The following is a 72089-nucleotide window of genomic DNA, read 5'->3' as shown; positions in this document are numbered from 1 at the left end:
TGCTTTGGATAGTATTGACGTTTGAACAATATTTGTTCTTCCTATCCAGGAGCATGGAATCTTTTTCTATTTTTTTGTGTCTTCTTCAATTTTATTCATAAGCTTTCTATAGTTTTCAGTGGATAGATTTTTCACCTCTTTGGTTAGATTTATTCCTACGTATTTTATGGTTTTTGGTGTGACTGTAAATGGGGGTCAATTCCTTGATTTCTCTTTCCATCTCTTCATTGTTGGTGTATAGGAATGCAACCGATTTCTGTGTGTTAATTTTATATCCTGCAACTTTGCTGAATTCATGAATCAGTTCTAGCAGTTTTTGTGGTGGAATCTTGTGGGTTTTCCATATACAGTATCATGTCATGTGCAGAGTGAAAGTTTGACCTCGTCCTGGCTGATTTACATGCCTTTTATTTCTTTGTGTTGCCTGATTGCAGAGGCTACGACTTCCAATACTATGTTGAATAACAGTGGTGAGAGTGGACATCCCTGTCTTGTTCCCGACCTTAAGGGGAAAGCTGTCAGTTTTTCCCCATTGAGGATGATATTAGCATTGGGTCATTCATATATGGCTTTTATGATCTCTAGGTATGCTCCCTCTATCCCTATTTTCTTGAGGGTTTTTATTAAGAAAGGATGCTGTATTTTGTCAAATGCTTTCTCTGCACATATTGAGAGGATCATATGGTTCTTATCCTTTCTTTTATTGATGTGATGAATCACGTGATTGTTTTGTGGATATTGAACCAGCCCTGCATCCCAGGTATAAATCCCACTTGGTCGTGGTGAGTAATTTTTTTAATGTATTGTTGGATCTGGTTGGCTAATGTCTTGTTGAGGATTTTTGCATCCATGTTCATCAGGGAAATTGGTCTATGGTTCTCCTTTTTAATGGGGTCTCTGTCTGGTTTTGGAATCAAGGTAATGCTGGCTTCATAGAAAGAGTTTGGAAGTTTTCCTTCCATTTCTGTTTTTTGGAACAGCTTCAAGAGAATAGGTGTTAACTCTTCCTTAAATGTTTGGTAGAATTCCCCTGGAAAGCCATCTGGCCCTGGACTCTTGCTTTTTGGGAGATTTTTGATTACTAATTTGATTTCCTTACTGGTTCTGGGTCTGTTAAAATTTTTCTATTTCTTCCTGTTTCAGTTTTGGTAGTGTGTATGTTTCTAGGAATTTGTCCATTTCTCCCAGATTGCCCATTTTATTGGCATATAATTGGCATAATATTCTCTTATTATTGTTTTTACTTCTGCTGTGTTGGTTGTGATCTCTCCTCTTTCATTCTTGATTTTATTTATTTGAGTCCTTCCCTTTTTGTTTTTGATCAAACTGGCTAGTGGTTTACCTAATTTTAAGAATTTGTTAATTCTTTCAAAGAACCAGCTTCTGTTTTCCTTGATCTGTTTTATAGTTTTTTTTGTTTTTTGTTTTTTTTTTTGTTTTGATAGCATTAATTTCTGCTCTAATCTTTATTATTTCCTGTCTTCTGCTGGTTTTGGGTTTTATTTGCTCTTCTTTTTCCAGCTCCTTATCTTGATCATTTTTATATGAATATTTTTTGGGTGTGGAACGAATCATCTGAGTTTCTATTATTTCTAATGGGAAATTCGCTTTGATATACAAGTGCTTTGAATTAAAAGCTTGTTTCTGGTATGAATTATGCTCACAGACCAAGGTTTTGCTGTATGTAGGAAATTAAAAATGGAGATAGAAGTATAGGTGGGGAGTAGGAATTTATAAGAATTATCATTGTTTTTATGACATGAATTATCATGACAGTACCTTTCATATTTTATAGGACCACAGAGATTGCAAACTCTAGATTAACCCAGAGACATAGCTACTTTCTTCTGTAAAAAACTGAACCAAAGACTTTCTCTAGGACATTTTGTGACTGTGCCTGAAAGTTAAAAGCAGAGAAAAAGTGTGAAAACATGCTTAAAAGTTAAGAAAAATCAGTGAATTAATAGGTTTAATTTACAAATATTCCTCACTTAATTGCCTGGGTACATAGCCTGGATTTTTAAAAGAATCATGATAGTTACTAGACATTTCTCATAAAAAAGAAAAAATAATTGAACATCGTTGAATACCTTTCCTGTCAGGTTTGCACATAACAACAATTTAGTCACATCGAATAGCAGTATTAAGGACAAAATATACTATAAGATCTTGTTTGGCTATTTTCTTACGGATGGTGTTGAAGCAACATACCCACAACATGGAGACAGCAATCAATAATATTCTTTGTCAGGGTCTAAGTACCATAGATTGCTTGCAACCACCCATCAATAAGTCCTTCCTGAGCTTCTGAGTGGTATATCCCTGCATTTGTGTACCCAAGTATTGAACAGATTTTCACCGAACTAAAAGCAGTAATAGGTTAGCCTTTACAAAGTGGCCATGCTGGGCACTTAAAATAGATTATCTTTAATCCTTACAACAATCTTGTAAGATAAGCATCATCATCAAAACCATTTTATGATGTGGACATCAAAGATTGTAAATATTAGGAACATGTCCAAAGTTACAGTTTGTCAAAGCCAGGATTCCAACCTGCTTCTTCTCTGACTCCAAACCTATGTATGCTTTTTCTTCTCCACCCTACTTGTTGAATGCAATTATGATAATAATGATAATGATGATGATGCTGGCAATGATGATTAAGTTACAGTTTTTTAAAATGCTTTGTATTAATTGCAGTGTTGAGTGCTTTGTATATATTTTTTTCATTTTCTTACATTATCCTTTTAAGTCTGTTTGTAATAATTAAGGAATTAAGGGATTTTTAAATTTAAATCCTTGATTATTATAATTGGAAAAGACTGAGAAGTTAAGTAATTTGTCCTAAATCAAGAAGCTCATAAATGGATGAGCTTGGATTTAAACTATGGCTAACTCTTAGCTAAGATCTTTAATTTTTACAGATTTGACTTAAAACTGAGGCTTTGAGAAAAAGAAAAGAGAAGCAGAATGTATTTAAAAAGCATAGGATCATCTTTTCAAATAGCTCTCACTCCTCAAGAAGATTCTGTGGTCATTGAATAAACTGTCTGGTGACTGTGGTCATAGTAAGAATAGTAATATTTTTCTCTCTTTCTTTTATTTGTTTGTTTACTAATATCATCTGTGAGCTTGGATCACTTATTTTGAAATAAGGCATTCAGGAATATCTCTTGAGTTCTCTAAGAAGAAAATGAGATTGGGGTGCCTGGGTGGCTCAGTCGGTTAAGCGTCCAACTTCAGTAGGGGTCATGATCTCGCACTTTGTGAGCCCGAGCCCCATGTTGGGCTCTGTGCTGACAGCGCAGAGCCTGGAGCCTGCTTTGGATTCTGTATCTCCTTCTCTCTCTGCCCCTCTGATGCTCACGCTCTGTCTCTCTCAGTCTCTCAAAAATAAATAAACATTAAAAAATTTTTAAAAAGAAGAAGAAAATGAGATAAAGAGAAAGAGTTTTGGGGGAAAGGAATAGTGTTCCTGGGGAAAAAAGAAACTTTTGGGGGCTTGTTAGGAAATAGTTCTAGAGGTATAATTTTCTTTCAGTATATAAATTATTAGAGAAGTTTCTTTTTTTCAGTGTTCATTTATTTTGAAGGAGAGAGAGAGAGAGAGAGAGAGAGAGAGAGTGTGTGTGTGTGTGTGCGTGCGCGCATGAGTGAGGGAAGGACGGGGGGTGGGGGGGAGAGAGAATCCTAAGCATGAGCTGACAGCACAGAGCCTGATGCAGGGCTCTATCCCACAAACCATAAGATCATGACCTGAGCTGAAACGAAGAGTTGGATGCTTGACCAAGTGAGCCCCTAGAGAAATTTCTATAAAACTTTTTCTAGGCATCTTTAACATCTGAAAGAAAAATAGAACAGGCAACTCAAGGGACAGTGGAGAAAGGGGGAGAAGGAGCTGTGGGGGTATGTAAATTACTACACTTCTGCTGTGCTGTTGCAGAAAAGGCTAACTCATCATTTCAGGTCATTTGGAATTCACACACTGCATGTTTTTGGATTGGACTGTTGTGTTTAATGAATGTGGAGTTTCATGAGAATAAAATAGCAAGACACCACAATAAGATGAAATGCTGCAACTACAAATACTTGAGATATTTGGAAGATGGATCCTTTAATCCTAAATTTTCTTTATAAGACCATTATCCTAACAGAAAGCAAATAGGTTATAGAGTTAATTAGATATAAATATCAACTCAGATTTAGTATTTTTAAAATCTGAGGGACCTTGTGCATTTACCTAACTTTGCTGCTTCTTGTTTTTGTTTTTGTTTTGTTTTTTGGTTTTGTTTTTTTTTTTTGTTTTTGCATTTTTAAATCTGTCCAGTAGGAATAATGGGAATAATGATATCTACTGCAAAGTGTTGTCAGGGAGACTCCACCTCAACATAGTGCCTGACATATAGATGATTAATGAATAATGGTTATTTTTATTTTCCAAAACATAGTTTCTGCCTCTAAGATGATTCTAGAGTGTAACTGTAGAAAATACAGAAACCAACAAAATTAAATTTTTTTTGACGTTTATTTATTTTTGAGACAGAGAGAGACAGAGCATGAACGGGGGAGGGGCAGAGAGAAAGGGAGACACAGAATCGGAAACAGGGTCCAGGCTCTGAGCCATCAGCACAGAGCCCGACGTGGGGCTCAAACTCACGGACCGTGAGATCCTGACCTGAGCTGAAGTCGGACGCTTAACCGACTGAGCCACCCAGATGCCCCCAGAAACCAACAAAATTAATATTAATACTGCATTAAATAAAATTCTTTTTCTCTCAGCTCCAACACATATAGGACAAAACATTACGTGGCACGTGCTCCCACGTTCAAAAATGGGGTTTTAGACCACTGCAGCACACTCAAAGGAGGTGGTCAAAAACCTTTTGAGTCCACTTTTACGAAATTTTCACTCGAGAGTTCAAAAGGGATGCCAGAATTTCTTGGAAGATAGCTGTGTGTGTGTGATGAAACCCATCACCCCCTCTCGTGGGAAAGAGACACTTCTCTTCTCCCTCACCTCTCCTTCAATGAGAACACTTGATATTTACCAAGCCCAGTCTGGACTCACACTTGAAAATGTCTCCAGGCAAAAGTCTGGCTGTATCTCTCTGTGATAGAGAAGAGGAGAGAGGACAGCAGCGAGAGCAAAAGCACTTCCACCATTTTGCCTTGCCAGGATCTGTGACCTTCTTTGGGCCACATGAATACCCCAGAAGTTAACCAAGCTGAAACCATTTAGAAAAGACCCTGCCCCAGGAAGCAGCCTTCCAAAGCAAAGTAACCCAGAAGTAAAGGTCTCTGGGGTTTATATCTTTTGAGATATGACTGGGGGAGGGTAGGATATAAGTGGTTGCTTGGAGAGTAGACTATTCCAGGGATCTGGGCAATGGAGAAGGTCATTAGAAACCTCCCAAGAAACCACAAGTATGCCTCCCAAAAGAGATATCAGCTCCGATTCTTTATGAAACTCCATAAACACTAAATTTTAAATAATACCAAGATCAGAGAGCTCTACTACCAGATCATGGTGGTACTAGTCAAGTGAGGGCTTTCTTATCTTTTTTTCTATCGCTGTTCATGCCCTAGAGGGGTCAGACACCACGACTAGCAAGAGCTAAGGAGAAAATAGCACAAGGCTGTAGAGCAGAGAAGATGCTGACAACACACCTCTTCTTTTCCTTTTCCCCATAGGTTTCCAGGGGATGCTCCTTAAAGGAAGAGAGCAGCTTGAACTTTAAGTTCGGAACTTTAATGATGTTAGATTTGTATTGGTTTTCCATTACTGCCTAACAAATTAGCACACATATAGTGGTTTAAAACAACACACATTTGCTAGATCACATCCTTGTAGATCAGAAGTCCAAGATGATTTCACTGAGTTCTCTGGTTAGGGTCCGATAAGGCCAACCTCAAAGTGTTGACCAGGACTACGTTTTCATCTCTGGAGCGTGGAGTTCTCTTCCAAGACTATGCCTCTTATTGGCAGAGTTTACTTCCTTTAAGTTGTAGGAGTGAGATATTTCCTTGTTGGATGTCAGCAAGGACATCTCTCACCTCCTTAAGAACACTCAGTTCCTGGGGTGTCTGAGTGGTTCAGTGGGTTAAGCATCTGACTTTGGCTCAGGTCATGCTCTCATGGTTCGAAGGTTCGAGCCTCATGTTAGGCTCTGTGCTGACAGCTCAGAGCCTGGAACCTGCTTTGGATTCTGTGTCTCCCTCACTCTCTGCCCCTCCCCCACTCACATTCTGTATCTTTCTGTCTCTAAAATAGATGTCAAAAAAATTAAAAGAACACTCAATTCCTCCTCATGTGACCTACTGTATGTTTAAAGGCATGCCGAGTCTTCCTCACACTTCCAGTCTCTCTGGAATCATCTGCTTCAGGCTGAGAAAAGCTCTTTGCTTTTAGGAGCTCATGTGATTACATTAGGCCCACCCAAATAATCTCTTGATCTAAAAATCAACTGTGCATATTATATAACACAATCACAGGAGTGATATTTCATCATATTCAAACGTTCCAGGGATCAGTACAGCAAATGTCTAAGAAGCCACTGAGACATTCTACCTACCAGAGGATTGAAACTTTTAGTTATTGCAATGAGGTCATTTTTTTGGTTGTTATTTGGATTCCCAGCGACAAGAGAGTGTTTTATTATCTGAAGTAACCAATAAAATAGTAGGCCTAGCAGAAGATTCCATTTAAGTGTGAGAAAATAATTACCTTCATAAATTGGGGTGAGTGGACACTGATGGTGTTTGGTGAGAGAATTTTCTTTTTATTTTGCTGTACCCTCCTGATTGCTTTAAACAAAATGAATTTGCCTTAAATAAACTGTGGTTTGTGGTAGAGGGATACAACCAATATATAGTGATCTCCCCCTTTCCCTGCCCCAGGAATGGGTTAAGCAAATACATACTATGATTCATTTTATTTACAACCTAGGATATCCTGCTAGAATCTTCTTGGACTAGAGGGCAAGAATCTCTTGGAATCCATGTAGGTCAGTGTCCCAATGCCCAAAGAGGTAGGGAAGATGCTGGAGGGTGGATCTGAAAGAACAAGCAGTAATTATTCTTCACAATAATCTATTGTGATAAACTGAGCAAGAGGTGATGATGACTTGGGGGAAGACGGTGGAAATAGAAGGAGAGAAGATTCTAGATATATTTTGAATATATAGTGGGTAGATTTTGTCAAATGAATTAGCTGTGGGGTGTGAAAGAGAAGAAATCCAAGGTTTGGGGTTTGTGTAAATTGCATAATTGAGATGCCATCTAATGTTATGAAAGAGATTTTAGGAGAGCAATTGTGGGTCTGCCATTAAGAAAATGGATTATTACTGGGGTGCCAAAGTGGTTCAGTTGGTTAGCATCCAACTTTGGCTCAGGTCATGATCACACAGTTCCTGGCGTAGGGCTTTGTGCTGAAAGCTCAGAGCCTGGAGCCTGCTTCAGATTCTGTGTTTCCCTCTTTCTCTGCCCCTCCCCCACTTGTGCTCTGTCTCTCAAAAATGAATAAATGTTAAAGAATAAAAAGAAAAAAGAAAATGGGCTATTACTAAAAATTATACCCATTTTTTATGTATTAGTTTCCTAGAGCTACCAGAGAAAATTACCACATGCTTGGTGATTTAAAGCAATAGAAATCTATTCTCTCACAGTTCAGCCAGTGGTCTGAAAGAAATCAATGTATTGGGGTGCCTGGGTGGCTCAGTGGGTTATGCGTCTGACTTTGGCTCAGGTCATGATCTCACGGTTCCTGAGTTTAGGCCCCACATCGGGCTCTGTGCTGACAGCTCAGAGCCCGGAGCCTGCTTCGGATTCTCTGTCTCCCTCTCTCTCGCCCTGCCCCCACTTGTGCTCTGTCTCTCTCTCTCTTTCTCTCAAAAATAAATAAACATTTAAAAAAATAAAAAAAAAATCAAATTATCAACAGAACTGTTTTCTTCTGGAGGCTGTGAGAGAGAATTTTTTCCATTCTCCTTTCCACATCTAGTGACTCTGGCAAACCTTATTATTCCTTGGCTTATAGATAGACATGTCCTTTTAATCTCTACCTCCATGTTCACGAAGATTTCCTTCTATGTGTCCCTTTCTTCATGTCAAACATGAAAACAAAAAACAAAAAGCTGAGTGGCAAGTCACTTTTCAATGAGATCCTCCTTTCTGACTTCTCATCCGTGCCATATTTGAAATACCTATGTGCTATTCTGTAAGTGCTACAATCAAATACACATTAACCAACAGGTAAAAAGAGATGCAAATAACAGACATGTGGACAAATATTTGTTGAAAATCAATTACATGACAATCATAAGGTAGGAAAAACACAATACCTCTGGTGCATTCTACAGTTACACCAGTTCTAAGAGTTAATGTGTTTTTCCTACTTTAAGATGAGTAAATGGGGAGACATATTAGTGTTCATTGCTTCATGGTACATTTGCAAGACTGTGTATTAAATCTCAAGTTTTTATATTTCAAAGCCTTGTCTCCATCACAATGTACTTGAGAAATATAATGCAGACCTGAAAGACTATAAAATATTCAAATAACAAATACTTCATAATTGATTCTGAAAGAAATAAATACAGTTATAAAAATGAACTATGTAAAAAATTCTTTTAATGTTTATTTTTGAGACAGAGAGAGACAGAGCATGAATGGGGGAGGGTCAGAGAGAGAGGGAGACACAGAATCCGAAGCAGGTTCCAGACTCTGAGCCGTCAGCACAGAGCCCGACGCGGGGCCCCAACTCAGGAACCGTGATATCATGACCTGAGCCAAAGTCAGATGCATAACCGGCTGAGCCACCCAGGCACCCCAAGATGAACTATTTTAAAACCAAATGATATGGCCAAAGTTTCTTTTCTTTTCTACTAAGAGAGAGTCCCACATTTAAAACTGTTCCAGTAGCTAAATAATGTTAATGTGCAGCATGTTATTCCTTGTCACCTGAAAGATATCCAATGTTTGATGACAACATTTAAAATCTTGTGCCTTTGTCTTCCATGGTTTCGTCAAGAACTCATCATAGAGATTCACATCCCCATATGATTTCATATATCGCCTCATCTTCCTCATCCCTTTCTCCTCTTTGGTTCCATAGTGACTTCCGAGCTTCTGGTCCATCATCTAAAAATCCTCCACATCCTTCCTCTCTTCTCTAAATGTCCTCTTTACCTTCTCAGTCTACTGAAATGTGAATTTCTCCTAAGGATTCTCCTCCCTTGTGGTACTTTCAAGCTATAGTCTCTGTTTCTCCACACTGCACATGGCTTGTAGGTGGAGTAGGTGTCTTCCTTGCTCATCCTTGCTACTTTCAAACTAATTTTCTCTTTTCCCTAAAATCCCTTGCCTTTGAAGATTTTGTTCCCAGTCTATAATATACTTCTGTGTTGTGCTTATTCAGACTGATCTCCACTCAGTATTTAAAGATTTAAGTTTTTGGCTCAAGAACACTGTATCTCACAGTACTCTTATCCTACGTCACAGTGGTTGCAATGTTCTGATGTCCTAGTTTCTGGATACTTCTCTTTCAATATTCTCTCTTCCATATCCACTCTGTCTATTCCCGTGGCTGTTCTCCAGACCTTGATATTATGAATAACTGTACCTCCTCCATGATCTCAGTATGAAAAACCTTACTTTCTGATCTCCATTTCTGTTCAGCTCCCTCCTCTAAGACCTTTCAGTCCCCTCGTTCTATCCTCTTGTCATGGATGCTTGATTCCCATTATCAGTGTCCTTCAGTTATCAAACACCAGGAATAATAAACCTATAGTTGGACAAGTTGGGTTAAAGGTTCATTTCAACAAGGGTCAATGCACACCATAAGGGCATCTGAGTAAGAGTGTGTTACAAAAAACTAATTATTAGGAATTGGGCTCATGTTATGTGATTTTAGGAAGGGTTTAGGACTCAGGACTTCACTATGCATTTGGATGCTCTCAGGCATGCGGCATTCTGTGATTGGGTATCTGAATACATCTTATCTATAGGGTAGGAAGAATGAATCCATACCAAAGCTATGATTGGTAAAAGGAGCCACAGACATTCATATTATCTGGGACAGGGAGATGTTTGAATATTTTTGTGTTTGAACAATTCAGTTTTGTCTGTGTTTAGACATGGTTACAGAATGATATTTTGTCTTGATCCATCATGGTCTGAGTGACCTATCTGATGTTAGTGTTCTGTCGAATTACATTCAACAGGAAAACACCACAACCTAGTGCCAGGCCAACTTCCTGATGTCAGGAACTGCTTTTTTCTTTCTCACCTTGGTCTGTCACTGCAATCACACCTTGCAAATCTCACTCCTCCACCCCAACCCCACCAGCAATTCTAGGTCCACCCTGACAGGAATTCCCTCATTCCTTTTAACCAGATTTATTTATTTTTCTGCATGTCACTTATAATTATATGCCATATTATAATTCTAATATATATTTTTCTATTGTCTTTCTAGTGTTAAATTAGGTTATTTTTTACCATAGAATTGCAGTTATAGAATAATTCAACCTTTAAAATAATCAGTGTGCTAGTGCTAATAAGGCCTATATAAATTAGTCATAAATTCTATTGATTATGTAAATTAAAAAGGCATCATTTATAACTTCAAAAAATTTTGTGATTGTATTTGCTGTCTTGGCAGTTGACTTTTAGTGAATTAAAGCTAAACCTTTTTTATAAGAGAGACATTAAGGCCATGTCAGAGAATAACCTAAAAGATTAAAATATAAAGAGATGAAGGCAATTTGTGGGGGTCAAGCTGGGTAATAATGAATTGAAGACAAATATAGGGCTCCTTAGTGTAGATATTTTTAAAAGAAGCAGTTTTGGGGCGCCTGGGTGGCGCAGTCGGTTGAGCGTCCGACTTCAGCCAGGTCACGATCTCACGGTCCGTGAGTTCGAGCCCCGCGTCGGGCTCTGGGCTGATGGCTCAGAGCCTGGAGCCTGTTTCCGATTCTGTGTCTCCCTCTCTCTCTGCCCCTCCCCCATTCATGCTCTGTCTCTCTCTGTCCCAAAAATAAATAAACGTTGAAAAAAAAAAAAAGCAGTTTTGACTAAAATATTCTTTACAGTTATTAGTGATATTTTAAGGGCATAACATTTAGGAAGAAAATGAGACTATTTGCAAAGATTGTATAGAGTGATTGTGACACAGCCAAACTTCTAACCTGCTTCAGTGTTGGACATGTGCATTGTTTTTCCCCCACATCTTATTTCATAGCTACAGTGTGTGAAAAGTTTCCCCTTCTGGTATAGTTTCTGTAGCCTAAGGGCCAGTGTGAGGAAGAAGGGTTAGCCTTGTATGAGGTCCTGGTTGCTGCTGCTGCTTCTGTTAAATGTTCTGTACCAGGATTTATTCCACTTAGTTTGAAAACTGTATCTTCCCTCCTAAGGTAATATCCTGGAGCATCAGATCATTGCTTCAATTCAGCATGCATGTCTAAGCCTGCTGAGATCAGAGAGCCAGGCCAGATTATGCACTTATAAGTTCCACCCTTCTCTTCCTAGAATCGGCAGGGAGAAGAACGAAGTGATGAATAATGCAAGATTATGGTGTTAATCGGTTCCATGGGCAAGATAGCAGTATAGAGGAGATTTCAACTGCGGCTTGCTTGATGACTTTTCTCTGGGATTTCTGGTCCTTTGAAGGGTGTTATTTATCTTTGGTTTTAATGTCTGCCAAATCCATCACTATGGCTGGGAGGTAACAAGTCTAACGGTGGAAATATTCTGCCTTCCTTTTTGGCTTTCTCTACAATTAAAATAAGCGTTTTGAGCATTGGTGGTTGGTCTGAACTTTTTAAAAAAATTGAGTGGACATTTTGCATTGCCACTCTTCTTTCCTCCCCAAACCCACTTCCCACCTAACCACATTCTCCTTCCTTTTGTCTATTGCTTTCTCCAGGAGCCAACTCTAAATTTAGGGACCATGCGTAACGTTCAAGGTATTTGCTACTTACTTTCTTTACTTGCGTTGTGTGCATGGGTTGGAGAGGAAATTAGAAGCTATGCCATTGTAAAATCTTTTTTACTTCTTTTAGCTATCACTTTTCCTTGTTTGGATGCTGTCAATGTATTTTTGACTTGCTTATTTTGGTATTTTTTTTTTTTTTTAATTTTTTTTTTTTTTATTTTTTTTTTATTTTGGTATTTTTGAATACATTTTGTTACATGTTGGGAAAGACAGATTCTGTGATACAATTTCATTCTATCATTTTTACTTTTTGTTTTGGTTCTTAAGTAATATGATGGAAGAATACATGTCATGAATGATTTTGTATTTGAACTGTATATCATTGTTTAAATATTTATATATCATAATATTCTCTTTTTGTATTTGGAACCTTGTTTTGTTCCAAGATAAAACTGGAAGTTATTATTATAATGCAGGAGGTCTGAATGTCACTATATAATATGTAATTTTAATTATTTCAACTAGAATTATTCAACTAAGTTTTCAGTTATTTTAATTAAAGTTTCCTTCCTTTCCCTTGTCCTCTTTATTACTCTGTATTTTCCCCCATTTCCCCCTTTCAACTTTTTTTTCTTATTTACTCCTTCCCTATTTTCCAATTACCAGTATTTATTGATTATCTACTATATCCCTCAGGATAAAAGACACAAAGGTAGAAAAGATGTATGTCCATGAAACTATAGCTGATTGACCTTGAGAGCCAACTAACTACAATGAATAAGAAAATATATAACAACACATATAGATTTAATTAATTAACTTACTGATTGATTGATTTGTGGATGTATTTGTTTTATTCAAAATAAGGTCTACCCCAGGAGACTTTCCTCTATTCCCCTAGGTTTGAAAGCTGGGTCTATGGATAAACTGATAATAGGCTGACTGATAGGAGAAAAGAGATGCAGATTTATTAATTTTTAATATTATGTGCACAGGAGAATCATGGGAAAAAAAAAGCGAATACGTAAAAAAGTGATGAAATTTGAGAGCTTATGTGCCTTCTTAATAGGGGAAGGAGAGAGAGAGTAAATGATTTTTTTTTTTTTTCTTCCAAGATTTTATTTGAATTCAACTTAGTTAACATATAGTGTAGTATTGGTTTCAGGAGTAGAATTTAGTGAGTCATCACTTACATGTAACACCCAGTGCTCATCCCAACAAGTGCCCTCCTTAATGCCCACCACCCGTTTAGCCCATGCCCTCACCCACCTTCCCTCCAGCAACCCTCAATTTGTTCTCTATAGTGAAGAGTTTCTTATAGTTTGCCTCCCAAATGAAATCTTGACATTTGCAACAACATGGGCGGAACTAGAGTGTATTATGCTAAGCAAAATAAGAGAAAGAAAAATACATGATTTCACTCATATGTGGACTTTAAGAAACAAAACAGATGGACATAGGGGAAGGGAAGGAAAAATAAAATAAGATAAAAACAGGGAGTAAGTGATTTTTAAGATTTTTAAAAAATGTTTTTAATTTATTTTGAGAGAGAGAGAGAGAGAGAGAAAGAGAATGAGCAGGGGAGGAGCAGAGAGAGAGAATCCCAAGCAGGCTCGACACTGTCAGCTCAGAGTCGGACACAGGGCTTGAACTGACAAACTGTGAGATAGTGACCTAGCAGAGATCAAGAGTTGGACACTTAACCAACTGAATCATCCAAGTGTTCCAGGGAGTAAATTGTTTTTATGAAAGATTAATAGGCCGTTAAAAGAATAAATGGGGGATATGATAGTTTGTGAGAAAGTTTGGCTGTGGTGTGGACTTCTAGTTTTCTCTATGATAAAAGTCATCTTCTCTGGTTGATGAAACACTTGGGAAGGAGATTTATAACTATTGCGTTCCTTTTGGAGTTGTTTTTTTCAAATGGCTTCAGCTCAAAATAATTAGTATACCAGTGAGGCATATTTTTGGTGGCATGTCCTGAACTTCACCCAGAATATTCCATAAACTGTCCTATATACTAGGTATAGCTAGTTTCAGATACGGACATACTTGTTAAGTAAAATCTTATTAAAAGTCCTTCTTGGTACATGAATAAACACAGCTCTAGTGAGATATTAAGGCAAATGGACATTATATTAAATTCAGACTATTACAGAAATTTCCATGTATTTTGCCACTAAATTGAAATGCTATATTTAGTACAAGTAAATATTTCACTTTTTTGATTTTGGGTGTAACCTTCACTTCACTGTTCTGATATTTGAATTTTTTTGGCTGAGAATTGAAATCATATCACATTATATCAAAATTAAATTGCAATTATCAACTCTTACTAATGTTAAGGTAAATACAAGTGGAAACTTTTGTTGATAAATCTCTACTCAGGAAAATGGCATGATATATAAATCTTAGGTTTTAAGAAAAGAGCTGAAATCTGAACATTATTTGCTTTTCAAAAACATACTCCCTTCATATTCTCTGAATATGAGTTTCAGTTTTCTTTAACTTGCCAAGCTAGAATTATGATTTGAATTTTAAGTGTTAGGCCCTATATTTCTTCTTTTTTACAAAATTGAATCTGACAGCACAAAAATGCAACTATAAGTAAAATACATTTAATGAGTGCATTAATATGGAGCAATTAGTATTCAGAGTTCTCCATCAAAATGTAAAATGTAATTAGGATCATTATTTTGCCAAGTTAGATCATAGTTACTAAATTGAATACCCAAAATGTTAGAGTATATAAAACTTGAATATAGATTGAAAATAAACCTACTTCACGTAAATAGCACTTAACGTAAATTTTTCTAGTCTTCAATGTTTCACTGGAACAAAAGTGTTGGATTAATTTGGTTAATAGCAAAATGCTTGTTGAATTTTTTTAGTTAAAAATATGTGAATAATATGAAATGAACTAGGAAAGTATGAGAATCAAGACTGGACCAAATATAATTTCCATTTTAGGTTTTTAGTAGAACTTTTGGCCTAATAGCTAACAATCCAAGCCAGTGAATTTAAGGGAAAGAGAAATCAAGATGCATCATAGAAACCTTGGAAAGTCACTAAAAGCAAACTAATAGTTTCAGGTTTTAATTTTACACTGTCCCTTATCTCTCTAATTTGTATTGAACAACATAAATACTGACTTTTGACATATTTACCAGTATCCTAAAATTACACAACTTCAAAAAGATTAGCAATCAAATTGGGAACATTACATTGTGTTAGGTGATTTTTATACATTAAATCTTTATAATACAATAATCTTTAATAACATAGTACAGTAATGCTTAAAATTAAATTTTATAAATTTCGTCTTTTATGTTAGATAAATATTCTTATTGCTATTTTAAATTCAAGGACATTGAGGTACAGAGAAGTGAAATCATTTACCCAAGACAAATGATTAAAATATGTTCCTTTTTTTTTTTTTCTGGCATCCAACCATCTAATGTGATATATCAGTTTTCAGTAGACAATTGAAAATGGAAATATTTTCTTTCTTAATACAACCCTGTTTTCTGATTTCATGCTCATAGAATTTTTCAGTGTTCTGAATGGCTTGGTGAATTAGTTATTTGAAAGCCCTAAGAGATGAACAGTTTTGACTACATCAGAAGTACTCTGCTTCAAAGAAAGATCCTAAATGTACAATGTAAACTTACACCTAAAGGAGCTGGAAAAGGAGCAGCAAAGATACCTAAAGCCAACAGAAGAAGGGAAATTATAAAGATAAGAGCAGAAATAAGCAATATAGAAACAAACAAAAAAGTAGAGCAGATCAAAGAAACTAAAGCTGGTGTTTTGAAAATATAAACAAAATTGATAAACTCCTAGCCAGACCTATCAAGAAGAAAAGAGAGAGGACCTAAACAGATATAATCATGAAAGAGGAGAGACTATAATGAACACCACAGAAATATAAACAATTACAAAACAATATTATAAAAAATTATATGCCAACAAACTGGGCAATCTGGAAAAAATGGAAAATTCCTAGAAACTCACACACTACCAAAAGTGAAACAGGAAGAGATCATCCATAACCACCAAAGAAATTGAATTATTTATCAAAAATCTCCCAGTAAACAAGATCCTGGGCCAGATGGCTTTCCAGGGGAATTCCACCAGACATTTAAAGAAGAGTTAACACCTATTCTCTTCAAACTATTTCCAAAAAATAGAAACAGAAGGAAAGCTTTCAAACTCATTCCATGAAGCCAGCATTACCATGATTGATTCCAAAACCAAAGACCCCACTAAAAACAAGAATTATAGGCTAGTATCCCAGATGAACTTGGATGCAAAACTTCTCAACAAGATACTAGCAGATTGAAGTCAACAGTACATTAAAAGAATTATTCACAATAATCAAGTGGATTTATTCCTGGGATGCAGGTCTGGTTCAATATTTGCAAATCAATCAATGAGATACACCAGATTAATAAAAGAAAGGATAAGAACCACATGGTCCCTTCAATAGATGCAGAAAAAGCATTTGACAAAATACAGCATCCTTTCTTGATAAAAACCCCAAGAAAGTAATAGAAGAAACATTCTTCAACATTATAAAGGCCATATATGAAAGGCCCACAGCTAATATCATCCTCAATGGGGAAAAACTGAAAGCTTTCCCCCTAAGGTCAGGAACATGACAGTGATGTCCACTCTCACCACTGCTGTTCAACATAATACTGGCAGTCCTAGACTCAGCAATCAGACAACTAAAGAAACAAAAGGCATACAAATTGGCAAAGAAAAACTCAAACTTTCACTCTTCACAGATCACATGATACTCTACATGGAAAACCCAAAAGACTCTACCAAAAAACTGTTAGAACTGAATCAACATACAGAAATTGGTTGCATTTATATACACCAATAATGAAGCAGCAGAAAGAGAAATCAAGGAATCAATCCCATTTACAACTGCACCAAAAACCATAAGATAACTAGGAATAAACCTAACCAAAGAGGTAAAATATCTGTACACTGAAAACTATAGAAAGCTTAGGAAAGAAATTGAGGAAGACACAAAAAAAATGGAAAAACATTCCATGCTCATGCATTAGAAAAACAAATACTGTTAAAATGTTGATACTACCCAAAGCAATCTACATATTCAATGCAATCCCTATCAAAATAACACCAACATTCTTCACAGAGCTATAACAAAAATTCTAAAGTTTGTATCGAACCAGAAAAGACCCCAAATAGCCAAATAATGTTGAAAAAGAAAACCAAAACTGGAGGCATCACAGTTCTGGACTTCAAGCTGTATTACAAAGCTGTAATCATAAAGATAGTATGCTACTGGCACAGAAACAGACACATAGATCAATGGAACAGAATAGAGAACTCATAAATGGACCCACAAATGTATAGCCAACTAATTTTCAACAAAGCAGGAAAGAGTATCCAATGGAAAAAAGACAATCTCTTCAGCAAATGGTGTTGGGAAAACTGGGAAGTGACATGCAGAAGAATGTACCTGGACCACTTTCTTACACCATACACAAAAATAAACCCCAAATGGATGAAAGACCTAAATGTGAGACAGGAAATCCTCAAAATCCTCGAGGAGAAAACAGGCAGCAACCTCTTTGATCTCGGCCACAGCAGCTTCTTGCTTGACTCAGGAGGAAAGGGAGATAAAAACAAAAATGAACTATTGGGACCTCATCAAGATAAAAAGCTTCTGCACAGTGAAGGAAACAATCAACAAAACTAAAAGGCAACCAATGGAATGGGAGAAGATATTTTCAAATGACATATAGGATAACGGGTTAATATCAAAATCTATAAAGAACTTACGATACTCAACATCCAAAAAAAAAAAAAAAACAAGTAATCCAGTGAAGACATGAAAGTGTCATCCAGAAGACATGAATAGACACTTTTCCAAACAAGACATCTAGATGACTAACAGACACATGAAGAAATGCTCAACATCACTCATCATCAGGGAAATACAAATCAAAACCACATTGCGATACCACCTCACACTGGTCAGAATGGCTAAAATTAACAACTCAGGAAACAACAGATGTGGGCAAGGATGCCGAGAGAAAGGGGAACACTTTTGCACTGCTGGTGCTAATGCAAAGTGGTGTGGCCACTCTGGAAAACAGTATGGAGGTTCCTCAAAAAATTAAAAATAGAATTACCCACAACCCAGCAATTGTACCACCAAGTATTTATCCAAAGAATACAAAAATGCTGATTCGAAGCTGATCCCAATGTTTATAGCAGTGCTATTAGCAATAGCCAAATTATGGAAAGAGCCCAAATGTCCATCAACTGATGAATAAATAAAGATGTCTTATATGTGTATGTGTTACATGTGAATAAATAAAGATGTGTTTTTTGTCTATACATGTTATATGTGTATACACACACACACACACACACACACACACACACACACATATAACAGAATACTACTCGGCAATCAAAATGAATGAAATCTTGCCATTTGCAAAAACGTGGATAGAACTAGAATGTATTATGCTAAGTGAAAAAGATCAGTCAGAGAAAGACAAATATCATGTGATTTCACTGTATGTGGAATTTAAGAAACAAAATAGGTGAATATAGGGGAAGGGAAGGAAAAATAAGATAAAAAAAACAGAGGGAGTCAAAACATTAGAGATTCTTACAGACAGAGAACAAACTGAGGGTTGCTGGAGGGGAGGTGGGTGGGGGGATGGGTTAAGTAGGTGATGGGCATTAAGGAGGGCACTTGTTGGGGTGAGCACTGGGTGTTATATGTAGGTGATGAATCACTGGGTTCTCCTGAAACCAATACTACACTGTATATTAACTCACTTGAATTTAAATAAATAAAATTTTTAGAAAAGTGCTCTGCTTCAGATAACATGATTATATACATCATAATTACCTACAATGAAGATCCAATGGATGGCCACATATCCCAGTACTTCAGAGATAAATCTACTTGTTAATAAAAAATTCTGAAAGACTTGTAATGGTAATTTATTAAGTTTATAAGGGAGAGCAATGGAAAATCTGTGCTTGCAATCTTTATTTAGAAATGGAAACGTGATAAGCGGAAGGAAAAAAAATAGGTTTTCCACGTAATCCAAATTATTCAACCCAGTCTATTTCTTTTTGCAAAGGAAATCAGGTTTATAAACAAGCTCTCTTTGAGGCTAACAGTGTAATGTTTAGATTAAATGAGTGCAAAATCACCTTTGTACCACTGACTGTGCAGAATAGACTCACTAGCTTCAATGCAATCAGCTTCCATTCTGGGCTATCAGTACAGACAAACCAGATAAACCAAGATATATCCCTTCGATATAGCTTCAGTCCATCTTTTATTTTATTTTATCTTTAGAGGTGGTGATTGTATTTTATCCAAAGCAAGCAAGATTCTCACATCTACAAAATGCCTGCGGTTTTCCTGTATGAAGTGACACCACATGTTGTTCTGCTTGTTATTCCTGCATCACTGGGGTAGCACTTGTCTATTTGAATGCTGTATGGCTGCCTCAGCGATTGTTAATCTAACGATGGAATATTTCCCTGGAGGTTATAGGTACCATTTTCTGAGCCCCGTGCCTACAGGCTGAATTACAAGATGATTGATATCATATTTTTTTTATTCTTTACTAACATATGCACATACTTATAGTAATAGGAAGTTATGGCTGTGATCCTAACAAGAGCACTTTCCAAGGAAGCATGGTGCAGCCTTTGCAGAAATGACCAGTTTTTCTACAATTCAATCTCTTTCACTGACATTGAGCTTTTTCAAAACATGGGGAAGCCAAGAAAATAAAAATGTCAGCAATTTATGCATTCTGATTTCACTCCCAGCTGAATTTCAATGTAAATATATTAAATATACATTATGTAAATATATTTAAATATGCAACACATATTTACATTTAAATGTAAATTGAGGTAATTTACATGTTAGATTCTTAATGTCAGTTATTAAAATTCACTGATTTTCTGACCCAAAGCTACCAATCAGAATGATGTATGTGTGTGCTTGTTAATTAACCATTTACTGAGTACACAAAAGGTGAAAATGCTGACCCAGGTGTGTACAGTAATTTGCAAGATGGATCTCTCCTTAAAAGAGCTACAAATTGGAGTTGTAGGGGCTGAGGTTCAGAGGTGGAGGGTAGATACAGATAAATATAGAACTAAAATAGGAGAATAGAAAAACAAAGGACTGGGGTGCCTGGGTGACTCAGTTGGTGAAGTGATTTTGATTTTGGTTCAGGTCATGATCTCCCAGTTTGTGGTTTGAGCCCCACATCGGGCTCCACACTGACAGTGCAGAGTCTGCTTGGGATTCTCTCTCTCTCTCTCTCTCTCTCTCTCTCTCAGCCCCTCCTTCATGCTTTCTCTCTCAAAATAAATAAATAAACTTAAAAAAGAAAAAAAAAAAAAAAAAGAAAAGCCAAGGACCAGAGGAAGAATGTAAATGTGCAGTAATAGACTCAAGTTTCCAAAGAAATCTATGCTTTGACTTTTAATATCTGAATTTAGAGGAGTGGTGAAATAGCACAGTCTTCTAGGTAAATAAGGAACAAAAAATATATGTGTACAGTTTACCTATTAATGACAAGTCATAAGAGATTCTGTCATGTAAGGGTTAATGGTCTGCCAGGAGGGCTCACTGATATAACCTTAGCTCATCCTACATATTATTAAAGCAGTCTTTTATTTTTCCCTGTCTTCAAGTATGACTTTCTATTATCTATTCTATATACTATCTAAATTTTCTAAACAATCCTTCTTTACACAAATCTAATCACATAATGTCCCCCTTAAAACAATCAAATACGGGGCGCCTGGGTGGCTCAGTCAGTTAAGCATCCGACTTCAGCTCACGTCATGATCTCACAGTCCCTGAGGTCAAGCCCCTAAAGGGCTTTGTGCTAACAGTTCAGAGCCTGGAGCCTGCTTCAGATTCTGAGTCTCTCTCTCTCTCTCTGCCCCTCCCCCACAAGCACTCTGTCCCTCTTACAAAAATAAATAAACATTAAAAAAAAATCGAATACTTTCCCAATTCCTTCATCTTCAAATCCAAATTTCTTTAAATGCTGTTTCTTTTTTCTTTCTTTTATTTAAATGGTTTTTCTTAATCCTGCTTTTTGATACACATCCAATGTCAACTCCTGGCATCTCTTGACTAACACCCTACAATTCTGTCATTTCAAATTGCTTGACATTCTCAGTGATTTCACTTTTGTTTGTTTTGTTTTTGCCCTCCTATATATATATATATGAGTTTTTGGAGGAAGACCTTCCTCTGCCCTACAAGGTCCTCCTAGCTGGACTTAGAATCAAATTGACATGAGATTAAAAGGAGAAAATCAAATTTAATAGCTCACTTACAGGGAATCCACACAAACAGGACATTCTAAAGACAGTGAGGTAACAAGAAGCTTATAAGACCTAAGTAGAGGGGCAGGGCCTGAGGTTACAAAGGGGAGGAAGGCCATTGGCAGGAACACAAAGGAGATGATTTGAAAAACAAAGGTTAGCCTATTATGCAGATAAGTTTCTTAAGTAAAGAGGAGCTCTCTTCCTGGTAAAGACTCTCCTTTCCATTATAAATTTAGGTAGCTAAGGACCAGGAAGAGAGCTTTTTCCAATGCTCATGCCAAAGTGGCCCATGTTGGGGCAGCTTGTCCTTGACCCCTACGTGAGTAATTCCTACTTTTCCTTTGAGATCCAGGTCAAGGCTGATCTGCTGTGGAAGTTCTTTTATCCCCATTTTCCCCAAATATGTCCACATTGCTTCTTCCCAGGTTCTTGGGAGAGATGAGGTATCAAAAGAAGATAAAGGTGTAAGACATTCAAGAAAGTGCATCAATGTTGAGCTTTTTCTGAGGCCTGTGTTCTCAGAAAGCAGCAGTGTTGGAGAAATCTTCCCAGCCTTTTTTGTTTGTAAAGCATCATCCTGCCCTCACAGTTTCCTGCACCCTTTCTCGATGACTCCCTTATTTTATACAGACCTATCTCTATCCTTCCTCTTGATGCCCTTATTTTATAAAACCCCAGGTTTTCTCCATCTTTTTAAAAAAAGGTTCCTCCTTAAGGAATGTTCTCTCAATTGTCAATATCTTAAACACAGTCGTCTCCTTTATCTGTCCTGAGCATTTTGTCTTCCACACTGACAACTTGGGCTTCTGTAAGTGAATTTGTTAGAGCTCTTGTCATATTTTACTGTGACTGTTGACTTGCTTGTTTGTCATCCTCCTTAGAGTGAGAATTCCTTGAGAGTTGGGGAAAAAATGTCTTATTTATATGTTCTCAAGTGTACTCAGTGCAGTACCTGGTGACACATAGCAGGTGATAGATCAACCTTTGATGGCCACCAAGTGAGAGTTTGCTATGTGTTTATGCTTCTGTTTTGCTAGAGGAAAACCATCCAGGCTCCCTCTTTTCCCTGACACTGCCTTGTTAGCACTCTGAATCAGGCTCAGCCTACTCATCCATACCTTCTGAAATGATTACAGAAAAGTTCACTTTCACCGTAGATAAAAATGGCTATTTGCTAAAATCCCTGTTGTTTATAGTTTATCATATAGAAATGTAACCCTTACACACATCCCTTATTATATGTCAGAGTCATGTTACATTGGGATATGAATAGGAAAGGAACTAATGATGGGAGTGTGAGACATCAAAAGATGATGTGTAATTGATTAGAGAAAGCATGGAAGAAATATTTTGCCAGAAAATCTAATTTCTGGAGAGTTATACAGAGTACTGGCAAATCAAACTTCAGGAAAGATGTCTAATATTGAGGCAAATATAAAATTAGAAAGTGGCAAAAAAAATTAGTGTTAGAAAAGGTAATGATCCATTGGTTTCTATATCTATGAAGAAAATAAAAATTAAAAATGAAGAATTTAGTAGGCCTACACAGTGGAATATTCATTTAGAGTTTGTTGAGTACCATTTGTTTGCTCTGGTGTTTCAAGATTGGTAGTAACTTGTGCTTTACTAAGTCATACTGAGGTACACATTGTGTGATTGTAGGCTTCTGTTCAGAAAGTTTACCTACTAGTGAGTGAACCTAGCTTACCAAACAGCATTTCAGTCTAGATTCTTTGGTCCCAAGTTATCATTTTGAGTGCACCTGCTCTCTTAAAAATCAAGCAACTAACAAACCATATGGTGAATGTGTGTGTTTATGCTTCCGTGTGGGTGTCTGTGACTGAAATATTATCCTGTAAAGTGTGTCAAGTATTTTTTTCTAGTACTGAAATATTAAATGAGAATTCTTGCAGGCTTAAAGATAGAATGGCTCTGCAGATTTTTATTTTTAAATGTAAAGTTCACATACTGTGAAATGCACAGATCTCAGTGCAGTGAAATGCAGAGTACAGTTCTGAGTCTTAACAAATGCATAGCGATGTAACCTAGCCCCTTTGTATCATCTGAGAAGCAGATGCCAATGGGATTAGATGTGCAAGAGATTTGAGGGAAATGCCTATGAAGGATAAAGGGAAAAAAGGTACAGTAGGCAGGGACAAGTTGACAGATATGAAAGGAGAGGGTTAGAAAGGATTGGGTAGATGTTTCAAACCATAGCAGAGTTTTGAGAAAGTTTCAGCCCAGTTGATGAAGAGTCCCTGAACAAAGAGTGCTTATTGGATGATTCTCATATTGAACAGGGGTAGAGGCTATGGCTGTCAGTTAACTATGCTACCTGCAGAAGGTTCTCTTGATGGGTATCTGATGTATCTCCACTTTTAAGATATAGACCATTTATATCTTCACCCCAGAAGCCCAACCCTCCGTAGGAGTCAGTGTTTTGATTTCTATCACCAGAGATTAACTTTTCTGGTTCTAAAATTTCACATAAATAAAAATCATACAGTAGGTTCTCATTTTTTCTTTGCTTGTTTTGTTCATCATAATGCTTTTGAGATTCATTTATGTTGTGTATATAGCTTATTCTTTTTTTAAATTTATGAATAGTATCACATTATATACAGTAAATCCATCCTCTTTTTTTGAAATTTATTTTGAGAGGGAGAGAACAGCACACAAGAGCATGAGAGAGCACCAGCCAGGGTGGAGTAGAGAGGGAGACAATTCCAAGGAGTCTCTGCCCTGTCAGCAACCTCAAAAACCGCAAGATCATGACCTGAGCCTAAATCAAGAATTGGACACTTAACCGACTGAGCCACCCAGAAGCCCCTCCATTCTCTTTTTGATAGATCTTTGGGTAGCTTCCAATATTTATCTATTAAAAAAAAAAAAAACTTCTATGACTATTCTTATACAAATTTCTTTTTGGATATGTGTTTTCATTTCTCTTGTGAAAATACAGGTTTACTGCTGGATCATAGAGTCAGTCAGCATATGTTTAACTTTATAAGAACCTATGAAACATTTTTCTAATAGGTTGTAACGTTTTCTCCTTTCACTGACAATCAAATTTCCTATTTTGCATCCTTGTCAATATTTGGTATTGTTGATCTTTACAATAATAGGCATTCTAGTGGTTTTAATTTGTAATTTCAGTATGGATAATGACATTGAACAACTTTGCATGTACTTATTGTACATATATATAAAATATAATAATATTATAAATATAAATAAGATAATATAAAATATATTATTTTTTCTGTCAAGTGTTCATTCTTCCATTTTTAATTACTTTATTATAATTGCTGATTTGTAGGGATTTTAAAATATATTTTGAACATGAACTTTTAGTCAAATATAAATTTGCTATAGTCAAATATATCAAATTTTTTGCTTCAAAAAATCTTGTTCAGTACGTGGCTTGCATTTTTAATATACTAACATTGCCTTTAATGAACTCAAATTATTTTTAAAATTTTGATGTTCAGTTTGTCCATTTTTTCTATTATTGTTAGTGTGTTTTGCAACTTTTCCATGAAATCATTGCCCCCCAAGCTTATAAAAATATTCTTTTATAAGGATTGGTGACTACAGCCCATAGTTCTGTTGCCTATTTTTGAAAAATAAAGTTTTGTTGGAACACATGTAGGCCATTCATTTATTTATTGTCCGTGACAATTTTTGCATTACAATGTCATAGTTGAGTAGTTGTGACAGAGAGAGTGTGGCCCTGGACCTTTAAATATTTACCATTAGCCCTTTAAGAATGTTTGTCAACAATTGTTCTAGAAGCTTTGAGGTTTTAGAGTTTATGTTCTTGTCTATAAGTGATCTTCAATTAATTTTTGCATGTGGTATGAGTAGGGGTGGAGCTCCATTCTCCCCCGACTATGTAACAGTTGTTGCAGCACATTTAACACGACTTTATTTTCAACATCAAATGGGTAGCTCATTATCTGGACTTTCTGTTCAATTTCATTGATCTGTTTACTTATCCTTATACCAACATCAAACTCTCTTGACTGTTATAGCTTTGTATAACTCTTGAGATCATGTGCTATTAGTTCTCCAAAATTGTTCATCTTGTTCAGGATCCTTTGTGCTCCTCTAGGTCCATTGAATTTTGATATAAATCTAAAAATCTATACATCAATTTTACAAAGATGTCCATTGTGATTTGAATGAGATAATATGGAATCTACATATCAGTTGGGGAAGAAAAAATGTTTTAACATTTCAATCCATTCAACATGGATCTTTATTTGGGTCTTCTTTATTTCTCTTAGTAATATTTTGTAGTTTTCAGTGTTGAGTTTTTAAATATTGTTTGTGAATTTTTTTCTAAATATTTTTTTATGTAATGATATTGGAAATACAATTGTATTATATTTATATGCAGGTTTGAAGACAGAGTAAGAGTCTATTACAATGAGTCCAGAAAATAAATGTTTTTGGTGTGGAATTTGTCATTACAAGTTACATTATAAATCTCTGATTTTTACCAAGTGCACTTGTTTCCTCATGTTGCCACCTCACCCACATTTTATTGCTGTTTTTTGAATAGTTGATGGTAATATTGACATATGATGAGGGTATACTAAGAATAAAATTCCCTTTTAAAGGAAGAAGTGTGATGTTATATAAATCATACCTTTTCTTATTTAGCATCTGTTTTATACACAGTGTCTACATGCACTGCAATTTTTCTATGGAATCACAGAAAATTTTCAGCCTAAGTAAGTTATTAATATAGTCAGAGAAAATATGAAGACAATGTAAACTACTTGGAACCCACTACAACTTTTCCTTTCAAATAAAAAAAGAAAAAAGTTGGATAAGCAGAAGCATTAAAACATTACCAATTGTAGAGCTGTTTAGAGTTGAGAAAAAGTTTCCATGAGGATTTCAAAGAGAAAAATAACTTCGAGGACCAGAAATAATCCTCACCCAAAGGGCTTAGTTCTTTCTTTTTGGAACAAGCTAAGTGTTCTCTGAGGCCAGAAATTCTCACTAAAAATGGGCTGTGGAACTGCCTACTTCCTTCAAACTGTGCTTATTTTGAAATAAAAAGAAAAGGGACAGGGTTTTATATTTACAATGCTTAGTCTTTAGGAGCCTGGTTTTCATACCTAACATTTGCTATAATTTTTTTCTTATAAAATAAACCCCATTAACTTGTAATGTGTTTTCTTTTGTGTTCAAATCTGCTAGCTATCTGTTTTTTTCTAAAGTTTCCTAAAATTAGCTCATTTCTCTATCTTGTCTTATGCCACATTCAGTATATGCATATTAGTTTCTGTATGTATATTAGTTTTTTAATGCAAAATTTCAAATGTGCTTACATGGCAGATATGTAAAGAATATGCAGTGTACTTTCTATAACTTAATGTGACTTTCTTCATGAGCTTCGAATCTGCTATCTAAAGGAGAAAAACTAAATTTTAATATTTGCAATAATAGGGTTTGTTAATATGGATAGTCTTCTTGTATCAAATGCTAATTTTTTCAGAATCATTTCTTACCAAATTCTACTTCTTTCACAAATAAGTTTTCGATATATATGAAGGTGGAAAGCTTGTATATTTGGGAGAAAGAGACAAATCCCCAGCCTTGTGTTGTTTGGTGGAGCATTTAGGCCAAGATCTACTGAGAAATATTTGCTTTATCTGATTCTCGAGTATTATTCCTTGGATCTGCTACGAAATATTATGGCTGATATTACTATAGTAGTACCACTTCCAAAATATAATAATGGGACTGGCATATGATAGACATTTCTATTCCAAAAGTAGAAATCAGAAAAAAAGGAAGGGATTACAGGCCCCAAGGAAGTCTTAAATCTAGCAGGGCAAATTTTATTCGATTTTAAGGTTTGAGAATTATCCTCTTTGACTTAATCTCTATTATTCCAGCCCACCAGGGAAGTGGCCTTGTTTTCTGGGCCCACTAATGTGGTGGTCCCACCTCTTCTTCCCTGGGTATAGGTGACTTGCCTCTCTGAAATCAAGGAGGTGGCTCCACTCTCTGGAAATGAAGGTGAGGTAGCTTCCTCAACCCAATGGACCTGTGCCCTCTGAACTCCTGGTGACAATGGCAGCCCTGCTGACATTTGAGATGTCTTTGAAGTCGTTCTTCCATTTTCTTGAATGACCACGCTTGTTTGCAGCTGGATAGCTGTACTGGTCCAGCCTATAAAATCCCAGAAATCTGACAGCCTTCTTTCATTTTGTCCTATGTCTGTCCCTTTTGGTCTAAGCTGGCAGGATTTATGCTGATGTAAAATTCTCAAAACCTTTGTTGGCCTCCCATGTAATGCATGGGGGTCCAGCCATCAGACAAAAGGGTTGTCCACAGATCTCTCCTGGACAACTACACCTCTATCCCTGGCTTCTACTGGAGATGGTTGACTTCATCAGTGTATCACACCAAAATCTCAGCAAGTGATTGTCCAGCCATACTCTTGATAGCTCCTCAGAACACGCTTTCTATGTTTTGCAATTTGGCTAGGCTAAGGATTTTCCAAATCTTCAATTTTCTCTTTCCTTTTTGCTTCATAATCCCTTTTTCAGTTCCTTTTGTCCTCTAACATTTTACCATAAAGTAAAATGGAGGAATAAGACTGCAGTTTCAATACTTTGCTTAGAAATCTCCTCTGCCAGATAAACAAGTTCATTACTTACAAATTCTACTGTCCACAAAATGCTGGAATGTAATTCTGCCAAATTCTTTGCCACTTTACAAGGATCACCTCTTCTCCAGTTTTCAATAACATGTTTCTTATTTCCATCTGAAACTTCAGAATTGCCTCTATGTCCATATATCCACCAACCATCTCTTTAAGTCAATCCAAGCTCTTTCTAACATGAACCTCAAAACTCTGCTAGTCTCTACCAATAATCTAGTTCCAAAGCCACTTCCACATTTTTACATATTTGTTACAGCAGCATTCCGCTGCCTGCTACAGAAATATGTTTTGGTTTGCTAGGGCTGCCATTACAACCACAGATGGAATGACTTAACAAAAATTTATTTTTTCATGGTTCTAGAGGCTAGCTGTGCAAGATCAAAGTGGGGCTACTTTCTTCTGAGGCCTCTCTCCTTGGCTTGCAGATGACCATCTTTTCTCTGTGTCTTTATATGGTCTTTCATCTATACCAGTATTTGTCCTAATCTCCTCATTTATAAGGAGTCATATTAGAGTAGTGTTGACCCTAGTGACCTCATTTTAATTTAATTGCCTCGTTAAAGATCTTTTCTCCAAATACAGTCATATTCTGAGATACTGGGGTTTAAGGACTTAAATATATGACTTTGGAGAGAACACAATTTATCCATAATGATTACCCATGATACCCTAAATTTACTTTGGGTCTTTGATGTCTGATAAAGCCTCAAGTCCTGCTGGCTCAGTAGACCTTCTGAGTCTCTGATGTCCCTTACCCAGGTCTTGCCTTGAGTGATTCACCTTATGTCTTGCTGTTATATTCTCCCATGCAATCCTCACCTCTGGTATCACCACCCTCCTGAGGAGTCTGGAAAATTCTTTAATAGATGAGAGCTCAAAAAGGCTTAGGAGTAAAACTAGGGGTTTCTTCTGTCTGTCTGATCTTGTTATTTGGCTTAACACTACCTCTTCTTAGAGTGAGATAATCATGCTTAGCTGTATAATCCCATGGTCTCAAATGGGACAACCATTTGATTCTGTTCCTCCAACTGGTAACAAATTCATTCTATCCTTAATTCTCTTTAACTTACCTTAAACACATCTTTTCTCTGAGCCTTTTTCCTGGGGAGATAGGTCCAGAGGATATCATTGAAATCAGGTATTTGATCCCTGCTTTCTCAAACTATGTGTCCTCTTCACCCAACTCACCGGATCAAAGTGGTGTTTGATCCGGTGGATTGTTTTAATTCTTTAGACCATGTCAACTTTCTACCTTAAGGCAAGTGGCTTTATGACCTACCCATCATGGGCCCAGGGGAAACACACTCTACTTCTTGAAATAAATTCTCTAATATGAGTCTTTAGGGCTACTTTTGATAACTTCAATGGAAACTAAATTTAGACAATCAATTTTTAATAAAGCTTGGTTTTGAAAACCATTTTTAAATTAATAAAACACAGTATAAAATACTCCCTCCAGTCTCTCACTGATAATCTCCCCAAAGCATATGCAAACTTTAGGGTAAAAAGGTAAAATACCTGTAAATACAAAGAAAAAAATAACAATGAACTATTATTATAACCATTATGTTTTTTTTTTTTTAATTGTATGTCTAACTCTGTTATGTCATATGACATCTTTTGGGGAAGTTTACTAGACAAAAATAATACACATAGTAAATGAAAAAAAATTTTTACGTTTATTTATTTTGAGAGCAAGAGAGAGCATAAGCAGGGGATGGGCAGAGATAGAGGAGAAGAGAGAGAATCCCAAGCAGGCTCTGCACTGTCAGCGTGAGGTCTCATGCAGGGCTTGAATTCACCAATTGTGTGATCATGATGTGAGCTGAAATAAAAAAACAGACACTTAACTGACTAAGCCACCCAGGTGCCCCTAAGTAAAATTTGTTTCTACTCACATAGTCCTATTTAAGGCATCTGGAGAAAAATCTCTTAAATAAGTGTTTTACTGTTATATTCTGACTGCTCAACATCATTTTTCAAAGGTTGATATTGCTTAGGCACATGTTTCATTTAGGCTTCCTTTTTTTTTTTCCCAGTGGAGGTACAATATATCCATGCTTAGCAATATTAGTATATTCCTCACTGGAAGGATCTGGGATCCAGGTGTTTGGAGCTTGAATCAGCCAATGAAAATTAAGAGATTATGGAGCCAAGTGTTCAGCTTTAGACTTCATTTTATAGATTGTAACTTTTACTTTTGCAATTAATCTCACCTCCAAAATTGCATACACAGCTAATTAAGCCACCAGGTGGCTTATTGCGAGGCTATTTAATTGCTTCCATCTTATTTTGAGGGCAATGGTTATAATTATCAAGTTGCAAGTGAAATTAAATATGATGCCATTTCCCTGCCAAATGAATTGTGATTAGAAAGGAAGGCTAACTTAGGCCAAGCTGGAAGACTAGTGTTAGAGGAAATATAGTAATTGCTTTTCAATTTCACAAAGCAGTCTCATTCTTAAGCTCTCTGCCAATTTGAATGGCAAAAAAATATAACATCACAAGCTGGATTCTTCTGGAATGCTGTTCTTTAGTTAAAAATTAACCACACAGAGATTCATAGTCCTCAGAACTTCACCAGATATGTTCAGCAGACCAAAGGTTTTGAAGCCCATTAATAGATATACTTTACATACTGATTTCCAAGGCCAAATAAACTTAAGAATTCTGAATTACCTAGATGTGAAAAAATGTAATTATTATTTTTAATATTTCCCCATAGCGTATCTCCAAAAGTATGCAGTATCCTAGAATTTATTTGAGCTTGTACACCATTTTTCTCAGAACATCTTTGAAGTAGGGTGAAAGGAGGCAAACCCTAGGTTTCAATGAATTCATTTTAGGAGACATCGGATTAACTCATCAGTCATATGGTTCACTAATAAAGCCCCCCAAATGATAGGTCTAGGTCAATAAATGTTATCAGGAAAAAAATGCATATTGTAAAATGCTTAAATGACAGATCAACTTTTTTGTTAATGGTATAAGTTTTAAATGATTAATTTGCTTGTTTTATTGAATCCAAAAAGATTTTGAATACGCTTTAAAACTAAGGCACTCTATAAAACTGGGTAGTAAACCATGGCTCTGATTGAAATTTCTTGTAGACATTGTAGACATAAAACTTGGTAAACTTTTGACACATTTATGGACTTACTAAAATGTCAATGGTTTAAAGACTAAAAGTGAAAAAATGACCTGTCAAAAAGCTGTCTTTACGAACTTTTATTCATCTTAAAAATGTTATTTTTAAGACAACACAGACAGATTAGTTTTCCTAATATTTTTCATAATGACATTAGTCACTCCACCTCATGAGAGGAAAAAAAAAATGCAGTATTTCCTGCTCCTTAGGTAGCAAAGCAAAATAAAAATTGATTTTGGTCAAAGAAAAAAAATCCAAAGTACATTAATCCCATAAATGTACACTGGAATCTTTCTTTGTTAGAATTTAAACTGTGGATGTATTCTCAACTGCCTAAAATAGGCTAGGATATAAAAATAGCTAAAGTGGGGCACCTGAGTGGCTCAGTTGGTTGAGCGTCCAACTTCGCTCAGGTCATGATCTCATGGTTTGTGAGTTCGAGCCCCGCGTCGGGCTCTCTGCTGACAGCTTGGAGCCAAAAGCCTGTATCAGATTCTGTGTCTTCCTCCATCTTTGCCCCTCCCCCGCTCGTGCTGTCTCTCTCTCTCTCTCTCTCTCTCTCAAAAATAAATAAACATTAAAAAAATTAAAAAAAAATAAATAAAAATAGCTAACGTTAAGGGAGGGCAATAGGACCTCTTAGGATTCCATCCACTGGTTTGATCATACACAACTGGTTGGAACTGCTCCACAACTCAGCATATATATCAGAAAAAAATCAGCTTAAGCTACTACCTGTCAGGGTGCCTGAGAGTCCAATGGTATCTTCTTGGATTAACCCAGTTCCTCCAGATCTTCCAAGAACATTAATTGTGTGTGTGTCTAAGTGTAAAAGAGAGAGAGAGAGAGAGAGAGAGAGAGAGAGAGAGAGAGAGTGTGAGGGGTAAGGGTGTTGTCGATGTTTACAGAGTTTACATGAGACATTCATTTGTTTGGTCATCTTTTTCCAAGCAGGAGACCCCAGGTGTTTGGTGATAATGATGGCTATGTGGTTTTTCCCTAAGTCTCATTGTCTTGATGTTGAAAGCTGGTCCTTCAACCTTTAAATATACTGCTATGGTGGAGTACTCTGACAGTATGAGGTCTGCTGATACATTTCCAGGAAATTATGTGCCTTTGCTAGAACACAACACTGAAAGCAACTCCACTTTAGAGTGCTAGTTTATTTAAGGCAACCTTGGTAGATTTCCTGGAAGCCCTCAGAACTCAGCCCTTTCTGTTACACACTTTGCAATTCTCATCCAGGACCCAGCCACCCAGGAGACAGTAGACCAGGCTAGTTGGGATGTCTGTCCTGTCTTTCATTACATCCAAGGCTAATCTTTCTAGTTCCAGGAAATCCATCACTGTTGGGTTGTTTTCATTTCAATATTCAAAGCACTAATGAACTCTTGTACTCTTCCCCTCCCTAACTATTGATTTATCCAGATAAGCCTCTCTCTCTCTCTCTTTTCAGGAAGGCCTCATTGCCAGTAGTCATGCTCTCCAGTTTGACTTAAACACAAGAGGCAGATTTTGCCTCATTTTTGAATAATAGGCCTGATTACTTCCCTTGTGCACAAGTGTTTGAAATCGAGTATCTTGTTTAAACATACTGGGAAGCAAAATTTTCTAACATCCTGAAAGTAAATAAGCTCAACTCTTATCTTCTGGCAGACAATTAGGGCAATAAAAAAGAAGGCTTAGGGGTGCCTGGGTGACTCAGTCAGTTGGGTGTCCTACTTCAGCTCAGGTCATGATCTCACAGCTCATGAGTTCCAGCCCCACATCAGGCTCTGTGCTGACAGCTCAAAGCCTGGAGCTTGCTTCGGATTCTGTGTCTCCCTCTCTCTCTGCCCCTCCCCCACTCACACTCTGTCTTTCTCTCCTTCAAAAATAAATAAACATTAAAAAAACAAAGCTTAAAAGTATATAAGATGTTCATATACATTGGAATATTTATTCTTTCTCTCTCTTTCTTTCTTTCTTTCTTTCTTTCTTTCTTAATATGAAATTTATTGTCAAATTGGTTTCCATACAACACCCAGTGCTCATCCCAACAGGTGCCCTCCTCAATGCCTATCACCCATCCCCCATTAACCCTCAGTTTATTCTCAGTTTTTAAGAGTCTCTTTTGGTTTGGCATATTTCATGTTCTAAGTTCTTATAGGTATGATACTAAGGGGAATGTCAAGATAGCAAATTGTAGATACAGCTGCAGAATTACAAGGAAGCTTTGTCTCTGAGAGTTTTAAGTGCCACAATAAAGTGATATAGAAACATTAAAAAGGTTAAAGTGGCAGAGTGACATAATGGGCATGCAATATTGAGAAATTAATCAGAATATATTTTAGAGAAACAAAACATATAGGCAACAAGGATGTATAAGAAGCAATTGTATTAGGCAAAGTGAGGGACCAGTTAGTAAGGTTGGTTTTCTCGAGCTTGTTGCAATTTCATCCATTAATATAAATAATGGAGGCATAACTGAATTGGAAATGTTCAGCTCCTCTCAGTATGCCAATCATTTCATGTTCCAGAAGTGTTACCATTCATTCATTTCCTTGTTTCCTTCACTGCTTTCTCCCCTCTCTCTCAGCCTCCTTTCAAGCTCCAGTAGGACAGAGATCTATTTTTAATTGTGATGTATTCCAGACATGCAGAATAATGCTTTGTCTATAATGGGCAACACAAATAGACATAAAATACAACAAATATTTGCTGTATTTCTTTATTCATTAATTTATTCGGTCATTTTATTTATGACATTTCTAATTCTAAAAAAAACCCAGTTGCATGGCTTATAGAAATACATATAATACAGCAACATAAAACTTAAATTGAAAATAGTGAGGAAGCCAGGACAAAGAAAAATAAGGTTAACAATAGGTTAAGTGAAGCCAGAAATAAATAAAAGTTACCAAATGTTTTTGCAAGATCTTATTAGATTCTCTATATAGGCAAGTCACAAATCTGGCTTGAAATTTTATAGTAGCAACTAGTATAAAAAAGGAACATAACACATGACATCATTTATGATTCAGTGCTATACACACACACACACACACACACACACACACACACACACACAAATGATAGTCAGGGGGATCCTAGCTATTCATGATGTTGAAATCAAAGAAAACTTTCTGAGGAACTTCATAGATGGGATACTTTGTAAGGAAGTAGGTAAGTACCTCAATGACAAGTCAACAGGTACAGTACTAATTTTGATAGAGTTGTTTCTTATGATTCCTACTATGTAAATGGGTTGATTGAAGGCTCTGTGAAGGATGAACTGAATTGGAAATGTTCAGCTCCTCTCAGTTCAGAAATACCTAATTATATAAGAGTACTAAGCAAAGATGATGCCTCCTCGTGTAGATTGCACCTCAGGTTTTTGTTGTTGTTGTTGTTGTTGTTGTTGTTGTTTTTAAGGAGGGGCAGTGAGAGAGAGGGACAGGGAGAATCCCAAGTGCTGTCAGTGCAGAGTCTGATGTGGGGCTTGATCTCATCAGCCTTAAGATCATAACCCAAGCCAAGATCAAGAGTTGGATGCTTAACTGACTGAATCACCCAAGCGCCCCTACAGTTCAGGTTTATCAGAGCACTTTGTTAGGTGGTTCTGATGAAAGTTCCTATGGTAGACTGACCAACAGTCTCTAAAACCTGGCATAACTTCTCCATGCTTCACTTCCCTCATCTATGAAATAAACTTAACTATAATAACCTACTTCACATGCTGTTATGTGATTTGAGTTATTTTGTGTAAAATTCTGCATAAATCAGTTTGGTAAGAGCTTTTCCATGTAGGTTAAAGTCCTACAAATCTGCCAATAATTGTATATTTACAAAATGTTTCAGATATCTACCCATTTTAACAGTGAAGTCTTTGGAAATAATGATCTTTCCTATGGGACCCATTGAATTTAAACAAAAGGTTAAGTGGATGACAAATAAGTACAGGAAGATGCTCAGCATCATTAGTCATTAGGGGAATGCAAATTAAAAACACATGGAGACACTATCTCATACCCACTAGTATGGCTAAGATGGAAAACATAAACCAAAAGAAAGTAACAGTACCACACGCCAGAGAAAATCTGGAGCAACTTGAACTCTTAAGTTCTTTGAGGAAATAAAAAGTGGTACAGCCACCTTTGCAGTATTTTGTTAAACATGTACAGTATCTTCCTGGGTATTTACTCAAGACATATATTCCCCCATCAGTGTATGAATGCTTGTAGAAGTGAAGGCTAACAGAATACGCCACTTCAAAATATGTCACTTTGGTGTAAGGATTATTTTGAGCTGAAGGCAATTGAGAAGAAGCAGGTGCAAGAAACCCTCTTTGATCTGCCTCTATTTGCCAAAAGGAGAATATAAATTTACAAAAGATGTCCCTCCTCACTTCTTTCCGAGGAAGGGCAAAAATTAATTCTCTAAGGCAACTTTAGACATTATATTCACTTTATTCATAATTGGCAGAGGCTGGAGTACCTCAAAAGGCAATCAACTGGTCCATAAAGTGGAGTCAATTTATGTGACAGAGTAGTACTTTTCAATAAAAAGGATTGAATTAATGGGGCTCCAGAATGGATCAGTTGGTTAAGCATCCCACTCATGGTTTAGCTCAGGTCAGGATGTCATGGTTCGTGAGTTTGAACCCCACATCGGGCTCTGCACTGCAGGAGGAGAGCCTGCTTGGGATTCTCTCTCTCTCCTTCTCTCTGCCCGGCTGCTGCTAATATTCCCTCTCTCTTTCTCTCGCTCAAAATAAATAGATAAACTTAAAAAAGGGAATGAACTACTGATATATTAACTAACAGAGATGAATTCTAAAACCATTATGCAAAGTGAAAGAAACCATTCTCAAAGGCTGCTACTGTATGATTGCATTACATTTTTAAAATTATTTTTTGGAGACAGAGAGAGACAGAGTGCAAGCAGGGGAGGGGCAGAAAGAGAGGGAGACACAGGATCTGAAGCAGGCTCCAGGCTCCGAGCTGTCAGCACAGAGCCTGACGCGGGGCTTGAACCCACAAAGTGTGGGATCATGACCTGGGCAGAAGTCGCACATTTAACTGACTGAGCCACCCAGGTGCCCCCTGTATGATTCGATTTATATGATATTTGTAAACAGCAAAATTATAGGAAGAATGGATTCTAGAAGTCCAAAATCAAGGTCTTAGCAGGGGTGGTTCCTTCTGAGGGTTATGCTAGACAATCTATCCCAAGTTGCTCTCTTAGCTTCTGGTTTGTTAGCAATCTCTCGTGTTCCTTGTGTCTGCTGCATCACTCCAAACTCTGCCTTTGTCTTCACATGGTGTTCTTCCTATGTGCATGCCTGTGTCCAAGTTTCCCCCTTTTTTATGGATACCAGTCACGGAGGATTAAGGCACTGTCCTATCCTACACCAGTATGAATTCATCTTAACTGATTATATCCACGGATGGCTTTATTCCCAAACAAGGTCACATTCTGAGGTACTGGGGGTTAGGACTTCAACATGTGATTTTGCAGTGGGACACATTTCAGCCCTTAACAGTGTCCCTCAAGTAGGGCTATGAGCTGTGCTCTTGGTCATGCTGCACTGCTCCCTGGGCTCCACTGTCTGTGCTCTGTAATCACTTCTGGTTGGGCAGGGTTGCAGGCTATGTTCCCTAGCAGGGCAGTGCCACTGGTTGGACATGATTGGGCTCTGCAATCAGCCCTGGGCAGGTGAGGCCAGCTGCAAGGTGGTCTCTATGATTGGGTAGGCTGCTTGCTGCGCTCTGCTGTTGGGAAAGGTGCTGGCTGAGCTCCATTGTCATGCAGGGAAGGAGCCAAGGCTCACCACTTGAGAAGTGCTGTTGGCTTGGTTCCTGCCAGAACATGGCTATTGGATAGGCTTCTTGGCTTCCCAGGGGTACTGGCCAGACTTCATTTTTGGGTGGGGTTAAAGGCTATCCTCAGCGGTTGGGTGGAGCTGTTTGCTTGGATCCCGCCTGGGAAAGATTGCAGGCTGGGCTCTGAGACTTTCCTGGGGTTGTTGATTGGGTCCCCTGGTCAGGCAGAACCTGAGACTACCTCTGCAATTGAGCAATGCTGCCGGCTTGCCTCTCTGCCTAGGAAAGTAGCAGTTTGGGCTCAGTGGCTAGTACAACCCATTTCCTGGGGACTCAGATCAGGTAGAGCTGCTGACTCGGCTCCCTGGCCGGACAGGGCACCAGATCTGCTCTGCAAATGGGCAGAACTGCTGACTGGGATCTCTGATCAAGTGTTGTCCCCGGAAGAAATGTGGTCTACTGAGATCCCTGTGCTTGTTGCCGAGAGTGTCACTCCTTTCTCCATCTCTAGCTGATCTCTTATGGTCTCATCCAGGCTCAGGACTTATTCCTTCTGTAATCTCTATATGGCAAGACCAAATGGGCCTCCTAGAAAACATCCTGTAGTTCTGGGGAAGCTGGATGTCCATTCGGGGCTCTCTTTATCTCACTGGGAAAAAAAACCCATAGGCCCAGGGGACTGTCTCAATGCTGTGCTGTGCCAGGAGGGGAAGAGACGATGCAAACTCTTCTTACCCTTCCCTTGTGGTTTTTCTTTTTTCTTTCTATCTCTTTCTCACCCCCACCCCCTCTGTCTCTGTCTCTCTCTCTCTCTGCTTTTCTGGTCAAAGAGTGTACTTCAGCCTCACCACCGGGTTGTGGGATTTTCACAAAGGTGTCTCATCTATGTATAGCTGCTGCTAGTTGGTCCTTCTGTAAGGAGTTCTGAAGTTAGGAACCATCTCTTCTGCCGCCTTGGTGGTATCACTTCACCTAAAAATTATATTAAATTAAAGATTCAAAAGCTAGAAGTAATGATATAAGTAATTTAATGTAGAAGATTGAGAAATTAAATCCAAAGTCTATGAATTATGTAAAGAATAAAATTAAAGAAATTACTAATAATATTAAAACATTTAAACATGAGTTTTTAAAAAGGCATGCTTGATTTTGTCCATGTACCCGTTCAGACGCACTCTCCATCCTATTTTTCATTTTTCCATGTCCAGGTGGTAGGGTGGGGCTTTGGCGGATGATGGCTGTAAGCACACCCTCTGGTCTTTTATTGAGGTTGGCCAACGGGGCATCAGCAAATACTGGACAGAGTAGGAGGAGAGAGGGTTTGGGGCGTTGTTGCCCTCCTCGACATCTTGAGGGACATCATCTACATTCCATTACTTCCATTCTCTACCCACTGTGTTCCAATTTTAATTCTTTCTCTTTGCCCTTCAGTCCCAGGGGGCAATTGACTGCCAGCTGATATTAGTTCCCTGCTGTCTTGCCTGTCCTTTTTGCTTCCTTAACTCTATCCAAACCTCTGTAAATGGTCCCTTCATTATGTTCTCTTCAATCTCTACTTTTGACTGTTCCTGCTACCTATTTCCTGACAGGACCCTGACTGATATAAGAATGTAAATAAATATTCAATATGAGGGAAAGCAAGAAGTAGGAGAAGGAAGCCTAAAGAACAAAAGTAGAGCATATGCTTAGATGTAAGGAACACTCACAGTAACAACAAAATATTCTGAATGATATCGGCTTGTGTTCCTTGCAATTACACACACACACACACACACACACACACACACACACACACACACAAATGCATAGGTCAATTGGAAACAAAAGAAGGAAAGAGGAAGAACAGGTGAGGGCTAGGACAGAATAAGAACACCCAGAAGAAATTAGAATATTGATACCCTTTCTAGGATGCTGTTCTCTGTTGACACGGTTTTTAGAATAGAATTTCTCAAAGCTATTCAACTTTTAGGCTGTCTTCTTTGCAACTTGGTCACAGAAGACTTGATGTCCAAGAATCATATTTCCCTTGCCTTTCAGCTATTTCTTCTCTCTCTAATTTGGTTTATTTTTCAGTTTATCTTTCCTAGAGAATATGATCATTAAAAACAATAGTAGATAGAACCAGAGTTGAGATAATCACATATACTGAGAGCAATCTTATTCTAGCAGGAAAATAAAGCATCCAATAAAGACAATCACCAGTCAGAATTCAGTGAATACGTTTATTTTTTTTCCTGTGAGTTTCTAAAACCATATCTCTTATTTACCAAACGTTTATGTTTTATCAAACTACGTATGAAGCACTGTTTAAGTGCCTTACAAATATTACCTGCTTGAATTCTTTTAACTGTATGAAGTCGGTACTTTTATCATTATTTTACAGATGATAGAAACAAGGCATGGAAAAGTCAAGTCACTTGCCCAAGGACTCGAGATTTATAAGTGGTGAAGAAAGGATTCAAACCCAGACAGTCTGGCTCCAGATGTTGTGCTCAGTCGCAATTGCCGAATTAATAAATATAAAAACCTAACTGTCTTAGGAGAGACCATTTGAGTTTCTCAAAATGGGGGAGATACACATTGATCATGTCCTAGTTAAGATGCTTTGATTAAAGGTCACGGGCACCAGCAAAAGCTACCTAATTAACAAAACAGGGATTTTCTATGAAAATTTAAACAAATATTTTACATAAATTAATAGCAAAGATGAAGCAACAAGACGTGAAGGAATAAGATGGTGAAAAATAAAAACAAACCAGACATTGTGGTAAACTTTTCTATCTCCTCTCATTTTCTTTTTTGCTTCATTCTCTCTCATACTAGTTTTTTGGCTTCTTGCTGCATGAGGCAAGTCTAGTAGAATATAGTCTCCAGGTAGCTTTTAAGTTTATATCTTCTCCACTCAGGATGCCAAGCTCTCAGTATTCCCTTTGAATTCCTGGAGAGAGTCTCTATTGTTTGGCTATGATCTGTTATCCAGTTCTGGTCTGATGGGCAGAGGCAGGTTGGCCAGAGACAAAGAGTTCAGGTACAGCTGACAAGAACTGAGGGCAGTTCCCAGAGAAAGGAGGTCACTCTTTTGTAGGGAGATGCCACCAAATGTGTCCCATAGATGTTATTACCCTGAAAATTGACCAGGTGGGCATTCAGTGTGAGAGAAGCCTGGTGGAATATAACGCTTCCAGATTTGAGAATGTTATTCAGGGCAAGAACTCAGAACCCTGAGAAAGAAATCCACAAGGAATAAGGAAGGCAACAAGAACACTCTTAGAAAAATACTTAAGGTATAAGAAGCAAATGTAGCTTGAGGTGGAACAGGTACTTGTTATAAAATGCATGCATGATGTACTTGTTTCTAAAATGTTCTTTCCTTTCTTAGTTACTTATTCATTCAACAAATATTTTTAAACATTTCCTATGTAAGAAACATACCGCTGTTTTCCAAAATCATAGATGACTAAAACATACCCTTCTTTTTTGTTGAACGGCATCACAGATTCTTTTGTTTATATCACAATTACATTCTCTATCTACTTATCATTTACAAAGAACTTATAGGAAAAAGACATATTCCTACTGTCATTATTCTTATTTAACATTATTCTAGAAATTTTGGGTAAAGTGGTAAGATGAAAAAAGAACTTAGTTGTAAATTTGTGGAAATTTTCAAAAAATTAGCAAATGATATGCTGCCTAGCAAGTAAATTAAAGAGAAACACTAAAACACTCTGAAATGTTCAAGTGAATTCCGTATTCTGGTTAAAAATATACAAAATCAATATATTTCTACTCTATGAGGAACACTGTTGAAAATAAAATGGTAAAGGAATATTGTATATAATAGCAACTAAATAAATGAAACAATAAGCAATAAATAAATAATAAAATAACAAGAAAGAAACTTTATTTTTTTCTTTTATTTTTTTTAACGTTTATTTATTTTTGAGACAGAGAGAGACAGAGCATGAACGGGGGAGGGGCAGAGAGAGAGGGAGACACAGAATCGGAAGCAGGCTCCAGGCTCTGAGCCATCAGCCCAGAGCCCGACGCGGGGCTCGAACTCATGGACCGCGAGATCCTGACCTGATTTTTTTAAAAATGTTTTAATGTTTATTTTTGAGAAAGAGAGACAGAGTGCAAGCAGGGCAGGGACAGAGAGAGAGAGAGGGAGACACAGAATCTGAAATAGGCTCCAGGCTCCAAAGTGTCAGCACGGAGCCCAAAGCGGGGCTCGAACTTGGGAACACCGAGATCGTGACCTGAGCCGAAGTTGGTGGCTTAACCGACTGAGCCACGCAGGTGCCCCCAAGAAAGAACCTTTTAAAGAAGTATGCTGAACTGTACAAAAATGTCCAAAGTTCTGCCATGCAACAAAAGTGATGATTTTAGTAAGAGAAGCATAACACAGATCTGTACTGGAATACATAATAAATATGTCCCAATATATGCAAAAATACATTTTCAAAGAAACTTATTGAATTATAAAGTTTACTTCCAAAAAGAAATGAGCTAAAAAAAGAGCAATGAGAGAAAAATTCTAATCATATAGTTTAAAATATGCTATAATATTCTTACAATTTATTATGGCATTTGCACACCATCAATCACATAGATCACTCTGTCACAGAATAGGGAGTCCAAAATCTTGTCCAGAAGAACTATGATGATTTTAGTGCATCATAAAGATAGCATTTTAAGACAGTGGAGAAAGAATGAATTATTCAATAAATCTCTTAGTGTAGCCTGGCTCATTATTTGGAAAAAAATATCTGGGTCTCATCATAAAAGATATAAATACAAATTAAGGATGAAATAAATACATAAATATTAAAAATAATATTCAGTGTCAAAAATACTGTCACAAAATATTGATGAATATGTATATATTCTCATGGGACTACTTTTTCAAAACTTGAAACCAAAAGCAAAAATCACAAGGAAGATAAGGATAACTGAGTATTTTAAAATGTAAAGCCTTTTTATGAAAAAGTAAATCACTGTTAAGAGATTTATGATTAAATTTACAAATGCTTACCTGGATTTAGAATATGAGTTGTAAAATTAAAACTTTTAAACTTTAAATATTGGCATTCTATTTAATTACTTCTGAAGAGAAAAATAAAATATCTCAGAAATGCTTATCTCTTGCTATAACATATAGCATTTTATTTTTTTTATTTTTTTTATTTATATATGAAATTTATTGTCAAATTGGTTTCCATACAACACCCAGTGCTCATCCCAAAAGGTGCCCTCCTCAATACCCATCACCCACCCTCTCCTCCCTCCCACCCCCCATCAACCCTTAGTTTGTTCTCAGTTCTCAACAGTCTCTTATGCTTTGGCTCTCTCCCACTCTAACCTCTTTTTTTTTTTTTTTTCCTTCCCCTCCCCCATGGGTTCCTGTTAAGTTTCTCAGGATCCACATAAGAGTGAAACCATATGGTATCTGTCTTTCTCTGTATGGCTTATTTCACTTAGCATCACACTCTCTAGTTCCATCCACGTTGCTACAAAAGGCCATATTTCATTTTTTCTCATTGCCACGTAGTACTCCATTGTCTATATAAACCACAATTTCTTTATCCATTCATCAGTTGATGGACATTTAGGCTCTTTCCATAATTTGGCTATTGTTGAGAGTGCTGCTATGAACATTGGGGTACAAGTGCCCCTATGCATCAGTACTCCTGTGTCCCTTGGATAAATTCCTAGCAGTGCTATTGCTGGGTCATAGGGTAGGTCTATTTTTAATTTTCTTAGGAACCTCCACACTGCTTTCCAGAGCGGCTGCACCAATTTGCATTCCCACCAACAGTGCAAGAGGGTTCCCGTTTCTCCACATCCTCTCCAGCATCTATAGTCTTCTGATTTGTTCATTTTGGCCACTCTGACTGGCGTGAGGTGATACCTGAGTGTGGTTTTGATTTGTATTTCCCTGATAAGGAGCGACGCTGAACATCTTTTCATGTGCCTGTTGGCCATCCGGATGTCTTCTTTAGAGAAGTGTCTATTCATGTTTTCTGCCCATTTCTTCACTGGGTTATTTGCTTTTCGGGTGTGGAGTTTGGTGAGCTCTTTATAGATTTTGGATACTAGCCCTTTGTCCCATATGTCATTTGCAAATATCTTTTCCCATTCCGTTGGTTGCCTTTTAGTTTTGTTGCTTGTTTCCTTTGCTGTGCAGAAGCTTTTGATCTTCATAAGGTCCCAGTAATTCACTTTTGCTTTTAATTCCCTTGCCTTTGGGGATGTGTCGAGGAAGAGATTGCTACGGCTGAGGTCAGAGAGGTCTTTTCCTGCTTTCTCCTCTAAGGTTTTGATGGTTTCCTGTCTCACATTCAGGTCCTTGATCCATTTTGAGTTTATTTTTGTGAATGGTGTGAGAAAGTGGTCTAGTTTCAACCTTCTGCATGTTGCTGTCCAGTTCTCCCAGCACCATTTGTTAAAGAGACTGTCTTTTTTTCCATTGGATGTTCTTTCCTGCTTTGTCAAAGATGAGTTGGCCATACGTTTGTGGGTCTAGTTCTGGGGTTTCTATTCTATTCCATTGGTCTATGTGTCTGTTTTTGTGCCAATACCATGCTGTCTTGATGATGACAGCTTTGTAGTAGAGGCTAAAGTCTGGGATTGTGATGCCTCCTGCTTTGGTCTTCTTCTTCAAAATTCCTTTGGCTATTCGGAGCCTTTTGTGGTTCCATATGAATTTTAGGATTGCTTGTTCTAGTTTCGAGAAGAATGCTGGTGCAATTTTGATTGGGATTGCATTGAATGTGTAGATAGCTTTGGGTAGTATTGACATTTTGACAATATTTATTCTTCCAATCCATGAGCAGGGAATGTCTTTCCATTTCTTTACATCTTCTTCAATTACCTTCATAAGCTTTCTATAGTTTTCAGCATACAGATCCTTTACATCTTTGGTTAGATTTATTCCTAGGTATTTTATGCTTCTTGGTGCAATTGTGAATGGGATCAGTTTCTTTATTTGTCTTTCTGTTGCTTCATTGTTAGTGTATAAGAATGCAACTGATTTCTGTACATTGATTTTGTATCCTGCAACTTTGCTGAATTCATGTATCAGTTCTAGCAGACTTTTGGTGGAGTCTATTGGATTTTCCATGTATAATATCATGTCATCTGCAAAGAGCGAAAGCTTGACTTCATCTTTGCCAATTTTGACGCCTTTGATTTCCTTTTGTTGTCTGATTGCTGATGCTAGAACTTCCAGCACTATGTTAAACAACAGCGGTGAGAGTGGGCATCCCTGTCGTGTTCCTGATCTCAGGGAAAAAGCTCTCAGTTTTTCCCCATTGAGGATGATGTTAGCTGTGGGCTTTTCATAAATGGCTTTTATGATCTTTAAGTATGTTCCTTCTATCCCGACTTTCTCAAGGGTTTTTATTAAGAAAGGGTGCTGGATTTTGTCAAAGGCCTTTTCTGCATCGATTGACAGGATCATATGGTTTTTCTCTTTTTTTTTGTTAATGTGATGTATCACGTTGATTGATTTGCGAATGTTGAACCAGCCCTGCATCCCAGGAATGAATCCCACTTGATCATGGTGAATAATTCCTTTTATATGCCGTTGAATTCGATTTGCTAGTATCTTATTGAGAATTTTTGCATCCATATTCATCAGGGATATTGGCCTGTAGTTCTCTTTTTTTACTGGGTCTCTGTCTGGTTTAGGAATCAAAGTAATACTGGCTTCATAGAATGAGTCTGGAAGTTTTCCTTCCCTTTCTATTTCTTGGAATAGCTTGAGAAGGATAGGTATTATCTCTGCTTTAAACGTCTGGTAGAACTCCCCTGGGAAGCCATCTGGTCCTGGACTCTTATTTGTTGGGAGATTTTTGATAACCGATTCAATTTCTTCGCTGGTGATGGGTCTGTTCAAGCTTTCTATTTCCTCCTGATTGAGTTTTGGAAGAGTGTGGGTGTTCAGGAATTTGTCCATTTCTTCCAGGTTGTCCAATTTGTTGGCATATAATTTTTCATAGTATTCCCTGATAATTGTTTGTATCTCTGAGGGATTGGTTGTAATAATTCCATTTTCATTCATGATTTTATCTATTTGGGTCATCTCCCTTTTCTTTTTGAGAAGCCTGGCTAGAGGTTTGTCAATTTTGTTTATTTTTTCAAAAAACCAACTCTTGGTTTCGTTGATCTGCTCTACAGTTTTTTTAGATTCTATATTGTTTATTTCTGCTCTAATCTTTATTATTTCTCTTCTTCTGCTGGGTTTAGGCTGCCTTTGCTGTTCTGCTTCTATTTCCTTTAGGTGTGCTGTTAGATTTTGTATTTGGGATTTTTCTTGTTTCTTGAGATAGTCCTGGATTGCAATGTATTTTCCTCTCAGGACTGCCTTCGCTGCGTCCCAAAGCGTTTGGATTGTTGTATTTTCATTTTCGTTTGTTTCCATATATTTTTTAATTTCTTCTCTAATTGCCTGGTTGACCCACTCATTCGTTAGTAGGGTGTTCTTTAACCTCCATGCTTTTGGAGGTTTTCCAGACTTTTTTCTGTGGTTGATTTCAAGCTTCATAGCATTGTGGTCTGAAAGTATGCATGGTATGATTTCAATTCTTGTAAACTTATGAAGGGCTGTTTTGTGACCCAGTATATGATCTATCTTGGAGAATGTTCCATGTGCACTCAAGAAGAAAGTATATTCTGTTGCTTTGGGATGCAGAGTTCTAAATATATCTCTCAAGTCCATCTGATCCAATGTCTCATTCAGGGCCCTTGTTTCTTTATTGACCGTGTGTCTAGATGATCTATCCATTTCTGTAAGTGGGGTGTTAAAGTCCCCTGCAATTACCACATTCTTATCAATAAGGTTGCTTATGTTTATGAGTAATTGTTTTAAATATTTGGGCGCTCCGGTATTCGGCGCATAGACATTTATAATTGTTAGCTCTTCCTGATGGATAGACCCTGTCACTATTATATAATGTCCTTCTTCATCTCTTGTTACAGCCTTTAATTTAAAGTCTAGTTTGTCTGATATAAGGATGGCTACTCCAGCTTTCTTTTGGCTTCCAGTAGCATGATAAATAGATCTCCATCCCCTCACTCTCAATCTAAAGGTGTCCTCAGGTCTAAAATGAGTCTCTTGTAGACAGCAAATAGATGGGTCTTGTTTTTTTATCCATTCTGATACCCTATGTCTTTTGGTTGGCGCATTTAATCCATTTACATTCAGTGTTATTATAGAAAGATATGGGTTTAGAGTCATTGTGATGTCTGTATGTTTTATGCTTGTAGTGATGTCTCTGGTACTTTGTCTCACAGGGTCCCCCTTAGGATCTCTTGTAGGGCTGGTTTAGTGGTGACAAATTCCTTCAGTTTTTGTTTGTTTGGGAAGACCTTTATCTCTCCTTCTATTCTAAATGATAGACTTGCTGGATAAAGGATTCTCGGCTGCATATTTTTTCTGTCTAGCACACTGAAAATCTCGTGCCAATTCTTTCTGGCCTGCCAAGTTTCAAAAGAGAGATCAGTCACGAGTCTTATAGGTCTCCCTTTATATGTGAGGGCACGTTTACCCCTTGCTGCTTTCAGAATTTTCTCTTTATCCTTGTATTTTGCCAGTTTCACTATGATATGTCCTGCAGAAGATCGATTCAAGTTACGTCTGAAGGGAGTTCTCTGTGCCTCTTGGATTTCAATGCCTTTTTCCTTCCCCACTTCAGGGAAGTTCTCAGCTATTATTTCTTCAAGTACCCCTTCAGCACCTTTCCCTCTCTCTTCCTCCTCTGGGATACCAATTATGCGTATATTATTTCTTTTTAGTGTATCCCTTAGTTCTCTAATTTTCCCCTCATACTCCTGGATTTTTTTATCTCTCTTTTTCTCAGCTTCCTCTTTTTCCATAACTTTATCTTCTAGTTCACCTATTCTCTCCTCTGCCTCTTCATTCCGAGCCGTGGTGGTTTCCATTTTGTTATGCATTTCGTTTAAAGCGTTTTTCAGCTCCTCGTGACTGTTCCTTAGTCCCTTGATCTCTGTAGCAAGAGATTCTCTGCTATCAGCTATACTGTTTTCAAGCCCAGTGATTAATTTTATGACTATTATTCTAAATTCACTTTCTGTTATATTATTTAAATCCTTTTTGATCAGCTCATTAGCTGTTGTTATTTCCTGGAGATTCTTCTGAGGGGAATTCTTCCGCTTGGTCATTTTGGATAGTCCCTGGCGTGGTGAGGACCTGCAGGGCACTTCCCCTGTGCTGTGGTGTATAACTGGAGTTGGTGGGCGGAGCCGCAGTCAGACCTGATGTCTGCCCCCAGCCCACCGCTGGGGCCACAGTCAGACTGGTGCGTGCCTTCTCTTCCCCTCTCCTAGGGGCGGGATTCACTGTGGGGTGGGGTGGCCTGTCTGGGCTACTTGCACACTGCCAGGCTTGTGATGCTGGGGATCTGGCGTCTTAGCTGGGGTGGGTAGGCAAGGTGCACAGGGGCAGGAGGGGCAGGCTTAGCTTGCTTCTCCTTATGTGATCCACTTCAGGAGGGGCCCTGTGGCAGCAGGAGGGAGTCAGATCCGCTGCCGGAGGTTTGGCTCCGCAGAAGCGCAGAGTTGGGTGTTTGCACGGAGGGAGCAAGTTCCCTGGCAGGAACTGGTGCTCTTTGGGATTTTGGCTGGGGGATGGGCGGGGAAGATGGCGCTGGCGAGCACCTTTGTTCCCCACCAAACTGAGCTCTGTCGTCAGGGTGCTCAGCAGCTCTCCTTCCCTTTGTCCTCCAGCCTTCCGCTTTCTGAGCAGAGCTGTTAACTTATGACCTCCCAGACGCTAAGTCGTGCTTGCTGTCGGAACACAGTCCGTCAGGCCCCTCCGCTTTTTGCAAGCCAGACTCGGGGGCTCTGCTTGGCCGGAGAGCCGCCCCTCCGCCCCGGCTCCCTCCCGCCAGTCTGTGGAGCGCGCACCGCCTCGCAGCCCTTCCTACCCTCTTCCGTGGGCCTCTCGTCTGCGCTTGGCTCCGGCGACTCTGTTCTGCTAATCCTCTGGTGGTTTTCTGGGTTATTTAGGCAGGTGTAGGTGGAATCTAAGTGATCAGCAGGACGCGCGGTGAGCCCAGCGTCCTCCTACGCCGCTATCTTCCTACCCAGCAACATATAGCATTTTAATGAAATTCTGTTCAGATTGAATTTTTGGCATCTCATTATGAGAGCTCCAAGTAATCTATTTCAGATAACTTTTACTTTTCATTTACTCCAACTACAAAAATTTTCCTATCTCCTCGAAGGCAGGTATTTTTATACGCTCACTAGTCTGGTTTTCCTCATGCAAAATACGATAATGATACCTCTGTGACTAAGCTGCTAGGGTTATTGTCCTGACCACACTGACATCAATGGCAATGTCACTGTTGATGATATCTTTTGGATTCAGACTGTTAATCCCATCATTATACCTAGGTGAATAAAACAAAATACTTTTTAGCTGTTATGGGAAGAAAAAAAAATCCCATGACTGTAGGTTCCAATAATGAAACAGATCATGCATAGAAGACTTTGAGATTTGGTGCTAAGGCAATAACAGCTTCTGTCAGATCCCGGTAACTTCATTTGACAGGAGTAATGTTTCTACTTTGTCTTCATTTAGGACAGCTTTGCTTCAGTGACTAGGAAACATGACAATGGGTTGTAACAGCTAGCAGTTCAAACTACTTTTCCAACTGAATCCCGAGGTGAAGCTAACAGACTTTTGCAAATAGGGAAATTGATGATTTTCACAAGTTCCCTCGCGAAGTCACATAACTACGATTTTCTTTAAATGTAGATATGGAATGATAATTGAAATCATTGTGGGAAACTATATTGAACATCAGGAATAAATTTAAGTGAGAGTGACTCTTGCTGCAAGGGATGTTTTTGTCTGGGAATGCTTCTCAAAGGCTGTCTTTTACGCTGCAGTGATCTTACTCTGCTATGAGGCTTGGGTTTCAAGTCATGCAAGCATTGGTCGATTTCCTCAAGGATCAAGGTGGAGGAGTCAGAGGTCTACACTGAAAAAATGTTGTTGAAGAGAATTAAGGTGCTGTATTGACTTAATTTTAGCACAGTATAAACAAAATTAAATTACTTAATGAATCTCTGAGTGTTCAGAAAAATACAAGGTTAGTTTGTTCTATTATAAATGGAGCAGTGATTCAGGAGATGGTGGATTCTGAGCCCTCCTTTGCTAGCTGTTAGCTGTGTGACCTTAGAAAATTCAGTTCACTTATTTGGATTTGGATTTTTTCCTGTCGAAAATGAGGAGTTGCATTTAATCTATCTTAGGGTGCTTTCCATGAGAGGTAACTCTGAAATTTCACCGAACATTAAAAAGTTAAATTTTGGGGGTGCCTGGGTGGCTCAGTCAGTTAAGCATCTGACTCTTGATTTTGGCTCAGGTCATGATCTCATGGTCTTGAGATTGAGCCCAGCATTGGGCTTTCACTGGGTATGGGTGAAGCCTGCTTGAGATTCTCTCTTTCCCTCTCCTTCTGCCCTTTCCTGCTCATAGTCTCTCTCTGAAAAAAAAGAAAAAAGGAAAAAAAAGCCACCAAAAAAAACCAAAACAGAACAAAGCTTTTAAAATTTACTTTTTAGGTGTTACTCTCTACCCACAAAATTCTATATACATGATGGTTAATAAAATCACTTTATCTGCATTCCCACATTCCAGATAAACTTGACTTTTCACTTTCCACTCTTTCTGGCTTGGATCTTCCATTTTGAATATTTATTTCCTAAGTTCTATCTCACATTTTCCATTTATGCTGAGACTGAGGGAAGAAATTGGGCAAGCTAAGGTGATAACAAATGTTTTTAGAGCACCAGTTGTATCTGGTCATTTTATGTTATGTGGTTGCATTTAAGCTTCCCCATCAGCCCATGATGTAATTATTATCATCATTCAAATATTAAATATGAGAAAATATGAGAAGATTGATAACCTTTCCAAAATTTAATAGCTTGCAAAGGACAGTTTTGTGATTAGAAGACACCAATTCCTCCTTTTTCTAATTCCTGACATGATTTTAAAAGGGAAAGATTTTGGTTAGACATATTATTTCACGTGATAAATTAAATACAAAATAAAGCCTGAATTTTTTTTAAGACTCATTTTACTATCTCATTTTGTGACTAGTTTCAAATTAAAAACCTGAATTTAAGATTTTTTGTTAGATATGAGCATATGTTTGCATTAGTACAGGTTTACATATGTATGTATATTAACAGATGAATATTTTGAGTGATAGTTATCTGAAAAAGATTTAAAAAATTAACATGCACACACAGCGTATGTTAATGTTTCCATAAAGAAGGATTATCCTTCAAAGAAAGAGAAGGAACAATTAGAAGTTGGAGAAAAACAGAGTAGTGTGGTCTCATGGATACCAATTCTAGAGAATCTTCCCTTAGGAATAATGTGTGATTTTTGAAACTCTTGAACACTATCCTGTATCTAAATATCCGTCTTTTCACTTCAAAATGTGAATTCTAGATAGGACTGATTTTTGAAATCTATGCTGAACATTATTTTCCCTCAGAACTTTTAAGACTCTCTCCCACAGTCTTCTAACGTCTAGTGTGGCCATTGATAAGTCAAAGACTACTCTGACTCTAGCCTAACTTACAGAAGTGATTTTTGGTAAGTGGAAACTTTAAGATTATTCATTACCATTAGGGTTCAGAAATTTTGCCTTTTTTCTCTTTTGGGTGAGAGGGGACCTTTAATATGAATCCTTTTTTAGCATGTATTGAGCGCTTTCAATTTATGGACTCATTTCTTTCCATTCCAAGAAATTTTTTTAATGAAGAAAAGCCAACCTTGAGCTGTCATAGAGGATGAAAATTACTTGGTAATGCAGAAGATCATAGAAGGGAAATTTAAAAAATTTAGAATTCAAATGAAGTTTATATGGCTGGAAAACAGGGAAGAGTAATAACTCATGAGACTCAAGAAGGATATGATGTCAAGGTTGAGATAGAAAACTTTAATATATAATCTAATGAATATTAACTTCTTAAAAGGCATAGACACATTGGAATTTTTCATTTCTTTTTTTTTAAAGTTTATTTATTTATTTTGAGAGAGAGAATTTGAGCAAGGCAGGGGCAGAGAGAGAGGGAGAGAGACAGAATCCCAAGCAGGCTCTGTGCTAAAAGTGCAGAGCCCAATGCAGGGCTCGAACTCACAAATCGTGAGATCATGACCTAAGCCGAAACCAAGAGTCAGTCGCTTAACTGACTGAGTCACCAGGTGCCCCTGGAATTTTTCATTTCAATGTATTGAAAAAATATTAGATATTTGTGTTATAAAGATTATTGTAGAAGGAAGACTGGAAGAAGACAAGAGTTGAAACAAGGCAGCTTAGAGATTATCACTGGTCCATTTTGTAAGGAATAATTTAGTTAAAAAAGGTTAATAGTATATGTAAAACTACTTAATCAGGGACACAAATATGTAATATTTGGCTAGAAAGGAAGAAAAAAGGAAGGGCACTACTCTCAGCATCTGTCTTCTGGAACTTTCACACTTCCTGCCTGATAATTCCCTGATAGTAAATAACATGTCCTCTTTAACATCAAGACTGAACTCAGAGAGGGCACCGTATTAAGTGTCATATGAAATATTAGTAATATTAACTATCTACTTTATTTTTGCTAAAATTAAGTATGAAGGGTCAATTCTATTTTTGAAGGATGACCACAAAAATATTTCCTATCCTACATACCCTCCTAGAACCTTATCATTCCTCCATCAAAAGGTGTAGTCTATGCCTTCTTCTGCTTAGTGTGGCAGGGCTTTGTGACTGCTTCAACTAGGTGAGTGCTCAGGAAGTGACTTCCAACGCAATCTAGCTTCCCCCTAGCTCTCTCTCTTCGAAGGATGCTTCCTTTTTGATCCCACTCACCTTGTTAGCAGGTCATGTGTACATATTCTTTCTGGAGGCCCCAGTCCAAGTGCTAGCTGACATTATTTGTGCTGTCATGTATGTGAGTGAGGAATCTGACCGGTGATTCTAATTCCCTGCCATCTTTTGAGTATCCCCAGCGAATGCCATGTAGCAGAGGCAAGCTTTCTCCATTAAGCTCTGCCTAAATTGCACATTTATGAGCTAAATAAATGATTGTTGTCTTACATCACTAAGTTTAAGTTAGTCTGTAATATAGTGCTTGATACACTGGGGCAGGAAATTAATGTATTTTGTCCACATTTCAGTGGCTTGTCTTTCACACACCACTTTGAAGAGAATTAACCTAGGTTATAACTAGAGAAATCTAAATTATTTGAGGTTAGAGAAAGGATGAAAAATACTTTTTCCTGTCAAGGGGCACCTGGGTGGCTCAGTGGATTGGGCATCTGACTCCTGGTTTTGGCTCAGGTCATGATCTCATGGTTTTGTGGGTTCGAGCCCCGCGTTGGGCTCTGCACTGAGTGTAGAGCCTGTTTGGGATTCTCTCTCTCCCCCTCTCTCTGTCCCTCCTCTGCTCATGCTGTCTCTATCTCTCTCAAAATAAATAAACTTTATGCAATTAAAAAAATACTTTCTCCTGTCAATATTATAAAACATGAGCTGCTGTCTTGCATGATGGAAGTCACTCTGTACAAAAATATTACTTTGACCCAGCTGTCGTTCTGCCCGGGAGTCCACCCACTATATTATTTCTTGGATTAATACCATGTTATTCTATTGAAATATAAAGACCAATATATCAAACTGCTATATATAAATAAAATGATTTATAACCTATTGTTTTTCACTATGGAAGTAGGTGAATTGGAAAAAAGGTGTTTTTTTGTTTGTTTGTTTTGTTTTTTTAATAAAGGAGGGATTTGTATATGTGGTTATCTGAGGGAAAAAGGATGGGATGGACATACAGGGTTGACTTATCTCTACTAGCTTTTAGTGAAGACCAGAGATATCAAAGATGAACATAAAATCTTTGAAAATAGCCCTGAGAGGCTCCAAAGAAAAATTATATATCATAGTCATTTTTATAATGGACTTATTTACCTCTGTTCAAAGAGTTCTGATTTCAGGGATATTTTAATTTTCCTCTCCTATTCCGTCATAGTTAGGAACTCATTATTGTACAATAAAAGTCATGGCTGCTACTGTATATATGATTTATAGGAGTACAGAAAGGTGTTAAGTAGAGGCTGGTGTCATTGTTGCCTTTTAATTCTGGCAGGTTTGTGGGTCTTACAACTTGGATAGGTTGCTGACAATTGAAAAGAGCAGGTAGAGGTGAGTAAGACTTAGTCACGTACTGAGTGTCAAGAATGAAATTGATTCCAATAAGGTATATATGTGGGTTAGAGGTCCTTGATGCAGTGAATTATGATATGGTTTACTTTGGGATTGATTAAAATCTTAGGAGTGTAAAAAAGTAATAGACCCTTTTACTCATGTTTCACGTAAAGCTGCAATGAGCTGTCTCCCACGTGCTGTGTTAATGTTCATTGCTGACATCTTTGCTACTGGTAGGTCCTTTTTTTTTTTTTAATAATCAGTTTTTTGACACTGTGGTTATTAAACCAAAACGTTCAATATACTCTCTCTATCCAAGCAAAGATTCATTTTATTATAAATGTCACAGTCTTACAGCATTGCAAACTCCACTCAGTTTTTGCTTATACTGAAATATGATTCCTGATAAATAAGGTGGATACTTTAAAAATAATTTTTTGTTTTTCAGATCCTTTTTGACATCCAAATATATGTGTTATATATAAATATCATCTTATTATGTTAGCTAGACAATCTCATTGTGGTAACTTAATATGAGTTCACAACATAATATATTTTTAATGAAGTTCATTTATATTATGTTGGTCATAGTATTTTACAGTGGATATAGTGATTTGTCTAGTGGATATTTTGATTATTTTTCTATCTCAAGTTTGCCAAAATGGTTAATTCAATGCGGCATGATAACAAAGCTCACGAATTCATAATGAAATCTCAGGTGGTGCAAATTTAGATGAATTTGCATTTTGCTGGTCATTTAATTAAGGAGGATCTATAATTAGGAACAAAGCTTCACCCATCCACCCTACCTTTAATAACTTGATAATGGTTAATTTTTTATACATTTAGAATACCTTTTAGTGATAGTGGTAAAATCTCAAAGAGATTTTTTTAAAGACTTATTAGCCTTATTCTTTTTTTTTTTTATTTATATATGAAATTTATTGTCAAATTGGTTTCCATACAACACCCAGTGCTCATCCCAAAAGGTGCCCTCCTCAATACCCATCACCCACCCTCTCCTCCCTCCCACCCCCCATCAACCCTTAGTTTGTTCTCAGTTCTCAACAGTCTCTTATGCTTTGGCTGTCTCCCACTCTAACCTCTTTTTTTTTTTTTTTCCTTCCCCTCCCCCATGGGTTCCTGTTAAGTTTCTCAGGATCCACATAAGAGTGAAACCATATGGTATCTGTCTTTCTCTGTATTTATTAGCCTTATTCTTATATATTATTCATATATATATATGTATTATTCTTTTATGATTATTCTTATACATGTGTCCCAACACATGCATACTTTCCTTACCATAAACATTCCCTGCTAGAGTGATAGATTTGTAGCAGTCATGAACCTATAGTGACACATCATTATCACCCAAAGTCCGTAGTTCATGTTAAGGTTCTCTTTTGTTGTTATGCATTCTATTCGTTTTGACAAGTATTTAATGACATATATCCACCATTACAGTATCATACAAGGTAGTATCATTGCCCTAAGAATCCTCTCTGCTCCATCTATTCATCCCTGCCGCTTTCCTAGACTCTGGTAACCACTGTTTCTTTGTCTCCATAGCTCTGCCTTCTCCAGAATGTCACATAGTTGGAATTGTACAGTATATAACCATTCAATTTGGTTTCTTTCACTTAGTAATATGCATTTAAATTCTTCCATGCCTTTTCATGTCTTGATAGCTTGTTTCCTTTTAGTGTGGAATAATACTGCATTTTCTGGATGTATAGCAGTTTATTTTCCATTCACTTACTCAAGGACATTTTGGTTGCTTTCCAGTTTTGGCAATTATGAATAAAGCTGCTATAAACATGCACATACAGGGTTTTGTGTGGACTCAAGTTTTCAATGACTTTGGCTAACTATCCAGGGTCATGATTGCTGTATCATAGAATAAATGTATGTTTAGTTTTGTGAAAAAGTGTCCAAATCTGTTCCAGAGTGGCTGTACCTTTTTAAATTGTCGCCAGCAATGAATGAGCATTTCTGTTACTCCATATCCTTGCCAGTATTTGTTGTCAGTGTTTTGGACTTTCGCTATTCTACCAGGTGTATATTGGTATCTCACTGTTTTAATTTTCAATTCCCTAATGACATATGATTTTGAACATCTTTTCATATGTTTATGTGCCATCTGTGTATCTTCTTTGGTGAGGTGTCTGTTCAGGTTTTTTACCCATTTTTAAATCAGATTATTCATTTTCTTATTGTTGAATTTTAAATGTACCTTGTGTATTTTGGATAATAGTCCTTTATCAGATATGGGGTTTTTTTGTAAATGTTTTTTTCCTAGTCTGTAGTTTGTTTCCTCATTCTCTTGTCAGTGATTCATAGAGCAAAAGTTTATAATTTTAATGAAGTCCTGCTTATCAATTTTTCCTGTTATTTTTAATGGAAAAAAATCCCTCATAGTTTCCTGTAAAACACAGAACTATTAGCGTAATATTGTGTTCAATTATGCTTTTATTTCTTGGTTTGCCCCTTTTAAGGATGCTGTTTCTACACATGTCTCGTTTATACTCTGTAATAACACTCATTTTTCTCAAAGAAAATATACAAAGTATATCCATGTTTCAAGCTCTGTCTGTTGATACAAGTATTCAGAATGAGGACTGGCAGAGAGCTGTAGCGCAGCTTACAATATGAAGTGGTGGGATTTTAGTGTAATTTTCTACATTTAAGAAAACATAGTGTATCAGTTCAGTCTCACATGGAGAAGCTGAACCAGTAGGGGATACACATTACAAGGTATTTTTTAAATACTTGCTTTATGTGATTAGTGAGGGCTACAAAAGTCTGAAATTTGTAGAGCAGACTGTCAGAAGGGGCAGTCTGGAGGGTTAGGTATGGGCTGAAGCTGCTATTTACAAGAGAAATGTTTCCTTCTTCAGGTAGACTTCAGTTCTGCTCTTGAGACATTTCAACGGATTGAATCAGGCCACATAAATTATTTAGGGTAATCATATATATTTATATGTGTTAATATGTTTATATATAGTCATATTTGTACGTAATATGTGGAAAAATATAACCGTGCTAGTTCTCATTTCCTCATCTGGTCATGTGATCATAGCTGCTATTTATAACTACCTTCTTTCACTATCTATTCCATACAGTTTTTGTCTTCCAAAAGCACCTCAGTGGGTTGTGGTTCTTTGTCTGGTAGTTTGACCAAATCTTCATTTGTGAAAGGGTGTGGGACTTTAGTAGTGCTGTCCAAATTAGGTTATAGTTTTTCATTGTCAAATCACAGGACAATAGTACTAAGTGATGTCCTAAGGGATCTCCTGTATTTCGGACATACTCTCAGCTCCACTGGGAAGTGGCATTTCACTTTCCCCTTGGTAATCAGAATCAGTCACCCTAACAATACATTAATCTCCTTCTTTGCCTCTGAAATAAAAAGCATAAGGGGTCCAAACTGGCCTGGTGCCCACTTTAGCTCGCAACTCAGTGAAATCATTGTTTCTCCCGGTAGAAGCATTCATTCGTTTGAAACTAAGACCTCTAGACCAGCAGAACCTAAGGTGACCAAGATGAGAAGCAAAAATTTTTGCTAGTGAATCACCACTAGCAAGTGGATCATCAGCAGACAATAATGACTGCATCCATTCCCATCTCTACCTCTTGATTCCTGATCATGAGTTCTTGTTGTGAGAAAAACAACACCATGTATTGACTGCTAATTTGGAACACACACGGCATCTTGGAGAATATTACCCTAGCTTGTACTGTAACTGAGTCTTCAAATATCATCTTACCATTCTATCAAGCCAGATGCTTTAGGATGATGTAACCTGAAAACGGTAAGACCAGTGAGTTACATGAGCAAAGGCCTATTGTTATATTTACTATTAAATGAGCTCCTTGACAAAAAGCAATGATATGGAATGCCATAATGGTGAACTAGGCATTCTGTAAGTCCATGGTAGTTTTAGCATAAAGTTTGCATAGAGATAAGACAGATCCATATAGAGTAAGCGTCTATTTCAGAAATAATAAAAAAATATCCTACCCCTTCTGTGACAGAAACTAACATGATCAACCTGTCACCAGATACCTGGCAGTGGTGGTACATTGCCCCAGGAAATGGTGCCATGTTGGGAACTCTGTTGGTCTCTGCTGCTGGCAGATTAGGCAGTTAACAGTGGCTTTATTTAGCCAAAGCAGTCTTGATGAATGGAAGTTCATATGGGTAAGCCCGTATATAACCTTCATCCACTCCACCATGGCTGCTTTGGTCATTAGCCCCTTGAGCAATGACAAGTGTGGCTGGAAAAGTGGCTCACTGGCATCCACAGAGAGGTCATCCTAGTCATTTGATTATTAAAATCCTTCTGAGCTGAAGTGATTCTGGGTGAGTCTTCACATGGGAGCCAAATATCCTTATATTTTTTCCCTTAAAGGGCTATATCCCCATACCCTATCCACAGACCTCCTCTTCACCAACTTTCCAGTCATTTTCCTTCTAAGTCCTTGAACCGTCTACCCAAATGGTTGGACACAGCCTGTGAACCTGAATAGACTTGTAGGTTTATTCATTTCTTCTTCTAGGAAAAATAAACAACTGAGTGTATTGCTTCGTTTTGCCCTATCCTTCAGTGCAGTGCCTGAAATGGGTTGTAGGGCTATAGCTTTGTACTTTCTTCAGGTGGTGCCTGCCTGAACCATCTGTAAGCAGGGTCCGTGTTTTCTTTTCCTCAGTCAACTAATCATGGACTATTCATGAGACTATTTTTCTGCCTATCACAAATGGGAGGGTTAACAAATGGAGTAAGATTAAAAAAAATATCTATGAGCAGTTTAAATGCACAAGAGAGAAAATGATGGGTTAAAGATAACTGGTATGTGTAATCAAAAAAGAATGAAAAATATGGATGATGAATGCAAGTATGTGTGTTTACATATTGTGTAAGAATAAAGTGTAGACAGCAGTAGCTTTCATGATTGTATTTGTAAATTTTTTTTTACATTTTATTATTTATTTTTGAGAGAGCATGAGCAGGGGAGGGGCAGAGAGAGGAGACACAGAATCTGAAGCACAGGCTCCAGGCTCTGAGCAAGCATTCAGCCATAGAGCCTGATGAGGGACTCAAACCCATGAACTGCGAGATCGTGACCTGAGCCGAAGTTGGACATTTAACTGTCTGAGCCACCCAGGCACCCCTTCATGATTGTCTTTGTAACAACAAACAGAAATGTGCGTTGATAAAGGAAATATCATAGAATAATGAGTCTATAATTCTGAAGTGGCCTGAGAGCCTTATCTATATTCCTTATTTTAAGATCAGTAAGGTTTAGAGAATCTTTCATTGCTTTCTATTACCCCTTTCCAGCTTTCTCTTCTGAAGCTGAATTTGCCAGTAAAGGCAATTAACCAATGCAAATTCGCTTGGAAATAATTTGTCTTTCCTGTTTTCTCTACTGTACTATGTTTCCAACTGTCATCATTTATATTTAATATAGCACAAGGATAGAGGATTAATTGATGACTACTATCCTCAATTCCAACCCTCTGTCCAAAAGTTGTTATCTTGATATGTAACTTTCTAGACATTTTGATATATTATGTTAATATATAAAGAATTATAAACATCTTTGTATGATCTATGTATTTATGTGTCTAAATTGAAATACTTCTCTGTCTACCTACTTCTCCTAAGGGATATGGCTCCACTTATTGTTCCTGTTCAAGGCTGTTGCTAGAGGTGGTTTTCTGATTAAATTGGCTTTGTTCTTATTGACACCTGGTTATTGGTACTTATTGAACTAAGTGGGGTGATATTCTTGGAATTATGGAGTAACTGAGTATATTACTTGGTAGCAGGAGGTTTGGAGAGAAATTTGTGAAAAAGAGAGTAAGAGGGTAACTAGGTCATATTAATGGTGGAGGAATAATAAGAGATTCAATAAACTGTTGCTCTAGAATAAATTGTCCCCAAATTGGCCTTAGATTCTAAATGAACTTTGAAGTTTCAGGTAGGTGGATGTGTACCTGCCTAAATAAGCATTTGTTGTTTGATGACCTGGTATCCATTTCCCATTCTGGTGACTGATCTTTATTTTCCTTAGGTTTAGATAGCAGTCGCTTTTCTTCACTCTCTGTGCATGTCTGTGTGATCTTGACCTTACTACTGATTCTTGTGGTAGGACCTGCATTGGGGCTTATGTCAATCACTCTATTATCCCTAGCCACAAGGATTCATCGGAGGATAGGCATAGGGTCCAATTTAAGCCAAGAAGGGTTAATTCCAAAGGAGAGAAATGGCCTTTTTTTCTATGTTGAACTTGGAAGCATAAAGGTATGGTTGTTTAGTTCTGGACAGACATTTTACCACCTCAGTTCATGGACCTGCTTAAGAATGAAACCGACCACTTAAGAAAGCCGAGTTGCAACATACACACACACACACACACACAGACACACACACACACACACACACTCACACACACTCACACATGCCCTCTGAGACCTGATGACATTTTAAAGGTTCTAGATTGCAGTCATACTTAAAGCCAAAAGGCCTCTAAATTTTTGTTTTGTCAACCATTTTAACAAATTTCTTAAATCAGTTTTTTAAAAATCTTTCTACCTTACAACAAAAAAGTTATGATTGTGATTCTTTTTGACGTGACTATTATTAAGTAAGCTTTTCTTAGTTAAATCTTCAGTATGTAGGGCAATCATGTATCACCTAACTCAGAATTCTTTTTTGAGTAAAAAGGGGAACTATTAATTACACAGGACCAAAAGGTATGAATGTGACAGTCCTTGGAAACCCCAGAAGAATGGTCACACTAACCACACTGCAAATATTGGACTGATTGGACAGGCTCCACTCCTGCAGCAGACAAATAAAAGGAGCACAGTGCCTTTTTAGACGCACTCCAAGTGTTTATAGACCTTGACTGTGTATGGAGTGTATTTACAAAAACAAATTGGAGAGGATAAGAAGCAGGAAATAAAAGTGTGCTTGCTATAGCATTATTGCTGTTGTTTATTTATCTTTTCTTCTTTTGATTTTCTAGCATTTTTCTTTTCTCACTTCATTGGTTTTTTCTCTTCATGCTTGACTGACTTGTCGGCCATCCTCATTCACAATGTACATTATAAGCTTGCTAGTGGCTATTATTTTTCAATAAATACACATTTCAAATTTTACATTGGAAATCTGTGGCACTAGGAATAAAAAATAGAAATTGTATGTAACACTTTCCTGGAATTAGCATCCTAAGGAATCTCTGTATGCCTAAAAATATTTTTAAAAAGCCTGGAGATTTATTAACACTTCACAGAACATATTGTAAATTAATTTTTAAAAATTGCAGAGTATGGTTTTTAAAAGAATATAATTGCCAAATATTTCCTGCTCCATTTCCTCAAATTATATAAGAGAAAACAAAAGCCTTTTAGCTTTCTTAGTTCTGTAGGAAACTCATGATTTAAAAAAACATTCTTTTAGTGCCAGTTCTTGATTGTAATTACAAATTAGAGCATGTGAATGGGACTGTTGAAACATACTACTTTTAGAAGGATAGTCCCATTTATTTTCTCAAATGCAAGACCTGAAACTTTTTTTTACTTCATAAAGGAAGAGGTTCAGCTACATTTTACCCCCAAATGGTGCTTATAAGAATTAGTTTACAATGCACATATAATTTATAGAGTTACTGCCCGTGGTAAATCATTTACCCAGATATAGCTGCAAATCACTAAGAACTCCATATCCATTTGTCAAAACTCATTCTGTCATTTTCTCCCACATTGTAAGTTTCAAACCTTGTAAGTCTAGGTTTTCTCTCTTTACAAAGAGAACTTATGACACTTCTCAGTGTCATAGTCAATGAAATAAAAATTTAAAAATGGTTTATTCTTTCCATGCGGCCATATTAAAGCAAATATTCTTCCACTCCATAACTGGTTTTGAAAATATAATTTCTGATGAAGGAATTTTATAGAATACTTGGATTTAGGGAGAATTTCAGTCCCTGTGAAAATTGTCTTCAACTTCTGATAATATATAATTATGATTGACTATTGCATTTAAATGGATAGAACTATTTTTATAAGATATAAACACTTGTATTTTGATTTTTATTGGGTTAATATAAGTTCTTAAGCATGTTCCCCCTTCTGCATGTATGGAAGTAAAATAAAATGGTAGACTCTATTATATTTGTTTTTATTTTAATAAAAGCTTAGAAACTCTTTGACCATTTAAATTAGCACCAGCTTCAAAAAGACTAGACTTTTTACATACAACTAATTATTGAAGATCGGAAGAGTTCATGTGTTTTTACCACTATTACTATTTTTAGCTATTATCAGTATAATTGTGAGATAATCTGTGCATACCACTTAAATTTTTTTAATGTTTATTCAATTTTGACAGACAGAGAAAGACGCAGCACAAGCGGGGGAGGGATGGAGAGAGAGGGAGACACAGAATCCGAAACAGGCTCCAGGCTCTGAGCTGTCAGCATAGAGCCCAATGCAGGGCTCAAACCCATGAACTGGGAGATCATGATCTGAGCTGAAGTTGGATGCTTAACTGACTAAGCTATCTAGGTGCTGTGTGCATATCACTTAAAAATAACTGTCCCAGTAGGTGAAGGTACTGAACATACAAGTAAAGCTTTTTTTTTCCTCACAAGACCCTTTGCAAAGCCAACTCTCCTGAGGGAAACATCACCTGTGTTTCTCCTGGGTTTAGTTCTTCAAATGAGTGAATTATAAATTTATATTTTTAAGTTCATACTTTGTATATGGGTATATTAGTTTTGAACAGGATCTCCTGGCTATCACTGAGTTGCATTCTCCTTTCCTTTCCCCCTAGTTTCTTAATTTCAACACTTAAATTTTTAAAGTATATTTTAACAAATTTTTGAAATTTATTTATTTTTGAGAGACAGAGAGAGAGACAGAGAGAGAGAGAGAGAGAGAGACAGACAGACAGACAGACAGTATGAACAGAGAGGGGCAGAGAGAGAGAGGGAGAAACAGAATCCGAAACAGGCTCCAGGCTCTGAGCTGTCAGCCTAGAGCGCCATGCCTTCTCGAACCCATAAACCGCAAGATCATGACCTGAGCTGAAGTTGGATGCTTAACTGACTGAGCCATCCAGGAGACCCTAGTATATATTTTTAAGTTTATTTATTTACTTTGAGAGAGAAAGAGAAGGTGAGCAAGGGAGGGGCAGAGAGCAAGGGAAAGAGAAAATCCCATGCAGGCTCCGTGCTGTCAGCATAGAGCCCCATGCAGGGCTCCATCCCATGAACTGTGGGATCATGACCTGTGCTGAAGTCAAAAGTCGGAGGCTTAACTGACTGAACCCCGCAAGGAGCCCCTCAGTACTGACATTTTTGTGGTTTCTCTAATTTCTCTTTCACTTAAAATAATATTCTGTAGATATTTATTCATTTATATTATTTATATAATCTATGTATTTATTTTATATTTCTATATAATGTATATTATTATAAGATATATTTATAATTGACATATTGAATCTATGTTATAATCTAATATATATATATATAATTTCATTAAAACAAGGTTGAATATTGGTTAATTAAACACAAAAGTTACTGATTCCAAGCTAATTAACATAAGACTATTTATTATTTCTCTTTTTTCCCCTAATTTTTCTGCCAATCTCTCCCTTACCATTTCTATTTGTTATAGTTTTTTTTTTTTTGGATAGTTCAGGTTTATAACAGTTATAAACTATAAATATGAAGGCCTTCTATGTTTTATTGATAGTTTGATTTTAAAAAATGGAAAACATAAGAGCACTTAAAACATTCAGGTTATACAAAAATTGTTAACTCTAAACAAAATTGTTTACTCTAACATACTGTTGTTAACTCCAGAGAGACAAAAATATAATCATATGCTATTTCATGTCCACCCACCAATGGCTCTATCTCCACATATCTCTTTATATTTTTCTTATCTTCTGTCTCTTGCTGTGAACAGATACATTACAACTTCATTTACTTTCATCAGTAGATTCTTCCAGTTGAGCTTGCTTTGCTAATTCAGGTTTGTCTATCATTGTCATGTTGTTTGCTTTCTTCAAGTGTCCGATGTTAAGATGGTCTGATGTTATTTACGACTCTAAGAGTATAGTGTTTGTAGCTGGTGTAGATTTCCTTCACAAGTGTGTTGGTTTGTTATCCTTGAATGCGGATGACTCATTTTGGTCTGTGTAAGAATCTCTGAATGGGCAGGAAGTCAGATGGAGAGATTTAAACTTTCCACATAAAGAAAAGTTAATTTACAGGTTAGATTTCACTGACGCTATCAGAGCGTAAATTGTTTGTTCCAGAAAAAAAATGGGGTCTAAGATTCTAATTCTACCTGGCCTGTGTCTTGGAAAACAATTTGCAAATACTTCATTGAAGAGCACTAGAGGGAAGTGTGCATACCCAGCAGTGAGAGCAGTGTGTGCAAAAGGTGAGAGGCACGTGGAATGTGGAACATATACAGAGTTGAAGTAGCTCAGTGTATTGGAGCAGAGAGTATGTTCGGGATTGTCCCACATGACTTGCTTGAAGATGGAACAGAGATTTTAAAACCACATTCAGTTTTTTTCCCCCTCCTTATAAATGGACTTTATTTTTTTTTAGAACAGTTTTAGATTCAACAAAAATGGAACAGAAAGGACAGAGAGTTCCCATATATCCCCTATCCCTACACATGCCCAACCTCCCCTACTATCAACAACCCCATCAGAATGGTACATTTGATGAAATTGATGAACCTGCATTGACACATCATTTTAGTTTCTTTCACTTAGTGATACGAGTAATATGCATATAAGTGTCCTCCATATCTTTTCTTTTTTATTATTTTATTTCATTTTGTCGTTATGAAAAGTTTACTCTTTAATCCTTATCACTTATTCACCCATCCCCCACTCACCTCCCCTCTTGTAACCATCAGTTTATTCCTTATTGTTAAGAGTCTATTTCTTGGCTTGCCTCCCTCTCTCATTTTTTTCTCTTTTCCTTTGTTTTGTTTCATTGAAATCATATGGAGCCTTTCTCTGACTGACTTCTTTTGCTTAGCACAATGCTCTCTAGCTCTATCCATGTCATTGCAAATGCCACGATTTTATTCATGTTTATGGCTGAATAATATTCCATTATTTATATATACCATATATTCTTTATCCATTCATCTATTGATGGAGACCTGGGCTGTTTCCATAATTTGGCTAAGGTAAATAATGCTGCAACAAACATAAGAGGTGTATATGTCCCTTTGAATTGGTGTGTTTATACTTTGAGTAAATACCTAGTAGTGTGATTACTGGATCATAGGGTAGTTCTATTTTTAATTTTTTGAGGAAACTTCATACTGTTTTCCACAGGACTGCACCAGCCTTCACTCCTACCAACAGTAGAAGAAGGTTCATTTTTCTCCATATCCTTGCCAACACTTGCTTTTTCTTATGTTGTTAATTTTAGCCATTCTGACAGGTATGAGGTAATATCTCATTATGGTTTTGCTTTTCATTTCCCTGTTGATGAATGATGTTGAGCATCTTTTCATGTGTCTGTTGGCCATCTGGATGTCTTCTTTAGAGATATGGCTATTCATATCTTCTACTCTTTTTTTAAATTGGATTATTTGTTTTTTTGAATGCTGATGTGTATAATTTCTGTATGTATTTTGGATACTAACGCTTTATTGGATGTGTCATTTACAAATATCTTCTTCCATTTAGTAGGTTGTGTTTTAGTTTTGTTGATTGTTTCCTTTTCTGTGCAGAAATTTTTATTTCAATGTAGTCTCAATACTTTATTTTTGCTTTTATATCTCTTGCCTCAGAAGATGTATCTAGAAAAATGTTACTATGGCCGATGTCAAAGGAATTACTGCCTCTCTCAAGGAGGCTCTCTTCAAGGATTTTTTTTTCAAGGATTTTTCAAGGATTTTTATGGTTTCAGGTCTCACATTTAGGTCTTTAATCCATTTTGAGTAATTTTTGTATATGGTGAAAGTGGTCCAGTTTCATTTTTTTTTTTTTTTTGCATACTGTTGTCCAGTTTTCCCAACATCATTTGTTGAAGAGACTGCCTTTTTCTCACTGTATATTCATTCCTCCTTTGTTGAAAATTGATTGACCATCGACTTGTGGGTTTACTTCTGGGTTTTCTGTTCTATTCCATTGATCTATGTGTCTGTTTTTATACAAGTACCATACTGTTTTAATTACTACAGCTTTTTAATATAACTTGAAATCTGGAAGTGTGGTACCTCCAGTTTTGTTTTTCTTCTTCAAGATCGCTTTAGCTATTTGAGGTCTTTTATGGTTCTATACAAATATAGGATTTTTTTTCTAGTTCTGTGAAAAATGCTATTGGTATTTTGATAAGGATTGAATTAAATCTCTGTATTGCTTCGTGTTTGAGAGTTCATTTCTTTTTAGCATAGAATAATATCCCACTGACTGGATTTACCCCAGTTTATCCATTCCCTAATGAAGTAGATCTTGATTCCAAGTTTTTGTGAATAGTTAAAGTTGATATAAAAATATCCAGGTACAGGTGTTTTGTGGACATATTATTATGTTTTTTTTTTTTTTAAGTCAGAAACAACCCACTATTGTCAGAAGGCTCTGAGTTTTAAAGGTTTGTTTGCTGTGGCAGTTACAAATAATTATTTCTACTAATACAGCTGACCATTAATTACGTTGAAAAATCACACCTGGGGGCACCTGGGTGGCTCAGTAGGTTAAGCATCCGACTTCAGCTCAGGTCATGATCTCTCGGTCCGTGAGTTCGAGCCCCGCGTCGGGCTCTGTGCTGACAGCTCAGAGCCTGGAGCCTGTTTCAAATTCTGTGTCTCCCTCTCTCTGACCCTCCCCTGTTCATGCTCTGTCTCTCCCTGTCTCAAAAATAAATAAAATGTTAAAAAAAAAAAAAAAAGAAAAATCACACCTGTACCTCAGTTTGTATCAGGGAATTACAATCTTGCCAGTTTATTTGATCTCCAAAGCAAAATAATTTGATAATTTTTATAGTATTTTTTAACTCAAAAATTCAATAATTTTATAAATTGTCAAGTTAAATATATGCTTTAGGAAAAAGCTTCAGATAAAATAAAAGCAAACTGTATGTATTTATTGTTTACAAATAGAATAAGATGGTCCCTTCTTGCCAAGTGATTTGGATTTGGCTGAATTGTCTTATTTTTATTGTAACAATATAAGAAGATATGTATTTGTGTGTGTGTGTGTGTGTGTGTGTGTGTCTGTATGTGAAAATATTCAATAAATTATGAGACTAGGGCTAAACAAAAATACATTAGGAAATTATGCAATTACCAAACATAAAACATAAAGGTGTGTGACCTTCTACAACATTTGTGATATAGCTAGTATCATTTATTTTGATAGCCGCTCTATATTCAAAAAAATTAAACTCCTTCAGTTTGTCAGTAATCGTGCTTGACATTAGATGTAAGGATGAAAATCCTTGGACTGTGCCCTCAAGTAATTCAATCTTGTGTGGAAGGTGCATATAAACAAACAACACAATGCTTGGTGATAAGGGCATCAATAAATGTCTTAAACATATTACAGCAACAGCACAGAGGAGAAATACAAGGTTACCAAGTGTGTAATTCCTTCTAGTGATTGGAAGGCCAGGTGAAGATTCAAAGAAGCAGGGCTATCTGTTGAAACTTGAATGATGAGAAGTAAAGGTCTTACATCTGTATTTACAGTTTAAGACATTGCAACTTGCACGCTTACCTTGCCAAACTTTCCAAATACATACATAAAGGTATCTTATTTATCAGGCGTATAAAATTATAAAGGTCTTGAGTAAGGCACAATTTAGAGCTGATATATTTGGGATAGTGGCGTCTTCACAATACCGACTAAGCTAGAAGTACATACTCCAGTTTCAGTAGTACCTGTAATAGCCTCTCCGATGGCTTGCTTCTCCATTGCTGATAATATGCCTTTAAAAACAATGTCCTTTAGGGTTCAATGGACCATGAAATAGTCTCTGCAGAAGTACCCCTGGTGCCAGCACTGAGACAAACATTCATTTTGGCTGTCAGCTAAAAGAACTTGGAAGAAATGAAGCACATTTATTATGTACTGATATATTCTGACTAGATAATCCTTTTTAGTTGGAGGCACTATAAAAGCAAGTGCAGATTACTGTTGGCAAAATAGGAAAAAATAAAATTCAGTTGAGCTGCAACAGTATTGCTTCCAATTTCACAGCTGGGTAATTTTCTTTATAAACTTCTATTAAAAAGTTTTGTTGGGAATGAGTATATTATTAAATAAACAATTTATAATATACTAAAGTCAGATGAATCAAGACTTTCAGAATGGTAGTCTTTTAGATTTTCGAAATTTGATGGTTTTCTGTGTGTTATATGAGCAGTGGATTGGTTAAGTCACTTAATAAGGATTGGCATTATTATTAGCATGAAGATGCAGTTATAGTAAAATTTTTATAAAATTTTTATTTTAGGGAATGTTATGTAGATATCCTTTGTGTTTATAGCTGTGGGAACTAAGTCCTAAATATTAGCTTTTTAATATTCTGAAATATTAAAACAATAAGCTATTTCCTATTTAGCCATGGCCTTAAAAATGGGTGGCAAATGTTATTAGAAGGTAAAAGAATAAGATTACGTTCCTTTTTCAGGAGTAACGAATAGCTACCTTAAACATGGTGCAGCAACAGGCTGACCAATTTGCCGTCTTTTGAAGGAAAGAGTCACACATTAAACTGTATTCTGCATTGTAAGAGGGCCCTTCGATCTTTATCTAAACTGCTATCTTTTAAAACGGAAACTGACTTTTTTTTAAAAAACTGATTTAATCGAAGCCAGTTTTTGGCCATCTCTTACTGTGATTCAAAGCACTTTAGCATCTTGCCCTGTTCTATATTTATTCCAGTCATGGGCGAAATGGCCTTTGCGCTTAGAATGGTATCCGGGTATTCTGATCTGGAAGAAGTGACACTGATTTTTACACCTAGCGTTTCTGCCCTTTTACTAGCGACTATCTTGGGCTATGCTATGTCTCAATTCATTGTGTAGGACAGATTGACAAGAAAAAAGCATACATAAGCATATTTTAATTTTTTTTTTTTGCATGTACACCAGAGCCTTCACAAAAACATGAAGACCCAAAGGATCAGTTAGAGTTAATATATTAACTCTCAATATATTAAGTTGGACAAAGTATCAAATTATGAAAATGTGAGAAGGCAAAAGGGGTTGGGCTAGGGTAATTATGAAAAAAATGATTAGGAAAATAAGAATTAGTTTAACAAGGTTTATTTGTACAGATTTCTTGACTCTTATCTCTGGTGATAGGAATGTTTCTTTCTTAGGGTGCCTCGGTGGCTCAGTTGTTAAGCATCCAGACGTTGGTTGCTGCGCAGGTCATGATCTCACGGTTCATGAGTTTGAGCCCCACAGTGGGCTCTGGGCTGACAGCACAGAGCCAGCTTGGGATTTCCTTTTCTCCCTCTCTTTCTGCCCTGCTCTGCCCTGCTCATGCTCTCTCCCTCCCTCTCTCTCTTTCTCTTTCAAAATAAACAAACATTATTTTAAAAAAGAAAATAAAACAATGTGTCTTTCCTCCTGATATGGGAAGAATATCAGGACATCTTTCCCAGAAGAATTTTATCTCCTGCTTTCAGAGGGGGGAAAAAAAAGGAAGGCCAAAGTGTCCTCCTTCTTGCATCTGCTGCTTTTTAATTGCCTTTAACTCAAAACAGTCAACATAATGTAGTGATGTATTTTTGGGTGATGTGTTCTGAACCCCTTCATAAATCACCGCCATGTAGTGTATTTTATCAACTTGCTATTGTTGCTCTAACAAATTACCACAAACTTAATGGGTTAAAATAACACAGATTTATTTTAACAGAGCTGGAAGTCAGGAGTACAAAATGGGTCAGCAGAGCTGTGTTTCTTTTGGAGTTCTAGGGGAGAATCCATTTCCTTGCCTTTTCCAGCTTCTAGAGGCCACCTACATTTTTTGGTACATCCCGTTCCTCCATCCTCAAAGCCAATAGCAGAGCATCTTCAAATTTCTCTCCTGTCCCTTCTTCCCTCCAATCCTTCCTATCTGCCTCCCTCTTCCTCTTCGTCTTCTCTGCCCCACATCTCTTCCCAATGATCACATCTGCTTTGTCATCACATCAATTTCTGACTCTGATCCTCCTGCCTCTCTCTCATGAGCACCTTTGGGAGTGATCACACTGAGTCCAAATGCATAATCTTCCTATCTCAAAATCCTTAGTCACATCTGTAAAATTCTTTTTCTTTTTCTTTTTTTGAATACAAAACAAAAGATTCAGAAATATTGGGAATTAGCATGTGAATCTTTTGGTGCCATTATTCTACCTACCACACACATATCAAAGAAAAATATATGTGGAATAAATTACTTATGGTCTTTTATATTTTCGTATCCAGAGTCTACTTTTAAAAAATATTTATTTATAGAAATATAAAACACTTATTAAAAAGGTATAAAAATCACATGTACAGAGTTCAATAAAATATTGCCAAGTGAACACCTGAGGCATGAAGGATAAAAATAGAATATTGCTTGTATTCAAGAAGCTCATCCCATCTCTGAACCTCTTCTGCCTCCTTCCTTTCCAAAAGTAACCACTCTTCTCACTTATAACACTGCTTTCGGGTTTGTCTACTTTGAACTTTATACAAATTGAATGATAAAGCAAGACTCTGTGTGTGTAGCTTGTTTTGCTTAATATAAACTCTGAAATGAATACACTTTATTGTGTGAACTGTAGGTAATTCATTTTCATCACTGTGTAGTATCTATTGATAGACTATAACCACAATTAAAAAAATCTATTCTGTAGTTTATGAACATTCTGGTTGTTTTCATCTTAAGAATATTTTATATAATGTTTTTTTTTTTTGAATAACCAATTACCTGTCTCTTGGGCCATATGTATATGTTGGTTCATTGGGTGAAAAAAATTTCACCTACTGGTGAAATAACACAGTCTTTAGAAATATGTGTATTCAATTTGGGGAGATACCACTATGCTAATTTCCAAAGTGATTGAACTAATTTTTACTCCCATGCGTGGTGTATGAACATTTTAGTTGCTTGCTTTAGAGTCTCACCAAGAGTTTATTTATTAATCTTTTTTCACTTTAGGCATTCTGATGTATATGTACTTGTATTGCACAGTAAATTAGTGTTATGTTTGGCATTTTCTTGCTTACTAATGAGGTTGACCACATAAACATATTTTCACATTTACTGTCCTTTTGGATATCTTCTTTTGAAAAGTATCTACATAAGCATCTTGTTCATTTCTCGTTTCAGTTATCTGTCTTTTTCTTTATTATTTAGAGAAGTTCTTTTTGTATTCTGGATCCCAAGCCATTGTTAATCATGTGTTGCAAACATCTAATCCCATACTGCATCTTGCCTTTACATACTTTTAAGGTGATTTTTTTGATTACAACGTTTTTGACTTAAAAAAATTTTTTTAACGTTTATTTATTTTTGAGACAGAGAGAGACAGAGCATGAACAGAGGAGGGGCAGAGAGAGAGGGAGACACAGAATCTGAAACAGGCTCCAGGCTCTGAGCTGTCAGCACAGAGCCCGACGTGGGGCTTGAACTAACGGACCGTGAGATCATGACCTGAGCCAAAGTCAGACGCTTAACCAATCAAGCCACCCAGGCGCCCCCGTTTTTGACTTTTAAAGTCCAACTTATCACACAGACATTGCTATGTGGTTTTCACACCATAGGATTTATCAATTATTTTGATCACCCATGGTGGGATAGGCGAGAAGTGTGCTATTATCCCACAGTTCTCAAATATATATTTTTATATTTACATACTTACACAAAATTTTTCCTCTGTTTTCATCCTAACAAGGTATCTTCCTGGAGTAATTTTAGTCCCTGAAGAGCCCAATAATGCAGCCTATTTCTGTGCCCAAACTGGGCATGTACATCCAACTCCTTGTGTGACCAAATCATGACTTGTGCAGTGTTTGCCCTTCTAGTCTCCCCTGTTTGACATCTACCTGGTCTGTCCCGATGATAATCCTAGCGCTAGTTTGCTTCTTCTGGGCATGTTAACCATATAATGTTTAGTGATCAAAAATATGCAAGGAAACGTTTACTAATGGGTTTAATAGGCACCAGCTGGAGTTAATATCACATGTTTAAAAGCTGTCTTTGTTCTTTGTTTCTATGTGTTGGTCCAAGTCGTTTACTCCTTTTATTAAAGGAGTACTCAGACTTATTTTTATAATTTATTCATTTCTAGCATTGTAATTTCCCTCAAATCAGAGTTGCAAATGATTAGGTTGTGTAAAAACAAACACACAAAATGACTGAATTATCATCCTTCCCAAATAGCTACTGATTTTCATCCACAATTAAATATAGGAAATTTTGTTGTTGTTGTTGCTGTTGTTGTTACCCAGATTAAAAAAAGTCATACCCACATTTAATTCTCTATCTCGGAAGCTGTCAAATCTTATAGATTGCACTTCTGCTTTGTTTCCTCATTCTCATTCTCTTTTCTGGGTCCCAAATACAAGAATTTAGGGTTCTGAGTGGAACATTTTTCAAGTCAAACAACGTAGTGGGTTGCTAGATTGTCCTTCCTAATGCATACATTTAGTCACAACATTTTAGACCTTTGAACCCTAATAACTCCCTATTGCTGACAAATTAATGGCCAATGATTGTGATTAAGAGGCTTCCTAGTGTGTTTTTATTTACTTTTTTGGAGTGCATTAGTCCCTATCTCTGATAGCTAACCTTTATTCATTATATCTTGGACTTACCCTATGTATTTTTAGCTCTACAGTTTTGTTCATCTT

This window comes from Puma concolor, chromosome C2, assembly GCF_028749965.1.
Source record: "Puma concolor isolate L17-30 chromosome C2, mPumCon1.1.hap2, whole genome shotgun sequence".
Classification (NCBI taxonomy): domain Eukaryota; kingdom Metazoa; phylum Chordata; class Mammalia; order Carnivora; family Felidae; genus Puma; species Puma concolor.
The sequence above is the reverse complement of the archived record's forward strand: the minus strand, read 5'-3'. Positions refer to the sequence as shown.